Source organism: Ixodes scapularis, unplaced genomic scaffold, assembly GCF_016920785.2.
Source record: "Ixodes scapularis isolate PalLabHiFi unplaced genomic scaffold, ASM1692078v2 PGA_scaffold10__122_contigs__length_95168666, whole genome shotgun sequence".
NCBI lineage: Eukaryota > Metazoa > Arthropoda > Arachnida > Ixodida > Ixodidae > Ixodes > Ixodes scapularis.
Window position 1 is genome coordinate 93,336,585 of NW_024609836.1, and position 60,948 is coordinate 93,397,532.

Below are 60,948 nucleotides of genomic sequence, written 5' to 3' on the forward strand. Positions count from 1 at the left end.
GGTGACAGCGATACACGTTTGGCATGCTAACGTTGAAGAACGGACGACCGACATCGTTCGCCAACATTCCGACCGACTGCAGTCGCGAAGGGAGCGAACCTTGTCGGAGCGAAGATAAAGCCCGACTTTGGTTCGTGTAACTCCCCAACTTTCCTAAAGCCGGAATAACACTTTTCACACATCGTAAAAAAGACAGGGTGCACGCTACAGACATCATCATCATCAACATCCTTTATTTTTCCTTGAAGGCCCAGGGGCCATTAAACGAGGGAGTGAACACTTCAAGAAACAAACAACTCAAATATTTCACAACAAAAACACGCTGCAATGACAGGAGTACCTGCAAACAAGCCTTTAGCATTTTCGAATCGGCACGTAGCCAGGATTTTGTTTCGGTGGGGGGGGGGGGGGGGGGGGGGGGGGGGGGGGGGGTGCGGGGCGGGTGTTACCCATGATAAAATGCTGTATGAGGGGGGAGGGAGAGAGGAGGTCCGAGCAAAATGGAAGATATGGAGGGGGGGGGGGTGGCTCGGGCCCGTGCCCCCCTGGCTACGTGCCTGGTCAGAACCATCATACAGGGATGAAAAACGCCTCAGAAAGTGTGTGCAGACTGTCATTTGTATGTTTTAGAATGACAGGTAACGCGTTCCTGACGAGGACGAGCCATACAATTTCTGACGCGTTACGAGCAGGCCTTGTTGTGTCCCGCCTCGTTTCACGGCGGTTAGGGCTGCAAGTTCTTCCGTGTTCGTTACCGTTTCACGTGGGACGGCTCCGAGCTGCAGAATGGGCTCAAGGTCTTTCCCGGCGTGTTGCAGAAGGGGTGCGTGAACCGCGGACTAATTAAAGTTCCAACCTCTCGACGTTCTCGCGAAGATTTTATACGTGTTTTTGACGCGTGCGCGTGTGCCTCGACTACGCTCCAAGAAAATTCAGCGGCGTCTACTTCCTCGCAAAGCTTCTGGGAGAGTCAATCGCTGCACTACACGGCGGAAGCTTGGCGACCGAAGCGACTCAAGATACGTTGAGATCTCGAAGAACAGTCAGCGGCGAGCCACTGAACATCGCGTTTCATCCTTAATCGGTAAAACACGGCGTGCTATCCCACACCGCCTGGTGATAGTCACAAAAAGACAAAGGGGAAGGAAATTGGCGAGGAGGAAAAAATTGTACTTTCAGTTTCTAGGCTGTAGGTGGCGCAAGTTACCGTCCGTTACAAAGGGACACAGCCGTTACATCTGTCTATCCATCCAGCGGGCTGTTTTTTTTTTTTTTTTTTTTTTTTTTTTTTTAAGGTTTAAACATATTTTTAAGTGACTTGAGGGGAAGTAAACTCCTTAGACATTGTTTGAGGCGTGTTCTAAATGTATAAAAAAAGATTTTTTGTTTTGTTTTTTTGTATGATGTAGGAGTAGAGTAGCTGCGGCGTGTATTGGGCGGCGTGAGCGATCGAAAGCGTCGCTGTGGTCGGCCCACCACAATTGGCCGAATGCTGACTATGACGTCAGCAAAGAATGTCTCATCGACGGAAATAAGAGGAATGCAAGAACTTCATTTTTGACGGTGTTTGTTGCTTTGAGAGCGCTATGATTTCAGGCTTCCACCATGCCCGTTACAAGCACCATCGAACTTGTTGTTCACAAGGTAATGACGTCACGAAAGGTAACCGAACGAGGGCGCCACCTAAACATCTCGCCGCTAATACACTGTAGCATCTAACACCGATTTTCAGGACTTCCCCTCTTGGGGCATCGCGAGCACTCCATGCAACTAAGAAGACGAAGAAAAAAAAAAAAACACCACAAAAGTTGAAGGACGTTACAATGGCGCCAAGAACGTATAATTTGGAAAGCGTATCTGAAGTTGACCAGAAAATGAAGAGAGAGAAAAAAAAGACGAAAAAAGGAAAGAGAAACCTGTTTTCGTTTCCGAAGCGGTGACCGAACTCCTTAAAGTCCTGGGGCTGCACGAACGGGTACTCAACGAGGGTCACTGATAACGATAAGTGACCTCTCGCTTTCAAGGCACTCCGGCAGACCAGCGTCCAAGGGTGTGCATACACGTATGTCGACGATCGCAGCGATACTGCGCCACAACCCTTCGAGTTTCTCTTCTATAGACGCTTTGCACACGCGCCAGAATACAGCCGCCATGGCTGACCTTCTCTAGTTTTACCGAGATACCGAGCCACTGAAATTGGTGTGGACGAGCCTTCGCAAAGACCAATGCTGGGGAGAAAGACAGAATAAAATCTAAGATGGCTATAACCTGACCTGCTATGGTAATAATGAAGTGAAGTAAACGTAATAAGGGGGAACAAAAACTGAAGGTCAGTTATGGCGGCGCCTATGCACAGCTGCTGCAAAGCGTCTATAAGACCTCGTCAAACTGCTGGCACAGGGTTCGATATTTTAGTAGCGTATCCAGGCCCGATCGTAAGGAGCTAACGTATGCGGGCGAGTTGGTTAGAAAACATCTTATTCTAAACCCTGGGACACAGAGAAATAAGATAAAGTTGTGTCGTCTTGTCCGTTATTTTATTTATTCGTGTCTCTGAATTTAGATTATGATGAAAAAGAACAGCAGGTAACTGTGATAAAGCACAGTAGAAATACTCACTTTGGAATGTTTTCGAGAAAAGATAAACGCGAATACTAGGCAACAAAGTTGCATATGCGTACGTCAGTTTATTTATTTTTTAAATATTATATTAAACTAAAAATTAACTTTAAAATATGAATGAGGAAGAAAAAAAGTATGCACTACATCAACCTCTAGGTCAGAATAAAAAAGAAAAACTGGAGCAAAAATAAAACACACAAAAACATTCGAGAAAAAAAAGAAGAGATAAAACACAATGGACTTTTTTCACATACTGACGGCACCAGGCGGTGGCTGCACGAACTAAAAATCGAGGAAGTAACCCACCTGCGCTACCAATCGATAATGGGAGCTACGCTACCAGTTTCTTCGCTCTCTGAGCAGCGGCGCCTGCCCAACGCGACTTTAAAGAGGGGCATTCGTGGCGTCCACCCAAACGTCGTGTTTTCCTTTCCATCGACGTTCTTTTTTTTTTGTGTAACACAATTATATATATGCTGCAGTTACGTGTTCTACTCGCCGATATACAGCCTCCTTCCGAATTCCCTTAATTTTTCGTTCCGACTTCCGCCGCTTGGCATCGGGCGCTCGCGCGTGCGCAGAACGCTTCTCGGAAAAGGTTCATTACACGACGCACGGAGCGTCCCGCCACCTTTATACTCATTTTAAGTCTGAAGTGCATACGATGTAACCATCTGAAGTTGATTCATCGAGCAACACCAAAAGTGTGTCTCGTCACGTCGCTGGTCGCATTTGGGCGTTAGCTCTCATCGACTAAAACCAATCACAAACACTTAATTCTCCGCGGTCTTGCGTTTCTGTTTTCTTTTTCTGCGTGTGATTGGTTTCATCTCTGGTGGCAAAAGGCCCAAAGGCAACGAGCGACGTGACAATGCATTTTTTTTTTTGCACTGCTTAATTGACCTCGTTGGGTAATTGACCTCGGCTTCGGAACGCAGTCTAGATTCGATACGGGTGACATAAATTAACAAAATCATCACATCCGCCAAAAACAACAACAACAAAAAAAAAAAAATTACCGAAAGACAAAATCTTTGGAGGCGTCAGGATTCAAACTCGGGGTCTCCCGATTTCCATTCGGGTGTAAGCTAAGATATGCGCGTATAAGCAGTTGATATTAATATCCCTGTCTCAGAACAAGGTTAATGCGCTGCCAAATCGTTATTCGCATTATTATTTTTTTTTTAGCCGCGTTTTTTTTCTTCTTCTCGCACAGCGTCCACGTAAACGCCCGCGGGGCCGGTCATATGCAGGGAGCGAGCGGCGACAACGGGTCGGCCGTTTTGCTCCCGATAACCGGATAATTTCGGAGCGAATTGTCTTACATACGCGCTCCGCCAACTCCACCGTGCGGTTCTCTTTTCCCCGCCGCAGGAAGCGAAAAGAAAAAAACTCTTTGGGCGTAGTTGTCCGAGATTCTTTCGCTTTTCCTTTTTGCGTTCAAAAGCCGACGCCAATGCCGCAATCCGGCCCGCGGGTGACCAAGGAACGACTCCGTGCAGGTGCGGAAAAGATTTGTTCGATGAGAGATGTAAAGTTGAGCGGTGAGAAGAGTAGAGTATTGAGTAGAGTCATATATCTGCAAATCCCACCTCAACCAGACAAGTACGGTGTACTCATTGTGAGTGATCAAATTACCCGTTATCGATTACTTTCTGGAGTATTTTTGTAATAAGTCGATTACGTTTGTCTGGGAGTAATCGCTAGAGTAATGATTTTGGAAGTACTAAAAGTACTCGTAACAGTTACTATTTTTTTTTCTCCCTTTGTAGCCACTTTTTTTTTTTTTGTTTTTTTTATTTGTAGAAGTTCCTTACCAAAGAATTCTTGAACCAAGTCTCCCGCAAAAGGATGGTTCACTAAAATCGATGGATTAAAAAGATAAGTAGATCATAAATCGATGATTCTAATCCAATAATGGACACCACGAAAGACCCGTTTTGAAGCCTGCAGAAAACGCTGTGATTTTGAAATTCTGAAGTAACTGGAACACTAACGGTTACTTTTCTTAAAGTAACGGTCAATTATTTTTTTAAGTAATCGAGTAATTTAATTTAATACTTTTTCAGCGAGAGTATTTGTAATTGTAACCGATAACTTTTTTTTTAGTAGTGTGTACAAGGCAGCAGTCCTCACAGATAGCAAGGCCGCATAAGACTTAATTTTTTACGTAATCTAAAGAAAGCCAACGCGGGGCACGTGTTCGTTGGGCACAAGCGCCACGTCGGCGTTCGGCTGGGACTGGTCGTTCAATCTGTGGGCCGGCTCGGCCTTCGTTGGGTGACGTAGAAATTTAGGCTCTACGGCCTTTACCATCGAGAAGCGAGAGTAGGAGGAAAAGTGCCGCCATTCCACGTGTCTCGATTCTCTTAAGGTGCTCCATTATGCAGATCTCAGTTCGCGATCTTGTTGATAGCCGCAACCCTATTTATAATTGCGCGCGCTGAAATTATCCAATGCAAGCGAAGGAAGAAACAAAAAACGCAATAAAAGGGTAGGGTGGGGGTCTGCTAAATCTTTAGGCGTACTGCGGGGCACCGTAGCCGTGTAAATGGAACGTAATAGAGAAATTACCCAGCCCTAGTGTGGGAAACGCCGAGACCCTTATGTAAGTTAGCTGGGCCAATTTTATGACGGCGTGAACGTGTTGAAATGCCTACTCACCGTATGCAAACCACGGCATGAAGCCGAGAAGGGCATCGCATATATTTGCGGGGAACGTCGTAATTGTGTCGCGTCATTGTTTACGCAGTGGGAGGTCAGTCAGCCCCGTTTGGAGTGCGTGCTGTAGATGTCGGCCATTGCCAGTACCAATGCCAGCCTGGGGTCTTGAATGTACATCACGCAGTAGTGATACATGACCGCACGCCAGCACGATGCTCATCCAAATGAAAACGGGCAGGGGTGGGGACTGAGCCCAGGATCCTTGGGTTCTGCAGCAGGAGCTTTCGCTCGACGTGATCCAAACTGCCGTACGTTAACAAATTCGGTCGCACCCCCCCCCCCCCCCCCCCCCTATCCTATAGGTAGGTGGGATTTCAAGCATTGAGGCGTGTGAAGGTGCTTCGGACATATGCTTGATGTGTGTCCGCAGAATCTTTTGTCATATGTGTCCGCAACGAACACCGCGTCTTTTATATGATACATGAGCAGTTTGAATGCTGTCTTGAGAGAACGTCACCTAGCCAACACAATGGACAGGTCGCGCAAACCGCCACTCCGATTGCAAGCATCCAGCCGTACGCATCTATCCATCCATCCAGTCGCTACGGACGTATGTACCGTATCCACTATCCGGAGAGCTTCACTTTTCTCCGTGCTCCAAGCCTCTGGAGAGAGTCCTTCTCGAATCCAGAGCAACCGTGGGCGTTAAGTGCTGTCGGCCGCGTCCCCGGAGTCGTCCCCGGAAGACCCTGTCCGAGTACACTCTCAGAAAAAAAGGAGCCAAATGAGCAAAAAAGGGTTCTTTTTGCTAAACAAGAACCGATTTCGGGGAAGATCCTTTAGAAGCGTGCTTTCTCAACCAAAAGCACCCCTCGCAAAGTAAAAAAAGAAATGCAGAGCTAGTTTCCGGCCTGGAGAGAGCGAAAAGGGTTCTTGTTGCAGCCAGGAAAGAGATAAAGCGTTCTTTGGTAAAAGTAGGTCACTTAAGTCTTCTACCGGATAGAGGGACACAATGACCAGGCTCGAAAGGCTTTGCACGCGAGAAATTGGGTGCGCCATTCTGTGGAAACAAAGCTGCCCGTGCGAGCTGTCAAGTCCTTGAAAGCTTAGAGAGGTGGAATGTCGTAGTTATTTACCAAGTCGCGTTGTGTTATTTACCAAACCGAGATAATCTTCGCCTCGGACCACAGATGAAACAGGCTTCGATGCCTTTGACTCCCGGGCCACCTGCTTCAGCGGTTTGAACACTGGCGTTCGTTTGCAAGCGTAACTGCTCGCCGTGTTTTATTTAGAAAGAAACGTTAGCATAAAGCTACTCTTAGGTACTCATTTGTATAAACCAAACGGGTCATTGAATTAAAGTTTATTTGAAGAAATCTGTACCTCCGGAAATCGATTGTGTAGTTTATTTCCCCCCAACCCCCAAAAAATGCATACAAATTTTCAAAGGTGCAAAACTTCGATGAATGATCAACACACACAAAAAAGTGCATGTTGCGATGAATGAGTGATGCGGTGATTAAGCGGCGTCGTGTTTTTTTAGTAACAAAAGCTATTTTCTAACTTGCTTTCGTGTTTAAACAATATACGTATAACTGCGCGTATGAATGAAAAAAAAATAGAACAGAGGAACGTTTTTTGGTTTTTTTGTTTTAGTATAGAATGCAGTTGTCCTAGCTTGTGGTCATGAGTCATGACACCACCCGTCTCCCAATACGGCGCCTCTGATTGTTTCGCGGCACGTGTCGAGCCGCAAAAATAGAGTTGGGACCCATCCGCGAGGGGCTTCAAAAATCCTGCTGCGCGGAAGGTTCAAGTGATGTGTTGCAGTCATCTTTATCTTCAAAAATAAATCAGTCTGTAAATGGTGGTTTTTCGATTTCAAGGAGCAGTTATGTCTAGAAGGATACCCCGAAATAATCCCATAGGCATATTCTATAAGTGCGTTTTGAGTGAAGCAAAACTAAACTTCGATATGCTGTGCGTTCAAATTTATGTGCAGTGTAAGAAATGAGTGCTCCGTCCGCCGTTGAACCCCGCTCGCTACTTTGAGGTCGCCCACCAAGAGTTAGGAGAATGGGATGGCATGAGGAAAAAAAAAAAAAAAAACAGAAACGTGGTCGTTGCTGTTCTCGTAGTTTTCGCGAGCAATATGGCATGATAGGATGCAGAACAAATGGCCTCAAACGAAATGGCCCTGGACGAAACGGCCCCGGACAAAATGGTCCCAAGTGCAATCCCGGAGAGAATGGTCCCAAGTGATTTTTAGACACTCATCTTTTAATAAGGTGCTACTCTGAAGTTCTGTTAAGTACATTCAATGCTCTTATAATGCAACTTTTGTAGAGACTATAAAAAAAAAAGAAGCTCAATATACACGCGACAATGTTGGAGAAACACACACACAGGGAAGGCACCTGTCTCGTGTGTGTTTTTCTTCGACTTTGTACCGCTTATTTTGCATTCTTTTTCATTATGCCGATCAACCAACTAGCCCAACAATCTATTTTACTGCTTGATACAACTCTTTCCGATCTCCCGCTCGAAGCTTTAAATTGATGCGGTACAGTTACATTTTGTGAACTTAATGTTTTACTTTAAAGGAGTTCCCTCTTCTAGCTCTGTTGAAAAGAGCTACAAGAAGACGTTTTGAGTGAAGCCAAACGTAGCACACATTTACGACTAGTTTCTTTGTGTAATGAAATGTTTATTTCACAAAAAAACTGTATTGCATTATACGAATATTTATCTTTTTATATGTTGGGATTGTACCAATTAAAGCTAATAAAAATAAGGAGCAAGAAAAAATACGAAAAAAATTTATTTGAACCATTTTGTCCGAGTTTTCTATTCGAACAATTTTGTCCGGGGCCATTTTTCCGGTTTTTGGCTGGTTCTATGTTTTCGATTCCTATTTCTAGTGTAAAAGAGATAAGCGCCGCCTGCACGTCCAGCATTTGTGTGACGTGGCGCTTAACTGAGCTAATATTTGTTCAGAAATGGCAATCGACGGTTCGGAGGTGGCTCCGATTGGAAGAAAAATTCTTTGTCAGCGACATCAATTCGCTCTCTCTGATTTATTATCACTTCTCCTTCGAGTTCTAAAATAGGCTCGATTATCATTCAATCTTGTTTCCAGGCCCTCTATTTTGATAAATTCCTATAAAAAACACGTCACTGACCGGACACTGAATCATCGAATTTAGGTGCGTTGTCGTACTGCCGGCACAAAAGTCGCTCAGCCACCAAATAGGCCAACACGCGTTGCTCAACACAGTGTGTTGATTGTTTCCGTTGCCGGAAGGTGTCACGCCGAATCGAGAATTACGCTCTTGTTTATTTTGTGTTTATTTTTGGCAAGAGAGTGAACTGCCAACAATTTCACCGGCGCCTGACGGACATGCTTGGTGACGTGATCGCCGTGTTTCCTGGCAGACAAGGACGGAAAAGCGATGACATCTGCATATTATCTTCGCCAGCGAACCATGGTTCAGGCAGCTCAACGGCACCCCAGAAGATAAGCCGTAATGTGTTCAAAAGCGACGTTTCGGGGGCTAATCTGCTCACCACTAGGCTGACAGTTCGTTGGGAACGTCATGCTCGTTTGACCAGTGAACCTTCTGCCTTGCACCATGTGATCACAACCGCAGAGAAAGGTGTCAGGTGATAAAAACCAGGCGACTAATTGGTCCGGCAAGCACGTAGCTTCCACCGCGCTGTCAGCTTAGCGGTGAACAGGAATGGGTCGCTGAAGGTCACTAGAGCCAACAGGATCTAGTTTCGTTGCTCGAGGGAGTGCCACACTCGCTCGTACAAGTGGCGGATCGGAACAATGTTTGACCTCCTCTCCCTTTGGGTTTGAAGCTCTAGAAGGAAGTAGCTTCCTTCTTTTCCTTTTAGTCATCACTTGCAACATGTCAGCGGACGTGAGCACATGGACGATTGGAGACGTCTGCTGGTGGCTTTTTGAAAACGAACTGCAATCGGCCTGTTCATCATTTCAAGGTAAAACTTCTTCTAATCAGGCAATATTTATAATTTATCTTGAAAATTGCTATAAGTACAGTAGTGCTCAAAATGGCCGGAAATTGTTTGATGCATAGGCAGAATAAGTAGGACAGGGGGCGGCTTCTTATTAATTAAGCTACTTGTCGTTTGAAATTTGTTTTTATGCTATTTTAACTTGGAGTTGTCCAAACAAGCACGTTGCAAAAAAAAAAAAAAAAAAAAACATTATTTTACAGTCTTGTATGTTGAACTACACAAGAAAAAAAGTTTTTGAAGCGAACACTGATTTCATTACTACAATACTGACTATATATAATATGACAAAATGCTGAGTTCAAGCTTTCCGCAAGAAAGATTTCAAGAACAGAACTTCGAATTTACAGCGCGAATGAAATGAGCAATGATATCTCTTCGTAAATGTAAAAACGTATGTTACCGGGCTTTAATTAGCTAATGTATCCGTATTTATGGCCCCAATAAACGTGAGCGAATAGGTGCTGTAAACGTTTTTGTTTTTTGACCGGCCAGGGACATGGCACTCTGAGAGCCAATCACTGCAATTTACGGCACCGCTCAACTAATGAGGATGCCGAACATTTGGTTAGACCCAAAGATGCTGTCTGCGACATCAGGGAATGCAAAAAGTCCCGCTTGCTTTGCTTAATGTAACAGCGCAGATTGCATTTCTTGGTCTAAACGTATGTTCCGCGTCGTCATTCGCTGAGAGGACTTCGCAGGTTGCAACGATTGGCTCTCGGAGTGTTGTGCGGAAATCGACAGGCGCGAACTTTTTGTGCATTTTGTGTTTGCACAAATGTGGATGTATGTTTGATAAAAATAACTGTTATACTTGGTCCTATATTCAGTGCTGCAACTATTATGTAAATAGCTTACATGCGTAAACGGCGCATCAACGTAACAAATTGTTTTTGTTTTAGGGATTCGTTGATACTCACAAATGTGAAGACGCCGTGAGTGCTCGCCGTCATGTTTTGCTCATGAACGAAGAGATAACTAAAGCGCCCCTGAACGTCGACTTGATACAAGACCGCATGATGCGGACGTTTCAGTCTTGCCAAGAATGGATCCTCAGCGATGCTGGAGCCCTCACAGTCCTTGAGGAATTTCCGGCAATGACGATTCCCTCAATGGTAACTCAATATTATCTTCTTTATATTTAGTCTTAAAGTTTCGAGATTTTTACAGATCATCAGGATTTCAAAAGTTTCTTACTACCCGTTTTATCGCCTGTGAATGAGATAAGGGCTTTTGATACGTGCTAAATTAAATAATTTTACCTCGTAATAAGGCTAGGCAATCAATGAGTTAACATTCCGATTAATTAACTATTGTTTTACTCTGAATCAAGTGAGTTTAACAGGCATATTGGTTGGATTTAGAGTTACGAAAAGTCTTATAAACAAAAAAGTAAAAAGACTATTCATTTAATTCTTTTTTTGTGTTTATAACACAATTGTCTCTCATGGCTACTTAAGTGTTTTATATGATTATTATCTAGAGTGGTTTCGAAGTTTAAATAATAACGTACAAATATTTTATTTGAAATGTTTTCCATGCTTTTCTTGTGTATGAGCACAACGGCAAGTTGATATTCGAACTTGTTATTGTACAAATATGTACATATATTTTAAATGTTAGCCATGCCTTACTTCTGTATGAGGCACAATGACAAGTTGTTATGTACTAAGCCTTATAAGACGTAGTAAAAACTTGTCAAAGAAAAAATCGGTTGTTCTAGGCCTTTTCTGGACACAATATCTTTCCTCGAGATCAGCGCGACCTATAAATTGATTAACTAGTCAATATAAAAGAAAACGTAAATCGAAATTATTTTAATTGATGCCAAGCCCTACTCCACTATAGTGACAGTAAGTGGTCATTTAGTTAATATATATATATATATATATATATATATATATATATATATATATATGTGTGTGTGTGTGTGTGTGTGTGTGTAAACAATCCGTGTGCACAAATTCATAGCGCATAAATGTATTTTTGTAAACCAGCAACACTGTCCATTCGTTGTTTATTTTTCAGTTACTACAAGACGTGAAACTGCCGTTCGGCAAAGACATCCGGAGGACATGGGAGCCAAGATTGAGGCATTTACAGCTTCTACACAGGTTCTCCACAAAGGAAAAGAACGTCACTCTGAACCTCGAAGAGCTGCTTGAAGGTATACTTTAGTTGGTGTTTTTCTAATCTATCACAAGTTTCAGACTGCGACGACGCAGAGGTTTACCTTCGTCCACCATAAATATGCTGGGTTAACTTACTACCTCATTACGAACTGATGACCGCTTATCGGGGCCATTCGTTTAAGACAGGGTTAACTTATACTCAGAAACAACTTTCTGTGGCGTTTCTGAAGTGAAGAGTGCGTGTGCATAGCCTTGATTGGCGCTTAAGATGCGCGGGCGTTTTTAACTTCGACTACATTGCCAAAAAAAGTTGCCCAAGTCACCCCCGAGTATAGTGCATTGTCACAGATGGTAATGCAAACTTGTCAGGGTTATATCTTCAATATACGAGCTAGTAATACAAAACATATCCTTGCTTTATTTTCTAAAAATAATATAGAGGAAATATAAGCGACTAAAGTCAATGACAGGTTAAGAAAAATCTAAAAGAAGAAAGCCGATGGACGCTTGAAATGGAGAGAAGGTTTCTCCTCTCCCCTACAAGCTTCTGTCCGCTTCCTCCTCTCCAGCTCGTAGATTTTTTCTTAACCTGTTACTGACTGTAGGGCAAGAAGGATTAAATATGGGTAGAACCAACGTTTCTTGAAACATGCTTAAAATTCCTGTGCATCTACTTCCCGCGGAACACTCGAGAAGCCAATCACACCAATCCACGAAGAGAGCTCGGCGAATAAAAAGGCCAAAGCATGTTTAGACATATGAATGAAGCGAGAGATGTCACTGAGCATGGCGGTTCACGTACTGACTTCATGCTCAGTGTCACGTAACAGACTTCATTTTTAAGTCAAACATATTTTCAGCTTCTCCATTGGCCGAGTTTTCTTCGTAGATTGCATTGATCGGCCCCTCGAGTGGACGCACGGGCATTTTTAAAAGCAGAGAAAATTCGGTGGCACGTTGGGCATTGTTTTACGTGTGTACTGCACATATATTGTAATTCATTGACTTCCGATCTTCTTCCTTTACTACTTCTTGGATGGAAAGGGAACGCTTGATGCTGCGTACCGTTTTTCGCTTTTACACATTGTTGTAGCGAAGGGGGCTTCGAAGGGGACGCTTCGTCATCCGGTGGTCGCGCTCTCTAGATCGCACTGATTGACCCACTAAATGTTTTGAAGGAAATCATATCTGCGGGTATGTTTTAGAGCGTAAGGCTAAACGAGAAATAAAATGCTTAGTGAAACCTATACAATTATAATTGATCTGAAAGCGCGGCGAATGAGCAACTCGCAGCATAATAATACAGAGGAAAATACATGTGTTCATATTCTTGCTTTCTTGTTGTAGGAAGTCCGGACACTGATGCCACTCATCCATCTCCAGGAAAATGAATTTGACATCTTTTTGGACGGTGTCCTGACAGTGAGCGACATCAGAACGACAGTAGAAGCTGTGTGCACATTGCTGGCAGTGATACCCGTCTCGTCTTGAAACTGTTTCGAATTTTGTTAGCTTTTTTACTGCGAACAGAAGAATCAATTTTTGCTACTCCAATAAAGTATATGATTGGACATGATGTTTACTGTTCTGCCTGTCACCTAGTTAATTACGTACAGGAATGAAGTGTGTTGACTCTGGCCAGACTGATGTTTGTCAACCTGTCGAGAAGGCCCAGTGCTAGCGATTAATGAACAATCTTAAGACACTTTGGTTGGTAGAAAAAAATGCACCTTGTGGAGCAAGAAATACAAAATACGATTTACTAAAAACTAACTAGAAATGTAAAAAAAAAACTCATTTGTCATAAAAGAGGGTTAGAAGTACAAAATATGGTTTACTAAAATAACGCCAACATAATCTAAAGAACTTGGGATTCATTGAAAGAACCAAGGAGGTTCCAAATAGAACATGAAATAGGGTTCATAAAGAAAAACCAAAGAAGGATCCGTAAAGAACCTCGAAATAAGGTTCATTAAGAGCACGAAAAAGGGTTCTGGAAAGAACCCAAATGGGGTTCATTAAGAAGAACCAATAAAGGATACGAAAAGAACCCTGAAATAGGGTTTATTTAGAGCACCAGAAACGGTTCTAGAAAGAACCTGAAATAGGGTTCATTAAGAGCACCAGAAAGGGTTCTAGAAAGAACCCGAAATGGGGTTCATCAAGAGCACCAAAAAGGGTTCTGGAAAGAACCCGACATAGGGTTCATTAGGAAGAACCAAAAAAGGATCCTAGAAGAACCCCTAAATAGGGTTCGTTAAATAGAACCCAGAAGCGTTCTGAAAAGAACCAAAAATAGGGTTCATTAAGAAGAACCAATAAACGATCCGAAAAGAACCCCGAAATAGGGTTCATTAGAAAGAACCTTTTTTGTGGGTTCTTTTCTGCACCTTTAAGGGTGCCGCCCATTGGACAAGCGAAAGAACCCTAAAAGGTGCTAGTTGGCACGCTTTTTTTTTAGAGTGTAGTGGACGCACCCTGCAAGGCCCGAGCGGACGTCGTTGTGCCCAGGCCCGTTACACGCTCGTCCCCCACGACAGGACGCCCTTCCCCCGACGACGAACAACGTATATCTCGGTGCGCACGCTGCAGATCCGGGTCAATCAAACAGTCTCGGTGTCTGGAGAGACGCCACGACGAACCAATCAACCACGATGAGCGAGAGGCCATAGCGACGTCCGCGACACGGCGTCGTGAACGGGGACATGTCTGTTCGGGGGCCGACGCGTGGGTGTCGTGATTGCTGCTGCTGCTTCGGCGACCCCCGAGTGACTTGTTGTATGATGACCCTACTACAGTCCCTCAGAGCCCCCCTGAATGAAAACTGCGTCGCGATGCGCTTGAAGTACCAATCACACGTCTTCCTGTGAGAAGTTCGGATCGTAATGCACCCCAGTAGTCATGCAGTTTCAGTGGCAGAAAGGAGTCAACTCCTCCTTTTCGAAAACGCAACATGTAAAGTACCCGAACACGCCATAGTTTGGACATGCACCCTGAGCACCCACTGGACACTAAGAGCAACCTTCTCATTGATACTAAGATACTAACAGCGTCCGTCTCATTAACTCAACAGATTGAAGAAAGACCAATGACCTCTGTTGTGAACGCATCGTGGTGCAGTATATTCGAGATAAAGGGATCTATAGGAGAGTGGAGAAACTGGTGGTATATAGCGTTAGTCTCCTCGTTTTGAAAACTCTCAACAAACACAACTCCCGCCTTGACGTTTTGGTTAGCTAAGGACATGAAGGGACCTTTCTACGTCTTATCACCATCTCGATATTTCACCTCCGGGCGGCGTATGTACCAGGAAAGGAAGGTTCACCCCCCCCCCCCCCCCTTAAAGTACCAGTCTGCTGATGTCCTCGTGTTGTTTCACAATCAAACTGAATTCTATATGTTCAGGGGCCGCTTGGCCCTGCCTGTCTTTGTGGACAAAATCTAGAGTGGAGGGAAATGGGAGAGGGACAAGGGGTGCAAGTACGCGATTCATCGGGGCAAATCTTCGCTTCGACCTCTCGAACAAGTGGGCTCCATTGTTGCACCGTGAGGTTCCCGCAGAGTCGGGAGGAGCTAGGCCACCCAAACAAAAAAACGCCCTTTTTTGTTACGACACATTCCTTTGTTTCCGATTCTGACTCGTCACGCAGCGAGCGAGTCCTGACGGAGGCGTTGCCGTCGCAGACGGAACAACCAACGGATCGTTGACAAAGGATCGACTCATTCAATTCAGCCAGAAGGTCCCTGAGTAAAGAAAAGAAAACAAAAACACATACGCACAAAAACATACTTTTGTTTTGGCGTTCCCCACGACGTCCCACCAGGCGGAACCTGTTTACCTTCTACCACCGAAAAATACGACAGAAAGAAATGCAGACAAAGAAACGCACAAACGCCGAAAAACGTTCGGAAATCGAAACATTTCCGTTAATAAGGAACGCCTCACTGGAAGCCACTTGATCGACACTCCGACGGTTCCGTCAGAACCGACCCGTGTTATTTCGTTCGTTTCTTTCGCGTTTCCTCTCATTACGGCCGGGTTCTTGGTCGATGGTGGCGGTGAAGTAATCGGCCCGAAGGGACCCGGGCGTTACCCCGCCGCACACACACACACGTGGGAGCGGTGACTGCATTCTGCCAGGTGGTCGGCAGGCATGCGGCGGCGGGGCGGGCTGCTGCCAGGTTTTTGACGCCGTTAATTGGACCGAACCGACGACAGTGTCCTAATTACCGGCACTGTGACCGCCACCGCCCCACGTCGTGTGTCTCGCCGACCTCAAAGTCTCCGGCCTCGCCCTCCACCGCCGCGCGCTCGGAAGGGACGCCGTTTTGCAAGCACGAGGCCGTTAAACTTTCTCGATAACCCCCACCCCCGAGGCGCTATATCTGGCCGGGTATTGCGGGAGTGTGAAGCACTATATACCCGGAACTTGGTCAACGTGCCAAGTTGTTTGGGCGTACCTTGCGAAGGGAGGATCCCTGATTCGATCCCTCTTGCTCCTCCTGGTTTTGATCAGCTGATTAAGCTCCAATTCGAACCAGCTAATCAGGCAGCGCCGAAAGTGCATTGTCATGGCTCTCGTCGTCTTTGTGCGTCTGCTGTCAACGGCTGAACCAATGTCGCGCAGTAAATGCACCGAAATCCTGCGTTTTTCTTTTGTGCGTGATTGGTTCTATTCGTGTCTCTCACATCGTAATTTTTTCTTTTTGGCGTTCTCATAAAAGAAAAAAAGACTCAATCTCATTGGCTGCGAAGTTATAATGAGATGCTAATGAGATGCTCGGGACACGCCACGCCCTGAATTACTTTGACTGTCAATGAATGCATCCTAAAAAAAAAAAATGTGGAGCGTTTTTTTTTTTTTTTTTTTTTTTTAAGCACTTGGGAGATGCTGCAATTTACGGCGAATTACGAAGCAGAAAATATGTATAGATTTAAAAAAACAAAAACAATCTACGCTGTGGCAGTTTGCGTGACGTAAACACATGCTCAGTTCCAGAGCACCGTACCGGCTTTCATGCGTTTTAAGCAGGTTTATTCTGTGCGTGTCTCCTTAAATCAGAGTTAGATTGTATACTGTACGTAATCACGATTGTGTGTGTCGTTGTTTCGTGTGTGCTATTGCTTTCGTCGCGTATAGCGTTGTTTCTCTCGTGTAGCAGTTAACTCGCGTTTTATAATTTCACATTTCTGATGTCGCTGTACAAGTTTCTAGAATTTTGTTATCATTGTATACGAATTCCTTTGGTGCGTGCATCACGACTGCTGGTTTCGGTGGGGCCAGCCAAGCTTGTTTTCGCAGCTTTATTTCCCTGGTCACCTTTCAACATTTCGTTTTGTTGGGAAATAAAGGAATTATTATTATCATTATTATTTTTCAGCGCCATTCGCCGAGCTGTTTCCATAGACTAACGCGATTTCTCCCAAGTGCGTTACGGGAAGGTTTAGATGCACTGGATTTCGTAAGCCGCTATCACGTGTATACGCTATTGCATCATACAAAAAGCAGTCTGCAGACACAGGCCTGTTTCTTCCTTGCCGGACGGTCACATTGATCGTAGAAAAACTGTCGCTGCGTCGTTTGTATAACGTATGAGCAGCGCGACCGGCGTAAAAGGCCGACGACCAGACTCCAGATTCTGCAAGGCAGAACATCCTCCTCATAATGAGGGAGGAGGAAACAGGCAACGGTGGACAGGGTAGAAGGGGGGAGAGAAAAGTACCAAGACAAAGCTGTGCTTTGGTGCACATGTGCTCGAGGTATAGCGAGACCAGCGTCACCTGTCGGTATACACACTTACCACTCGCTCTCATATAGTTGCCCGTCCTTGTGAGCTCTCTGATCCGCTGGCGGATTACACGAGTTTTCTTCGCATTCCCCGCGTTTCGCGGGAGCCGGACGTGGACGGCCGGTGTTATCTAGCTCGCGCCCCTGAACCCTGCCGGTTGCTACGCGGTCTCTGATCCGGCGGCCTTCGTTTTGCCGGGGACATTGAGAGGAATTGAGAGTCTTTGCTTTGGCGATATATATTCCTCGATCGCATCCTCCCAGAGCTGCTAATACAGTTAAGGCTGCTTCACACTTGAAACTGTTTACGACCGAGTGCTTTAAAACATATTGGGATCTTTTACGACGCAATAACACACTGGAGCCATCGATTGGGAAGCCGTCGAGGACATTTCAGGAAAATTTCTATCCTGCATCATCGTTTTTTTTTTGTTTTTTTTTGCTTTTTTGCGAAAAATTTATGACAATGTTATAAACGACCATTTCTCATACAGAAACACGATACGTACAGAGCGCGACATTGTTAGCGCGAACAAGCGATCGCCGGTTTTTCCAGTTTTTTTCTTTGAAACCAAGGGATGTCATCCAAGTTGTTATTGCTACAGAAAGAGCTCATTTAGTTTTTTTTTATGTAAGCAAGAAAATTTCGTGCTCGCTAACACTATTTAGAAGCAAAATGCGAAAATGCGCCGATGTCGTGTTCGCGCTAACAGTGTCGCGATGTGTACATTTGAAACATTCGCTCTAGTGAAATGCAGTTGCACGGTCACCTCACATTGATGGCCCCACCGTACCAGTCTGTTCTCACGTCCTAAGAGATCGCAAGAACTCGGTCGTATAAGCAGTCGTGAGTGTGTGAACTGGACTTTATGCTTGCGCGAGGAAAGACTCGTTCACACACTCGTAACCGAGTACGACCGAGAAAGACAAGACCGATTTTTAAGCTTCTTGCGACGTCTCAGGACCGGATGCGATGCTGCGGAGCTGGTCCTAAGGCGTCGTAAAAGGCTTAGAAACCGGTCTTGTCTCTCTCGGTCCTACTCTGTTGCAAGTGTGTGAATTGAGCGGAAGAGCATCGCAGCACCGGAAGTCAATGAAACGGGCCTTCATTGTGTCTTCTTCCTTGTGTCCGATGTTTTCTTTTTGCGTCTTAAGCACCATTCATACACTTGCAACTGAGTAGGACAGAGAGAGAGACAAGATGGCGTATAGGACCATGTGCGCTGCTGCGGACCAGGTCCTCCGTCGTCGCAAGAGGCTTAAAAAAACGATCTTGTCTCTTTCGGTTCTACCCGGTTGCAAGTGTGAGAACGGCACATTACACCATGCTTCCTAACGTTCAACAACTAGCCCAATTACAAGTTCTCTTCTCCATAGCAATAAATACAACACGGGTGGCGACTTCCCCCTAAGTAAACCAGTGATATATACGCACACCCCAAAGCTGCGTTCAACCCCCCTTCCCCAAGAACTTCCTAGACAAAATCTACAAACAGCGAAACCACTAAAAAATATCTATATATATATATATATTTTTTAACTTTTCTTAAACTTGGCCAATCTAAGATAAAGACCTGCAGTATCGACTCTCGATTCCTCGACTGCCTTGTGGGCGTCTCCATTCTGGTGCATACAATCGGGGAAATAGAGATCGGAACTTATGATGCTCGCGCTTTTCGCTTCATGATTTATTCTTCGGTGTTCTTGTCAGCTGATGTCGCAACCTGATTGGCTACGGAACCTGATTGACTGCGGATCCTGATTGGCTGCGGTACCTGATTGGCACGCAGAATTGCTTCTGAGCTCGCAGACGCGACGCCAATGAAGAGAGCCGTATGGCATACACGCTTCCGCCCAGCCCTCGGCGCTCCCAATGTCATCCGGAAACTGTCGGAGAGCCGCTGCTACGAGCACGAAACGACGTGGGAAGGGGATGACACCGCGGCGTGCTTTCACCCCCCGAGCGCACTCTGGGAGGGAGAAAGAGAGGAAGGGAGGAAGAAATAAAAATGGCTACCCACCGATGCGATCGAATCACGGTGATGCACAATCGCGGAAACGCGGAAGAAGACGTCTCCTAAACGATCGAATCGGGGACGGGCCGATCGGCGACGCACGCCGCTCAAGTTGACCCATGCATGCAGCAGCCGTGGACACGGCGCCCCTGTCATGCGACGTCGCTCCAACGTTGCCAGCATGAACGAGCGCGCGTGTGCGCCGGTAATGCGCAGTTCCCGATCCAACTGAGCTGAGCCGAGAAGGGGCACTGATCACAAGGATCGTGCGGAAGGGAACACTTATGCGCGAGATCAGGCACTTCCGTTGATTGAGGCCAAGGGATCAGCCAGTAAAAAAAACAACTAAAAAACAACGTCTCGCCAAATACGTTTCTCTTTTGTTGCTATCGATAGGCGATGTTCACTACAAACGCCATATTTGAGAGCGGTGTTCATTACGCATGCTAAGAACGAGCTCCTAGTACTCCTTGTTTGCCAAGAACGCCAATCTTGTTGGAGATTTGAACAGTTGGAGGCTAGTCTGCTCTGCAATGTTGTCAGGTTGAAGATTCACTTGGTCATTGCAGAAGTGCTACCAAAACTGAGGCTTTCAACCTTCAACACACTGTACTCATCAGTGTCGTTACGCTGTGGTCGAATTGATCAAGAATGATCGTTGGTTCCTTCATTGCGTTCTCGTAAAATGCGTTCAATGAGAGTCCCATCTTCCCGGACTTCGTTTCTTTTTTCTTGAGATCCCTGGATGTAAGCAAGTGTAGTGAGTGCGTGAAAGCAATTCCTTACCGGTTTCACGTTCCTCGTAATCCGCTGTCCTCGCGGAATAATCTGGCGACTGACTTATAAAGTACATCCTGCCACCTTGCTCCGACGAACAGCTTTCGTATGCTCCGTTACGCCTATCTGCATGTCCGTGCACCTTAGCGACTCTGGCGCGCGATTACCTTGGTGGCACCAGACTCGCATGCCCGGAAGCGAAGCGTTGCATACGATGCATGCGATATTTTAGCGGAGCATGCAAACTTCAGCTGGTTCACTCGCTGCTTCGAAGCAGTGCAGGTTGCCTTCGCGCGTGCCCTGTATCAGACATGGCTCATATATAATAAATATTACGGAGCTCGTATGATTTATGGTGCGTTCTCGCTGAAAATTGTTCCCGCGAGGTAACGGGAAAGTCACCTCAAGAGTGACGACGAAGAGATCGACATTTTATTTTTTAGCGCCGTGATTTATGCAGGTATGCGACATGGTGATACTCGTGGCATTCTGTGTTGTGTGTTCGAAACATAATCTTCTGCAGAAGCCCCACAATATAAGCCGACGTTTTGCAAAGGGGCTTAGATACTTTAGGGCCTGAAGAAGCTTAGCCTCTATACATGCATGCACCCAGGAAGATAAACTTTTTTAACGACATATTGTTTTCAGCTCTGGAACTTCAGAGTCATAACTTCTTCACGAACTCAGAATTCTATGGCTCTGCAGGGCCTCAAGAAGGTATACGGGCCTTCAGTGCATCAATAATCTAAGTTTCTTCAGGGCCTCAAGACGCAATGGCTCTTCAGGTCATCAGAAATCTATGGCTCTTCAGGGCATCAAGAATAAACTACGTTTCTTAACGTTACTTTGTCTGAGGTTTTTGAGACGTACTTCCTGAAGGTCTCACAAAGCTAAATCTCTGCAGGCAGCACCTGAACATTCCAAGCCTCTTAACGAATCGTTGGCTGCCACTCTGAGGCTTCTGCGGGAGGTTCCTCTTAAAGTTGTTCTTACCACCTTCTACCGCGCTCGTATTTAATTCGTTTTGAGAGTTTGGCAGCCGCGGTTTTACTGCTTAGAAATCAGGCAAGGTTGTGGCCTGTTTCTTTCTTCTACATGTATGACGGCTTCTGACACACTGCTCATACAAAACAGTCTGCAGACATGTTGGACAGACATGCTTCGAACATGCTTGACACATGCCCGTGGATAGTTCTGTCATGCGTGTCTACAACGAACATCGCGTCTTTTGAGCAGTGTGCCCGCGGCTTCAAGTAACGAGGTCAAAGATGTCCGCACCCACGAAGGGCTGCACAGTTGCTGAAAACCATTCTTTCTCTATGTTTGTACCAGGGGGCGCCGAGGAGTTCAAGTGTCCAGAGCAGTTCGGCTACTACGCGGACGAGGGCGACTGCAGCAAGTACTTTGTGTGCGTGTTCGGCGACGCCCTGCACGAGAGCTGCACGGGGGGCCTGTACTTCAGCGTGGAGCTGCAGACCTGCGACTGGCCCAGGAACGTCCAATGCGCCGGCGGTGAGAGAGGTTGCGTGCCTCATTACTAGCGCCCCTCCCGCTGCATGTTTGCGCAGGCAAAACACCGCTGTAGTAGATCCACAGACTGCGTGTCCCTCAAGCAGACTTACACGTAACGTGTTATAATTGTACCTTGTTCCTCCCTACGGTAACAAACGAACGACCTACTTACTTTTGAAGAGAAGGAGCGGGTAACGCATTTTAGTTATATTTTGATAAAGTAACGATTAATAGAGTTCCTTCTAGAGGGAAACGTGTACAACATACCCAGCTTAGTTTTCACCCCAGCTCAAGAATGTATTTTGCGCGACGAGGAAACGCTAGACAGACCAGAAAAAATGCGCACAAGGTATGTCAATAGAGCCACAGCTATTCGTGAATGAACGTGTTAAAAGCGATGACTTATTAATGACGACAAATATTGGAAGCCCCTACCGCTTCCTAAAAGGACACATTCAGAGTAACGGGAAACTAACAGGTTTTTCTTTATTCTCAGTGACAATTAACGTACTCGCTAACTTTATGAGTAAGTAACGAGTGACGGTATTATGACGCTTTATTTGAGTAACGTGTACATGATGTCTTCCTCCGCGTGAAGTTTAATGAAATATTTTTTCCTATTACTGCTATGATAATCTTGACCCGGATGAAATCATTATCTTCTTCACTCGCACTCGAATGGATCCGAGTTACTCCGACAAATCGTGTCACGTGACAAGACAGATAGAGCAACGCTGGACGCGGGTAGGTTTTCGAACGTCAAGGTACAGGGACTTTACCCTAGAGTAAGATCGAGTAAATATTGGAAAACGGCCACACGGTCACGTGACGTGGTGTCACGTGCCTCGCTCCGACGCTCTTTTTCGGAGCGCAAGTTCGTCTGCTTCTTCTGAAAGGATTTTGGTGACGTCAGAAAAACACCAAGCTCTGATTGGCTCTGATTGAAGGATAGTAGGTAGATCTCAAGGCAGCTTGCTTTGAGGTCTGCCCCCTATCCTTCCGATCAGAGCCAATCAGAGCCTCTCGTTTTAACGTCACCACAACCCCTGCAGAAAAAAAAAATAAAAAAAGAAAGCAGACGAACTGGCGTTTTGCATTGGGTCGCGGGGGCCGTGGCCTCCAAAGTTCGCCAACTTATCGTGAAACGGAGTATGAAACGGAGTATTCGGGACTTTTAGCAAACCGTTACCGTGTTCCGCGTTCCGCACTACCGGAGCCTTTGAAGAGTGCTTTGAAGCGGACGCCCGGGTGATATACCATGACCTCGGAGCGCGCGCTTAAAAGCATGCTCCAAAATCTCCGGTCTTGCGGTACGCGGAACACGGTAACGGTTTGCTAAAAGGGTTAATACGTTATTGATATGGTCACTGTTGGTAGCACCCTACCGCTCCCTCTGCTGGCTTGCTCCAACCTTTGGATATTCACAGTGCACTATTCGATGGATATCCGCTTTTGAGATGTCAAGAATCAACGAGCAGTCGTAGATTTCCTTCCGGATATGTCAAGAATTATTCTTCTTCACAGAGTATTTCAGGTCAGAAATCTGCTTCAAGAAGGAGGGGCGCGCAACAATATATGCAATTCTGTAGGTAATTATTACAACAAAAACAACAAACCATAAGAAATAGCGATCAATTAGGTATATTACATATTCAAAGGTTGGTAATTATACTAGAGAAACAGACAAAAATTTTACGAACAGTGTTTATTCTGATCTCAGCTCTACAGCAGGCATCTCTGGTGGGGAAAAAGAGAAACTAAAAAAAGCAAAAAGAAAAAAAAAGGAAAGAGGTAAAAAACAAAAATAAAAAACACTGTTATTATGTAAGTACAATAAAACACTAGAAACACTTTGCTTTTGCTCACTTTATCGCATATTATTTTATAAACATTTTTTATCGACTAATGTAATTGCCTATCGTTGAATGCAGAAAATTGTGCGCATAGGCGTCTTTTGCAGAGTCGATTTATGTGTATCAGTGTATCATTACTTTCAACGATTAATACTCTTAGCTTTTGACCTCTCGGCTGGCAGCACGCTCAAAATTAAATATATTAAATAAAATATCAAGATTGTAATCTATTAGTGCATGGTGCTGGAAACGTCTTCAGGCAAACCTATGTCAACGATGGTGCCTGCAGGAGACGCGCGAGGAAATGAGTACCCCCAACTGACAGGTCGTTTCTCCCGGTTTCAGCGGCGTCCAAGAAATCGACGCCGTCTCCGAGCAGAGAAGAGAAGACGTTCGGCGGCAGCCAGCGCCGGGGCACAAGCGGTGGCAGCCGGCGAGGCTCGTCGTCGGGGCGCCAGGTGAGCGAGACCACGCGACCACGGCAGCGCTACCGACCGACGACCACGCCGACCACCACCACGACCGTCAGGACCACGACCACGCCAGCGCCGACCACGACCTCCCGCCGCTTCCCGACCACCTTCTCCGAGTACCAGACCCTCTACGAGGACGGACTCCGCAAGAGGCCGCAGCAAGAGGAGAGCCAGGAGAGTGAGGAAGAGGAGGATGAGGAAGAGGAAGGCGATGACAGTGGGTCGACGGAGGTGCCCGAGGACCGCGACGGTCCGGGCGTCACCCCGAGCCTGGCGGAGGTGAAGGGCAGGAAGCCCGAGCCCGGACACCGTGGACCGCTGTCCAACAGCTACGACCCGCAGCAGCCCCAGTATGATGAGGCCGTGCCGCCGGTCGTGGACTCGGAGGGCGGTATCCACGTGTCCGACGGAGGACGTCCAGATAAGTTCCTCGGCAACGGCAGGCCGCAGCAGCAGCAGGGCCAACAGCCACAGCAGACCCAGAAGCCAGACAGGGGAACCTTGAGCGTCTTCGTGAAGCCGCTCTACCGGAACACGGGCGACCAGAAGGACAAGGAGAGCGACCAGGTGTTCAAGAGAGACCAGACGGCCATCTTGGCGGCGCCCAACCCGAGAGACCTCGAGGACGACGTCTTGCCCGTCTACTCCAGCAACAACGCGCGGCCCGCGCCCGGTGAGATCAACAGAAAAGACGTGGTCCTTGTCACGTACCCCAGGGACCAGAACAGGTACCAGTACAACGGGGGTTATAACAATGAAGACGAGGACGACTTCAGGGCCTTCCTGGAGCAACAGCGACAGCAGCTGCCCAACTCCCAAAGAGAGAATAACAATGCGCAGAGGATCCCCGGCGACTCCAGCATCCGTCCGGCGAGTCGCGGCCGCAACAGAGACGCCAGGTACTACCCGAGAACTCCGCAACAGACCCTCCTGTCCCAAATTCCGCCACCACCGCCGGTCCAGTCGATCCAGCAACAACGTCCCCCGGTGACCCAGACGTACGTGTACGAGACCAAGTACCCTCACAAGCTGGACGCCGTGACTCAGGCCCCCACCAAAGCGCCCACGTACCCGTCGTACCAGGACTACGACCACAATTACAACCTGCAGTCCGAGTACGCCTATCCGGACGAGGACGACGCGTACCACACCACCACCACCCCGCGTCCGACGCCGCGCCGCCAGAAGTACAGGACGACCACGACGACGACAACCACGAGCACCACGACCACCACGACGACGCCTAAGCCGTCCAGGAGGCCCTTCCCGAAGGGCTTCAGCAGGCCGAGCACGAGGGCCCCGTCTCCGACGACCCCTCCGTCTCCGCCGGCGAGGCCCCGGAACCTGTACGCGACGCCGACGCCCCTTGAGACGGCGGCGCGGTGCGAGGCCCGCAAGTGCAGGCTTCCGGACTGCCACTGCGGCGGCACCGACGTGCCGGGCGGCCTGCCCAACCATGAGGTGCCGCAGGTGGTCCTACTCACGTTCGACGACGCGGTGAACGACCTCAACATCGATCACTACACCGAGATCTTCGACACCGGCCGCAAGAACCCCAACGGCTGCCCGATCCGGGGCACCTTCTACGTGTCGCACGAGTGGACCGACTACGGCCAGGTGCAGACGCTCTACTCCAAGGGACACGAGATGGCCTCGCACACCGTCACGTGAGTCTATAGACTACGATGCATTCGCATGTAACGAAACGTGTTTGCGACATCCCTTCAGCACTACGCCGGTTCCAAGGAAAGGGGGGGGGGGGGGGGGGCTAGTGTCTAGAAAGAGAGGGGCCTACGGGAGGGGTTATGGTCGCTGTCAAAGAGATACTTGTACGTGACACGCGTGTTACTTGTACCTTAATAATTTTTTTCGGTGACGAAGTAAAAATAGTACGTTTTTGATAGAAGGAACGAGTAACGTATTTTTATTAGTCTTTGATGAAGTAACGAGTAAAGGTATTCAGTTACTTCTGGAAGGGGGGGCAACGTGTACGACACAAATAAGTACCCGACCTAGTTCTCGTCCCTGCTCGCGTATGCTACTTGCACGAAGAGAAAACGCTAGATAGACCATAAAAAGATGGGCACAAGGTATGCCAGTATAGCCACAGTTATCTCCGAATGAACACGTTAAAAATTAAAAACTATTAACGACGGCAAACATTGGAAGCGAGCTTCGTAAAAACGACACATTCAGAGTACGAGAAAATAACGCGTTACTTTCAAGCTGAGGTAACGCGTTCCATATGAATCGCACTAACGAGTAACGTACTTAGTCACTTCATTTCAGTAGCGCGTACATGTCTGGTCAAGAGCAGCCAAACTCTTTATCCTATCCCCGCTGAACTTCCACTTGGCGACCGCACCCAACAGTGGAAGGATACCATACATAACCTCCATCAGGTATGCCCCTCGGTCACCCGGTGCCCCTGGGTTGGCCCTGAAATTAAAAGTTCCTCTCTATGACCCTCTTTCCAATTTTCACGTAGCCCGAGGCACATGAGAGGGAGCACATTACTGTGATAGCGACGCCCTCGCTCAACGTAAACTGCTCCAATAGCTTCCCAAATGGCTACGTCCTTGTACTTGTCCTTGTGGTCTTTTGTGCGCTGTTTCATTCGCCTCCCGTGCAACTTCCATTATCGCGGCAATTGTCCACTGGATGAATTAAGTGCGGCGGCGAGGACCTTTTTCCTCCCTATATCAGTCAGAGCGCCCGCAGAAACGTACCGCGCTGTAAGCACCCATCTTGAGCCTCCTTCGCTCCGTCACGAAGCGATCGTGGTCACTCGTAAGCACATCCATCATGCTATACTTGCTTCCCCCGTAACTTGGCAAAGGGCGAATGCTACGGACCCGTCCAGCTAATCAGAGCGACGGAGGCACCTGACAGCCCTTACCAAAGGAGCGAGAGCGTATTTCCCAAGAGCAGAAGCAGGAACTCCCCTCTTACCCTCTTTTGTCCCCCCGCTTTAGCCCCTCTAGAAAACTTGCCCGTAACTCAAAATTCATACAAAAGCGGTTTTTTTCTCTCTCTCTCCCGCCCTTGGCTTCGACAGCTCTGCAACAGCAACTAGTGACGTCACGTGTCCACCTCCCACCCGGTGATTGGCTTACGGAGACCGTAGCCTTCGCCGTTGACCAAGCTACGCTGGGACCGAGCATTTAGAGCTATTTCGGGCGGCCTGCCGCCCAGCCACTTTCTCCGACCGTCGAGTCGAACCTGCGAACTTACGCGCAACGGCGATACAATGGAATCCCTCGGGCGACTGCGATTATATTCTCTCAGCTGCCACTCGTCCGGGAGCCGATGCCCCTCGCGGAGTACCTCCGACGCCTAACCTACATTCCGGAAGAGACGCCAGTTAGCGAACCCCCGACGATAGAATGCTTCGAAAGAAAAAAAAGTAACGTGTGTATATGCCATCAATAACTGCGAGAGTTTTCGAGCGAGAGAAACACTCGAGGCTAGTCCTCATTGTCGTCCCCATTGACGACAGGCTATTTCATTTGATGCTGATCGATGGTTAACCTTGCACATCAACTGTCCACACACACCTTTCGAGCGCTTATCACCCGGTTGCAAAAGTGCCAAATCATCGAGCTGCGGCGTTTGATACTTCGCGGAAGATAGCTTCAAGGCATGCTCAGACAGCCTACACCACAGGTCAGTAGACAAACATGGCTAGAATGGTCGATGTGCCTTTTCCGCAAGAGCGCCGCAAGGAGACGCCGTGGCATGTTTTTGCATCCCCGCAAACTCGCCTCATGCACGCTGTCACGTAAAACAAGAGTCTTTATTTATAGGTCTAAGAATGTTTGCGACCTCGTGCTTTACCGAAATCTCCGTAATCGTTGTCACTGGCTCTCCGAGGGCTGTCCAAAGCCGCAGCAGCCGCAGTGCTCCTATCGCACAAAAATACACTATGTTCGCTTTAGACATGATGATATCATCATATGTACATTTAGAACATGTCTGCAAACAGTTTTTGTGTGATCGATGTGACCGTCGTAGAAGGAACACCTCAGTCATTGTCTGCGGACTGTCTTTGGTATGATGTATAGCAGCGGGAACGCGGTATAAGAAAACGCGTGCGGGAACGCGGTATAAGAAAACGCGTGGGAGTTTTAGAAGTGTCCACAATCAGCCACGGATGGTTCACTTCGATAAAACTAGTTTGTGTAAAGTTGACGCCATGAAATCCCATTGTTATGAAGCTCCACACTATGAGGTTTCAAACTTTGCAGAAACTTGGTAGCGCGTCCACGCTAAGAAATTTCTGCACCTTTGCCCTCCGGCAGAGCACGAAAAAGTAGGGCAGTTACGGCTGTCTATACTTGGCACGTCCAGTGAGTGACAAAGCCCAAAAAACGCGTTTGGTTCCAAAATACAATCGCCAAAGGGACACACATGACGCTTTGTTTTGCTCATTGCTCTTGTGGAGATCTCCACTAGAACCCACATCATTTTGCATTGGAAAAAGAAAACTACTAGTCATAATGTGGTAAAACCTAAAATGAATTGGAAAACAAAACAAAACATCTGAACTGCGTAAGAGACAAAAAAAAAAAAAAAAAAACGCCATCAATGTTTCTTTTTTTACTCAGTTATAGGTTTTTACTACGATGAATTCGTCTCCACTCATACCTTTTTTTTTTCTTTTTTTTTTGCAACTGTTCTTAAGACGTTTTGGCGGTTGTGCACGGGCGCTGCCGTAATCTGCCTTCACGTTTTGTTCTGCTTCACTTTGTCCCCGCGCTAACGGGACCGGTCATTGCATTTCTAGACCCCACATTCCCCCTTCGTTCAATGCTGACCTCTGTGTATAAATAAATCGTCAGCGTCGGCTTTAGTGGCTCCACATGTCAGCCAGACAAGAGAAGGTCAGCGATGGCGGTTCTAATCTGGCACGCGCTGAAGGCGCCCGCTAAAAACAGTGGCTGTGTCGTGGAAGACGGGTGGCGGGATAGTTATTCGAAGGACCGCCCGCCTGTCCGTAGGGTTCACTGCCGAGCGAATCGGTCAGCGACCCGTCGATGATTACGCACCACTCGGCTTCCAAACAACCGATCGTGATCGCCTGGAAATTACACCAACGGGTTCTGCCGCCTATATTGGCCGTGAAAATCGCCAGCGTCAGTTTGCCCCTTGCTGGACCGACCGAGCCACCGAGGAAGGAAAGTTACCTGGGTTCAAAGACGCTTCTGATACGAAGGGTCGTGGGAAGCAATTGCGCGTGTAACCTTCAAGCTGCAGTCCCACTGGTGATGCAGCTTATGTAGAAAAGATGTGTGAGGCAACACTGGTCATGCAAATACTCTCTGCAGAGATGTTCGTGTATGACCAGTGTTACCTTCATACAAGAACGAATCACGCCCTGCGTTTGTAAAGTTGTCTGCGACTGTTGACGTCGTTGCGTGCGGCGCGTGCTTCCGCGTCGCTCGCTTAAGTGGAAAGGCACGCGCCGCCGGTCCGCTTTTACCGCACTCCACAAAAACTGTCACTTCTCATAAACTGTGGACGACGAGATAACCCGAGGTCGGTTGCGTTTTTCTCCGGTCTCGATGAATTCTGTCGTCCAGCACCGATTAACGGGACGCAGCTGCATATTTCCGGTCACTAAAGTAAACCTACGATTGCCTTAACGTGGACATGAGCGATAAATGGTTTAACCGCGAGAAAAGCAAACTTATATCATTCACGCGGAAAGAAATCTACTATTTTTGATTCATGCTCTCTAAGCGCGGTGTTGTAATCGGCACTGCATCATTACAAAGTACCTTGGTGTTCATTTTGGTTCCCCCGCTCTCACGGATTCAGCATATCGACAGCCGAAGCATCACGCGCCCTTGGATACTTGAAACGCCATCTGAAATCAGCACCCTCCCACCTGAGAAAACTGGCCTACATAACATTTTTCCGTCCAAAACTTGAATATGCGTCGTCCATCTGGCATCTTCACGAGCTTACCTCGCTGATAACCTCGAAGCAGTCCAAAACCGTGCAGCTCGATTCATTACATCAACGTATTCCTACGACGTCATCGTAACCCAACTTAAACAAACCCTAGATCTTCCATTACTATCCGACCGCAGACTAACTTCTCGAGTGTGTCTCATGCATAAGTTTTACCACAAAAACACAAGTCCATATGACTCCCTATTCTTTTACCTCAAGATAAGATATCATCTCGCCTCAGTCGCAGTCACTGCATCAAACGTATAACAGAAAACACTAGCCTTTAATACCTTATTTTTTTTCCGCAGGTTATAACCATCTGGAACTACCTTTCCCGAGGAAATAGTACTTACATCAAACCCATTTATTTTCCGCCAGTCAGTCACCTTACACCTCTGCTAACCACCGGATGGTCACTGCATGCGCTCTTTATTACTTTTTGTTTCTACTTTTGTTTTACTTTGATTTCTGTGTTTCAAATTATTGTATTATATTCGCTCATACCCCCTCCCCTCTTTATGTGATGCCCCAACGGGCCTAAATGAAATGAAATGAAACGAGCGTCGGAATGCGACGCGCAGGGAGCCATACACGAGAAACGAGACACACGCGATCTTTTCCCCGTCTGGCGACTTAACGTTTTATGTATCTTTTTTTTTAAATATTTTTTCTCCATCTTATTAGCAATTTATTCGAACGTACACAACAACGCCTCTGAACAAGCACGAAGGGGACGGAAAAGTGCCCTTCTCTAAACGACGAGCTCCAATCACCGTGGTGAACAGCCTCGAAGATCCCCGAAGCCGCCAGGTCACACTGCAACGCGAAGAGCAAGTCGTCTGCTTCCATGCGCAGGAGTTGCGGTGACGTCATAAAGACGCTGAGCTCTGATTGGCTCTGATAGAAGGATAGTGGGCAGACCTCAAGGCTGCTTACTTTGAGGTCAACCCACTATCCTTCAATCAGAGCCAATGAGAGCTCGGCGTTCCGACGTTTCACAACACCTGCAAAAGAAGCAGACGAACTTACGCTCCTCATTACATCACGCAAAAGACTGCCTTCAGACACTATCTGAGACGTGTTTCTTTCTCATCGGTAAAACTAAAACCGTCTTTAGACATGTCCACAAGCACGCATACGCATCCAGTAAACTTGCTTCGAAGATGGTTAATTGAAACGTGTAAGCGAATAATTCCGTCGTCCTGTCTACTACGAAAAACGGTGTATTTTGCGCGAGGTGCGAGCAGTGTTGCAGCGGCTTTGGCAGATTTCACCGCGGCCTAAGCCCGAATGTCCGCTGGGTCCCGGTACTGCTCACCCGTCTCACGATTGGTGCTCAGATGGCCTCACGATGTTGCGTTGTACGCAGGACATACTGCCATAGCATGGTATACTGCACTGTCAAAATTTTTTTTATCTACAGCGCCCGAGACTGACTAAACGCTCATTCACATTGGAAGCGGATCCGCGTTCGCAAAGCGGTTGCCAAGGCGGTTGCATAAAGATCCAGTACAATTGCACGCGCACTTGATGTCATCGAGTGCACGTGCACTTGTACTGGATCTTTATGCGACCGCGTTCGCAACCGCTTTGCGAACGCGGATCCGCTTCCAGTGTGAACGAGCGGTAACTTCCGGCTAACTTCCGGCTGTCTACTCATACTCACAGCGCTAGTAGTATTGCCATGCACTGACGTCACGGCACTTGCCATTGTGGTGGACTCGCTTAATGCGTATACCTTTTACAGCATGTATTTCTTTTCTTCGGAGGAAGCAGCAGAAATGACCACCAGCATCGTGCGCTCTCGCTATTTTCAGGATGGTCATAAAATGACGTCACGACTGGTGTCAGTACGGGGGAATATACCTGGCAAGCTGGCAATAGACCTATAGCGCTAAATTACCCGAGCATCGAGGAGAATGCTGGGAATGTAGGTACATGCGCCACACCACACGCGCTCGCCTTCCCTGTATACAAAAGGTTCGAAGTAAATAACCAAAATAAAGCGTTGACGAACGCGCGCGCAAGATGCCATTTGTTTTAGGCATTTGCTTTAGAAAAGTTACTGCTGCAGAAGCCAGCACGTGAAGCGCGTCTAACTACACTCGCAGCATACTCTTGGTGCTTTGGTAATTTAGAAAAAAAAAAAAAAAAGTCTATTGCACGGCCGAAAGATCCTAGTATGACGTAACTACTGGTCGGAGGTTTTTCATTTTTTCTCGCGTTTAGTTACATCTTAAATACTTTACAATTCACCTCTGTAACTCGCCTTCTTGTTTATTGATTTTTTTTGCAAGAACCTATTTAGTTTATTTATTGAAGCTGTGCATACGCTGCAAAATCGGCGGTCGCACTCCTAAAACATCTTACTAAAGACAGTGAGCAGCAGACACTGTCTGAGGTCTGCAGACGAGTTCGAAGCATACATGCGCACGAGGCAGACGTGCTTTAAGCCTGCGTGAGTCGCGTCCTCTGATCATTCTTCCATCGTGTCCTCAGCGAACATCGTGTGTAATGTACGAGCGGTGTGTGGCTTTGGCGTGTAGAATGCAGGATGACCCGCCGACATTTCGCTAAAAGGCTTAACTAAATGCCTGCCGCCATACCCGAGTATTTTTTTTTTGTCTTGTTTTTTTCTCTGGTCATTAAAGTGCGGAGTGGCAAACCATGTCGGCATCTTCTTGCTCAGGAACGCGTGCATTTCTCAAGAGAGAGAGGGTGAAGAGAGGCGACTCCGGCACTTCGTGCTCGCCCTGTCTCCGAATAATTCCTCCATTTTCGCTCGTTTTTATTTTCTTCCTTCGCGCGTTCGCTTCCTTTTTCCCACAAAACTAAAGCGCGGTTGCGGCGGTCTCTGCCCAAGGCGGAAGAAAGCGGAAGCGCGTCCTGCCCACACCGGCTATAACACAAGGCCCGGTCCCCTCCCCCCAAAACGTCATCAGTAGCGGCCAGCGGCTGGCGGCGACGCAGACGCCGTCCAGCCGGCGTCTGCGTCGCCGCCAACGCGTCTCGCAACGAGCGGGACGCTTTAGAACGCGGCGACGCCACGACGAACGCGTCTCTCTGACGCTTTGCGGCGACGCTCGTCGAGCTCCAGCCTGTTTGCCGCTTGAGGCGGGTCGGGCGCCCACTTAAGATGACGTCACTCGCCGGTCTGGTCTTCTGGGTGGCATCGCGGTCGTGCGGCGCGCAACACGGGGAAAGTCCGGGCGTCACGACCGCCGCCTCCAACGCTAGCCTTACCGCATCACGCGCACGCGGCATGGCCACTCGTCGTCGTCGGTGGCGGCGATGGCGGCGGTTCCAAGACCGCCTCGGCCCGCGAGGCTTTATTACTCGAGGGGCAGAAAATGGACACAAAGAGAACGAGGTCCAATTCCTGGTTGTGATGTTGAATTTCTGAAAACTAGCGCGTGAGCGTCTTAATAATATATATATACATATATATATATATATTAATGCCAGTCTTTCGCGCCGGGTGGCTATGGTCACGCTTGCGTCGATTGGACGAGAGCGTTTAAAGACGCAGATGGCGCAAAAGTCGCGCTGTTGGCTCCAGACATGAAGGCACAATCATCTGAGGAGACTGTCTCTTGTACGACGTACAACCTGTGCGTAAGCGGCTTAAGGGCTCTTTCACGAAGTTGCGTCCGACCGCGTTTCGTTGAGATGCGCGTCCATGCTTTTGTATGGCGCGCGACAAGCTGATATTTTGTCTTAGACCTTTTGGTAAAGTGCGCAGCGCCGTCCGCGCGCCGAAAGGAATGCTGGGAAGTGCCTGTATGGAGGTGGCTGTAGCAGACGACGGAGGCGATCCCGGAGGCGACGGGAAGTGCAGCGAGCGGGCGATACATGGAACGCGAGCTGCTGTGCTACCTCCTCTCTCTATCTCTATCTCTCTCTCTATCCATCTCTCTATTTCTATTCCGCGTCCCGTGGCAGAGGCATCGGCTAGGATGAGTACACAGGACGTTCCAATTATTCGTTCCGCGATCGTTTGGAATTTCTTTCGCAAGTTACCGGATGAAACTCGCGACCGCATTTCCCAACGTAATCAAACCTGGTCGAACGCTTCTGTGCGAAAGAGCCTGTGAAAGCAATCGATTTATGTTTTTTTTTTTTTTTTTTCGTCCGTGGTGAATTTTTGACGTACACTTTGTTAGATAGACGTAGTCATTTTCTCAGAATATCTCGGGAAAATACCTGATCTACAGTCGGAGAATCCCTCGATTGCATACTCTACGCGGAAATGCCTTCTCGACACCAGTTAATACACTCTAAAAAAAGCCCTTACGTCTACTTTCCCGCACAACACTCGGAGAGCCAATCACCGCAACTTACGAAGGCAGCTCAGCGAATGACGATGCCGAAACATAAGTTCAGACAAAAAAACGCAGTCTGAGTTTTGACATTATTAAGCAATGCAAGCGTGACGTTTTGCATTGCTTAATGTCACAACTCAGACTGCGTTTTTTTGTCTGAACTTATGTTTCGGCGTCGTCATTCGCTGAGCTGCCTCCGTAAGTTGCGGTGATTGGCTCTCCGAGTGTTCCGCGGGAAAGTGGACGAACAGGCTTTTTTTAGAGTGTAGGCAGTTTTATCATAGCGTTCCCGTACGGAGCGGATTTGCTAGCGGAAGCTCGCGCTGCACCTTCCGGGCGTGCTTTGCAACGCGCGCCAGGAGCGTTGCCGTACCCACTGTAGCCTACGGTGAACGCTACGCCAAAACCGCCTAATGGACTTCCTCCAATCGACTGGGCTGATATGAAAAGATTGACCGTATCATTCTTCGATTAGCCATGCAGTCTGAGCCTATCGCTCTTCTCACTGGTCGAATCGATTAAATGAATTCCGATGATTGGTGTCCAAGTGTGCACCGAGGGCCATTGTACCCTCTATGAAATCCGGTAATTCCGACTCAATTTTTCATCTACAGCTGAGACACCAGACGACCATTGGGGCTGACTAACTTCCCGTTGCTGTACACCGTACATTTACTTTTAAATCGCTGAAAGTTATGAATGGCAAGGTTGAGAATGTGTTTAAAACCTAGGAAGACAGTCTGCGCTTTGGTTCTATGGCGCTTGGAACGCGTCTCCGAGTAACGCGTTTACCGCGTCAAAAAAAGTGGTTTACTGATTTTTTTTTATGAGGTCATAAAAGTGTCGCACTCTCGCCGGCCGCGCTTCTGGCTGTGTGACAGCAGCAGGGGTGAACGTAGCTGACGTATATTCTGCTGCAGGTCGCTCACCAGGTAGACAGACAGTTTATGGAAGCTTCACCACCCGGGAGTTGGGACGCCGCGACCACAGCGTGTTTGCTCCCGCTCTTTGGCGCGGAACTTCTACGACCAACCGCCAGGATCGCGACATGCGACAGCGTGAAACTCCCGCTTTTGTGACGTCATTTGTTGCCACAGGGACGCTAAACACACCGGTCGGAGTCCCGTTCCGGGCACCGTGGTGGCACAGAACTACGCTGTCACCAATGTCACAGCGTAGACTTTTCTCTTCTTTTTTTTTAGGTCTAGCAAAACCGGGCTTTGTAATTGGCCGAGCGTTGTCCGTAGGTTGCAGCGATTGGCTCTCCCAGCTGCTTTGCGGGAGAGCAGACGCTCTACGCGGAGTGCAAGTCGTCTGCTTCCTGCGCAGGAGCTGCGGTGACGTCAAAATGGCGTCGATCTTTAATTGGCTCTGATTGAGAGGATAGTGGGGTACACCGCAACGATAGATTCCTCGAGGCTTCCCACTGTTTTTTTTTTTTTGTTTGTTTTTTTCTCCATCAGCCAATAAGATCCCGGCGTTCCGGCATCATCGCAACCCCTCTGCAAGAAGCAGACGAACTTTCTCTCCTCACAGGCTTCTCAGAGTCCGGGCTGCGAAGTTCGCACGCCGGGCTATACGATGTTGTAAACGTGGGAACGGAACATCGGTGCACCGGCATGGCGCTGCGGGACACGGGCCCTCCGTGCGAGCGGCACTTTTGGGCGTGTCTCCGCGTCCCGCGACGCGGGAAGGTCGGAAAGGCGGCCAGGCAATTACGCGCCTGTCCCGAGGCCATCCGGGCAAACCGACTGCTCTTGTCTCGCGCCGCTCTACAATGGATCGACAACACTTCCTGTTCGGGGGGCGCCTAATCGTCCTGGCATTGGCCGCTGCTGTAGGCTACGCGGCGGCGCGTGCTCGAGTGACACCTCGGAATCACACGTCCGCCCCGAACCCATTTGTTTCCTGTAAGGCCGGCTTCTCCGCAGCATGCTTCGCCCTGCAGCGAAGCCCAACCCTAAACCTTCGGGGGCAGCGACATTTCAGCTTGTGTTGGCTCGTTGCGTGTAAAGTCACTACATTCTGGGATAGTTACGCCATTGCCTTCTTTTCCCGCTAGCCGGACACGAACAAATGCTGACGTACAGACGACCAAAGCCTCGAAAGGTGATCGGCTGATCAGTATTTGTAGCCGTGGCAGTCGCCATTTCGGTCCTTTTTAAATGTTCGATGCTACGAAAGGGTCGTTCCAGATAAGGCGCGCCAAGATCGCTTTGTAGCGTCATCTATAGTGAAAGCGTTCCTCGTCAATATAAGCGTCTTTGCCACTGTGTACGCAATGGACTTATCGATTATGCTTATCTCCACGGATATCTTATTGTTGTTCTTGCGTATTTCGAAACAGGTAAATTATTTTTCCATGCCGCACTGCGCCGACGCCGCATGGGGGTGGCGGTTGCGAAGATCGGCGCTCGTTTCGTCGGTATGTGGATAACGAAATCTCGGTATACGAGAAATGTCTCTATAAAGCAACCCGTCGCGGGAAGTTTCGATCGGCTCACTCACCAAAGAATGAAGAGGTTAAAGAGAAACTGCTCGTCCATGGACCAAAATGGCGACCAAGCGGGTAGCTTGGTGCTACGTTTCCATGATCCAGTTACTTTAATGGCGACATAAATCCGAAGATTCGTAGTGTTTGCCTTTGAGTTGTATACGTAATGGCGTGAACAGTCTCAAGGCTCGTTCACACACTTGCGAGTGTTTACGACTGAGTCCCTTAAGACCTCTTGGGATCTCTTACGACCAGAGAACACACTGGCGCCATCTATCAAGTAGCCTCTCTTCTTTTTTTTTTCTTTTTTCGCGCATCATTTGTTTTATTGCTTAAAAAACATATAAAAATGTTATAAACGGCCATTTCTCATAAATTGTGCGTATCTTTTATCTTGCAAATACCGTGAAAGCTTCGCTCTTGTGGCATGCAGTACCAGGGTCACGTCAGACAGATGACGCCAAGCGTGCAAGTGTGTTCTCTAGAGAGCCTAGATTGTAGAGAGGGTTCATCTCAAACAGTGGGGATCGTTTGCAATTTAATGGTGGACGCCTGGTGCGGAGATGGGTCGCCAATGCGCTTGCGCTGCGGTTTTGCGTGGCGACGAGGAAAGCAGGCGGAAAGGTGGACACGGTCGCAGACGATCAACGCGTTCGTCTTCTCCTTGCAGCTTGTATTGCAAACGCGGCCCGCAAACCACGTGACCTCGATCGACCACTTTGAAGCGACGAGATAAGAGATCACAAGTACTACTCGGTCGTAAACAAACGCGAGTGAGTGGGAGGGCGTTTCGTTACAAGCGACTTCACATTCAAGTTCCACCTCCGAAGTCCACGAGCTAATAATACCCAAGGGGTTACTTGAAAGGTACACATATATACATATATATATATTTTTAGAGCGCAGGTCTTAGGCGCCTGATTCCGCATTTTGTGGCGTCGGCGTCGGCGTAATCGCGCTAAATTTAGCGGGAAAATTGACGTCTCGTAACCTCAACACCAATTCGATTCCCCGCTAAATTTAGCGCTGAATCAAACTGGTAGAGAGTTTTTGTAGATATTTTCTTCCGTCCCGCAACGCCATCTGCAACCCGCTGCGATAGCCGAAACTGTATACAGTGAAGGCCATCGCTGCGCAGGCGCAGTAGCGGCTTCTTCGTTGCCGAGGGCTTAGCGGAGGGGGAAACGCTGTCTACGAAAACTCCCTGGTGTTGAGGCCATGTGACGTCATTTTCCCCGCTACATTTAGCGGGGAAGCTGAATTGGGGTTGAGGTTACGTGGCGTCCATTTTTCAGCTAAATTTAGAGAGGGAACTGTGGGAGGAGCGGAGAGTATGGAGAAGGAGGAGACGGGAGAGAGGAGAAAAGGAGGAGGAGAAGGAATGGAGGAGGAGAGGGGCATACCCTCCCTTTCGTACCCTCCCCGCCTCCTCCTCAAGAGCTGCGCTCTAATTTCACTATACGGAGATTTGTAAACGTATTTCATATTTTTATCTCGGTTTTAGTGCTGATTCAGAGCCGCTGGGTTCTTGCTGCAGCAATCCAGTGGTGGTTGCTGCAACTTAGTTTTATAGAAACTGAAAAATAATGCACTTATTGAGAGATAAAAATGAAAGACATTTAAAAATCTCTGTAATGCGAAATTAGAGCGCAGCTGTTGAGGAGGAGGAGGGGGGTTACGGAGGGAGAATATGCCCCTCCTCCTGCTCCGTACCCTCTCCTCCTCCCCTCCTCCTCTTCTCCTTCATCCCCTCCTCCTCAAATTCAGTTTCCCCGCTAAATTTAGCGGGGAAAATGACGTCACATGACTTGGTGTCACGTCACCTATGAACAAACTCAGCTTTTCCGCTAGTTTTAGCCGGAAAATTGATGTCACATGACCTCAACACCAATTCAATTCCACGGCGGAGAAACTGAATTTTTTTCGCTACATCTAGCGAAGAAACTGAATTTCCCCGCTAAATTTAGCGGGGAATTTAATTGATGTTGAGGTCACGTAACGGGGTATTGAATTGGTGTTGAGGTTACGTGACGTACATTTTTTCGCTACGTTTAGCTCGGTTACGCCGACGGCGACACCGACGCCGCTCAACCCGGAAACGGGCACCTAAGCGCTGCACTCTAAAACAACTAAGGGCGTTGAAGTCAGTAAAGTTTGATTGGCGTGTGCATTTTTTATCGTAGAGTTTAAAAGTCTTTCTGTTTCAACTAGAAAAAAAAAAAAAAAAAAACCTGAATCAACAACTTGACAAGTTTTCAGCCCTTTACACGACATGGGCAATTCGTAGCGGTTCTCATGCACGTAGAATGAATTACAAATACAATTTTAACGCAGTAACGCAATGTGATTAAATTGTTATTTATACAAATTATCAAACTGCAATTGTTTTGCACGAACAGCTTGCTCTATCTACGTTTGTTTGAATCACCCGAAGGCCATAATAGACTCTTTTTAAAAGTCCGTCGAGCAACATTGTCGGTTGCCATTTCTCGGTGACGAAGCGTGTGATTGGCTCCGAGTCCTCGCCGAGCGCTGACGTCACACTCGTGTCCAATACATGCTCGGGGTACGAACCGAAGACTTGGGTAGCTTGTGCTGCAGCTACGACATGCCGAGCACTTTCGAAAACGGTCTATTGCATTCCGAGTTACGTTGCCCAAGGTTGAAAGGTTGAGCATGATGAGAGGCATGAAAGGTTTACCATAAAATTAAAGAAAAACATTGTTTTCTTTTTTCGTCGTGCTTTTTTTTCTTTTTTTTTTCTTTTTTTTTAGCATTGTCGCAAATTAACGCATGTCTTGTTTTACGTTAAAGCGGAGAATGCGAACCTTCAAAAAAGGGAGGAACTCCGACGAAGGGTCGACGACAGCCTCGGGTCGTCACGACAATAACGAAGGAATTATTATTATTATTATTATTTTTACTTTGACGGTTGGCAACTTCACCAGGGTTACGTCACAGGCGGGCGACACATTGAGGCCCGGCGCAGCTCTAACCGCGCAGATAACCGCACTCCGCACGGGAAATATACTGCCGGTAAAAGCGACCGAAAAACGCCCCCCGGAAACAGATCCCGAATGCAGATTGTTGGGCGCTGCTCTCGTTTTTCTTCTGCCCCCTCACTCATTCTTTCTTTCTTGAACCCCGCTCGCTCACTTTTCTTTTCTTTTTCTTTTTTCTTTTTTGCCTATGGTGGCATTTAAAAGTTGAAGACGTGAGGAAAACTGCGCGGAACTGAGCCGTCTCCCGATGGCAGACGCTGTCTGTCCGAGATTAGGGTCAAGGGGCTTCAACCTTGCGCTTTCATCTGCTTGATCGACGTCATGAAAAAGTTCGTCTGCTCCGTTTGCGGGGGTCCTGATGACGTCAGAACGCCAAGCTATGATTGGCTCTGATTGAAGGATAGCGGGTAGACCTCAATGCAACTTGCTTTGAGGTCCACCCACTATCCTTCCAATCAAAGCCAATCAGAACTCGGCCTCTCTCTGACGTCACCAGAACCCGTGCAAACGAAGCAGACGAACTTACGCTCCCAATACGTCCATCCGTTAGGTTCTCCGAGCAATCTGATTGGTCGACTCCCAACGTGGGCAGCGCGCCTCTGGCGCTTCAAATTGTACCTAGGAAATTTTTTTTTCCCATAACGTGACGAAAAGATTTTGTATCAGATGATACCGATCGCCCTTCTCACTGGCTAAATCGACAAAAGTGATGACGAATGTGTTTTTCCAAGAGCATCGGGTGACAGCGTACACCCGAGCCGTGGTCGCACCGCTAACACATCTGCACTGCAGACATGTTCAAAGCACACGTATGTAGGAAGCAAACATGAACATGTTTTAGGCGTGTCCAGAGATACTTCCGCTCATCATGTCTGCTGCGAGCAGCGTGTCCTTTGTATGACATACGAGCAGCGAGGCTCCGACTTCAGGGACATCTGAAGTGTCCGTTCGAAGGCCAGGTCCCACCGCTACTTGGAACAGCCGTAAAAGACCCTTCCGTCTACTGTGTCGACACGGCGTCTTTGTTGTCTCGTGTTGACAGGGACCCTCAACCGCCATTAGCGATCACAGCCCCCCGCGTACAGAGCGGCACGCTGACATCGCGTCGCGAAAGGGATTTCGAGCACTGCCGCGCGCGCGCGTGTGTGTGTATACACTCATAAAGGCGGCTCGGGCTAACGACTCTCGTTGATGGACGGGCTCGCTCTCCGTCCGCCACGGCGACGACCTTAAACAGCAGAAACAAAGGGGCTGGCTCTTTCTCGCCCTCCCTTTGTGCCAGGCGCCTTCCAACGAGGGTATACAGCATGGCGCGGGAACAAAAGCGACGTTGATTTCTCTCACGACGCGCGGAGGCGCCGTTGTCCGAGGACTGTGCGTTTCGAAGATTGACCCACGCCCGGCTGACCTCCGAGTGTGTTGTGTGTCGAAAGAGATGGGACCAGACGTGGCGACGCTTGCTCATCGTATGGCACCAGGGTAGTGGGCAGAAGGCGTCTTGGTCGCCTGCTATAGTCAGTGCGGCTGGTGGCCCAAAAAGGGCAATTTTGGGAAGGCCTAATCATCGAACGATTGGACACGAGCGGTGCTTCAGCGTTCGGACAAGGCGTTCGGGGATTCGAGCCCGAAATCGCGTCCGACGACTGCTGCCGCTAGTTGTCTCAGTGTTACGAAAATCCTGCGTCAGATGGCGCCACCTGTCGAACCAATGGCCGGCGTCAGGTCGGCGGTCATTTTGGGGGGCTTGCTGCTGAGCGGGTACTTTCCGCAGAATCCATTCTGCACCCCCGAATTTGCTTTCCTCGGCAAGAACGAGTAGGAACGACCACCACCATGGCCCGATGACGTCGCGCTGAAGTCATGAATATAAGTTTTGAAGCTGCCAGGCTTCAAACATTAATATGGCCATCGTGAGGTGGAACACGCTTTGTCGGGGCTCCATTGTGGTAAAGCCTCTACATTGTGGCAACCGCGGGCATCCCTTGGCGAGGCTAGGCTAGGTGGCGCGAGCTACCACTCGTTATAAAGAAAGCAGGGGCTGTTAATATCCATCCTTTCATCCGGGCTTCACCATCAGATGGTCTACACGGCCTATACTTCATCTCACGAACATCTGCAGTGCAGACAAAGCCACGGGCACGAGTGCGTGGCTTTGGAAAGCACCTCCTACGCACGAGTTCTCGTGCGAACGAAAGCATTCTGCTGAGCTATAGGTTAATCCGCCCGTCCCTCTGTTTTTACTGCAGACATCTGTGTGATGGAGTGTACACACACGCCAGTGCCAAGATGGTGGTGCCCAGAGGCTGTACTTGCAGACGTGTGTACTCGTGCAACGGTGTCTATCTCCGAGCAAGAGCTGTAGGTAAAGCAACTAATCATCTGCCGTGAACGAAACTTTTGACGGCTGGAAAACTATCTGGCCAGCGGTCGCTGTATGTCAGTACGCGCCTAAAGTCGCGCTCATATTGCTCATACATCAAGGACATGGTGTTCACTGTAGACAGGGTAAAAGAAGTATCTGCGCATCAAAAATCTTCGAAACATGTTTACTTCATACATCATTCCAACATGTCATCAGACAAATTTTTGTATGACCAATGTGACCGTCGTATACAAGGAAACACGCCTCGGACAGTGTCTCTGCACAGTCTTTTGTACGAGGGGGATCGGTGGCCGAGTGGTCTAGCGCACACCAGCTCGGAGCACGTGGAGCGAAAGCTCGCGCTGCAGAACCCAGGGATCCTGGGTTCGAGCCCCACCCCTGCCCGTTTCGATCTGGATGAGCATCGTACCGGCGTGCGGTCGTGTATCACTACTGCGTGGTGCACGTTAAAGACCCCAGGCTAGCGGCTGTACCGCACTGGCTAAATTTCTCATCTACAGCTGGGAGACTCGTCGCCCCTGTGAGGCAGACCAAGTTCTAGGCTGTATAAACACACACACAACCCAATTTTTTCTTTTGTACGATGTACCTGACCGAGGGTCGATGTCGCTCTCGATGAGGCAATCCTCCAGCAAGACACAACGTCCCTCCCTACATACAGGTCCCTCGATATCGCAGCTATTCATTTTGAGAGTGGTAGGGTTGGCGATATTAAACTGCAAAAGATACCTATAAGCTCGAATTGAGGCACTGTTGTATCTCGTTCTGTTTTTTTTTTTTGCCATCGTGCATGACCAGGTGGAATGCGTACCAACGGGTTGGGCCAAACTTGTCCTGTCAAGATTGTTTGATGCATCGGTAATATGAGTACAGGTTTATAACTCTATTACCATTCGTCCTATTAAACCGCGGAGAAAGCAGTCGTGCAGTCAGACTACAAAATCTTCCATATATATAAATATATACATATATTTGTTTGTTTTTAGTTTTCATTTTTTTTTATTTGAAACACAGTGTTGCATAGCTTTTTTGCGCGTCCAAGCAACAATTCCTCCATCATCCATTCTCGTAGTAAGCTAATCGATAAAGTAATATACGTTTCGAGATTCCTCGGTTTGATATCAGAACTAACTTAAACAACTCCGAAAGCACCTAGGTCTACATCCCCAAGACCGGATAAACAACTCCTCGATCATCATTTGCGTCCAAGTCAAAACAGATCGGGGGTTCTGAGTACCTTCATTCGCGAGGAAAACAACCAAGCCTTGTAAGCGCAGCGATCGATGATTTGAATGAGACTATTTGTTTCCAGATGGAGTTTTAAGGCGCACTGTTCAGACGTCATACGAGAGAGACGCTGTTCGCCGCGGGCGCAGACAGCCATTATAACAGGACCATCACACAAGAAAGAAACATTCTCCGGACAGTGTCTGCACTCTGCCTTTTGTGTGACGTATTACCAGTGTGACCGCGATTTAAGCCCACAAAGTCTACATCTCGAAAACAGGATAAACAAAAACCCGATCATCATTGGAGCCCGAGTGAAAAAGGATCAAGAGACCCGTATTGCTCCATTCGCGAACAAAACCACTAAGCTTTGAAAGAGCGGCGGTGGTTTTAAATAAGGCTATGCGTTTCCATATCGAGTTCTAGAAGGTATATCCTCCACTGGCTGAAAGAAAATGAAAAGCAAGAAGGCGCACTAATGTGTGCGTTTAAAGATTCGTTCTACGTCGAGCATTTGGGTAGAACGTCGCGAGCTCTCCAGACGGAGATAGCGCGGCTACTTGCTGCGGTCGCGTTCGCAGCGGAGCAGTGCTTGTCTCGTGCTTCGGTGAGAGATTCGCCGTGGCGGCGCTTTCTAGACCAAGGCTGCGGCTGGCCCCGGAGGAACAATCGCGCTTGTCGACGAAGCAACCCGTCGAAGGATTGCGTTCGAGGCGTCGACCGAGGTCGCGTGGAAATCTTGCCAACGCGAAACAAAGCCGTAGTTAAGGAACGACCCGGACTTGGCGGTGCGAGCACAGCGCTTGTTTCACTCGGAGGAGACCCTAGCAGCCCAGTCACTTTGAGCTCTCGCTTGCCCTTCAAAAGAACAACGGCGTAGAACATTGTTTTTAAGGATTAGCCGATGCACAGGATAAACGGTTAACATTCTTAAAGGGGACGTGCGAGTGGTTTGGGTTGAAATGTTTCTCACTTTGCACAATCTTGGTGGAACTTGTTTAACTTACACATACCCTCAAGAAACGCCACTGAACAAGAAGCTTCTTGGTCGCTGTAAAATTTCAAAGACCAAAGCGGAATTTTTTTGTCTCTCTCTTCTTAGCGAACCGTGGTGACGTAATCACAGGATCGCAACGTTGGCGTGGTCACGGGTATCACCCCATATCAAATAGGGCTCAAAGACTGGACACGAGCACCTAACAATGTCTGGAACGTACCCCGTGCCCTGTGCATTGTCAACTCGAGCATGTGGGTATACGATGAACATTGCCGGCCCATAATCGACGTCAGATCGCGTGACCGCTGGTCCGGACTGCGAGTTGAGGCGGTGAACGCTGCTCCTTTTTCTCCAACTTTTCCCGTGACTACTGTTGCAAGGAAACAAAAAAGTAACGCGCGTTTCGTGCGTTTTGAGTGTCAAGGACTAATTCTCACCGGTATTTACTGAAAGTGCGAACGTTCTTTCTTCGGACGCACTTCATGCTCCTATGCCGCATGTGCGTGCGTACCCGCCAGCGGGGCAGTGCATGCCGACATTGCAGTGTAGCCGGCATCTTTACACTCTGTTTCATACCTAGCGTGCAACGCTGTCAAAGCTATACACTGGCGCGAGCGCGTGGCTTCATCTATGGTTTGGTTTGCGCGAGAACGCGTGCAAATTATCAACAAGATCAAGCCCCATGCTCGCGCCAGTATCCTCGACAGCGTTTCACACGAAGTATGAAACAGGGCATAAATTTCATTTCGCAATAGCGTCCGTACTAAAGAAACAAGGTGGGAGTCGCAGCGCGCGCTCCCAGCTAACTCCCATTCATCGTCTGCCAAGAACAATGATATTGATTGAGTGGAATGCACGCTTATGCACGTTCAACGTGCATTTCACTCAATCAAGACATTAGTTCTTGCCAGACGGTAAATTCGAGCTTTGGACCATGCGTTGCGAACAACGACCTCAAATATGTGACTCAGTGAATGCCCCCCCCCCCCCTACCACCCTATATTCAGCCACCACCGCAGCAACGGGTGATTTACACATATGCTATATACTTATACAGAAGCCTTCACCTGCCGCCATGAATAAACGTCCGATAGAAGGTCATTCTTGGCGAGGGAACAAAAAAGGATCGATTATTTTTCTTAATGTTTTCGTGGAATAATTGGAACGCCTGAATGCGTGCGCCTTGAAGAATACATTAGTATAACAATAATAATAAAAATAATAGTAATAATAATAATCAGCTGACATTCCTGACATTTCAGAAAACCAATCTTGACCAAATTCTTTCCTTCGTGTGTGTAACAGTGACTAATTCTTACACATCACAGAAACTCATTTGCTTTGTATGTGTCTAAAAGAAGCAATTGTATGGGTTGAGGGTAAAGAATATATGTATGCAAATGTTTTGTATACAACTTGGGTAAACAACAGTATCAGTATACAATTGTATGGGTCTTGGGTAAAATATTGATGTACACAAATGCTTTTTATGTATCTTGGGTAAACGATTGTACGGGTTTTGCGTAAACAGTTGATCATACATTAGATAAAGAATTGTATGGGTTTTGGGTAAAGAATTTATGTTAAAATGCTTTGAAAACAAGTTGGGTAAACAACTGAGAGTATATGTAAATCTAGAAAACGCAAAAAAAAAGTGTTCTTTTTTTTATTGTTAGAAGTACTTACTTTTAGTTTCATTGGAGCCCTGACTGAACTCGGCTTCTGGTCTTTGCATGGCAAATGAGCCCGGAGAATGAGTGCTAGGATAGTCTCCTTGTAGGCGACAGTCTTATCGGCATAACATATTAAACTCATTTGAATGTGTTTGTCAGGCGCGCTACACCCTGACAAACGCAGTCGCTCCTTTTTTTTTTTTTTTTTTCTTCTTCACCGGCTTAGTTTCTATTGACAGCAAATTTCCAGCAGATCTCAGCATACATTAGCGGCAATACAATACCGCATCTGATTTAGTGCCTGGTTGTCTGCTTGGCCCAATGCCAAACGATGTTCACACGATAGAAAACAGATCACCGTCGGACGGGCGAGTGTCCGTTACCGATGGTCGCTGGGTGTATATTGCATAGACCGGGTATACATTATATGAACTGAATGAAGGAACAAATAAAGAAAGTCTATGCGTACATAGAATAGGCAGGGTTTATATTATGCAAATTGGGTTTTCCGCCACGCACCCGAAGACGTCTGTCACTTGGAAATTGTTTTCAGAGCGTATACCTGTCGGTTTCGAGACCTCGACAGACAGCTGAACTTGCGAACGTGCATAGATTGCCAGCGTTCTGGAAAAAGAACTGCATACCATGAGCGCACACAAAGTCGCGCATTCCTGAAAGTCGCTGTGCTTACGTGACTCTCTCCGCGTCACGTCACGTGATAATCGTACGGACGGCCTGCAGTGGTCAGCCTTGAACAAGCGCAAAGCGTCAGACACTTCTGAGAAGGTTAATAGATTCGAACATCTCTCCGTTGTAATCCTACAACACGAGGACCGCGCAGGGTATATTTACGGGCAGTAATGGTTGTGTGCGTTGCTGTTGAACAGGTGCTGGCGGCAAGTTTTAACCAAATTCACTTCGCACCATCAATGCTGTTGATCTTGGCAGACTATAAGTGTATTTACTCGAATATATGTTACTATCAAAGTTATCTTTTGCGCACCTTAAATTCGGTGGTGTGTGTACGAGTTTGAAGTCCTCGCATTCTTAAATAAAGACCGTCAAAGTTCACACTTTAATATTACTATTATTAGAGAGTTTTATTAGATCGTTCCAATGTCTCTGATAACGATACTCGATACTCCGCCGATCTTTTTTGCGCAAGCGTCGTAATGTTATCGGGTATTGTTATCAAGGGTATCGGAAGGATTCACGAAATTTCCCTATTACTGTCGATGGAATCACATGTTATCTCACTAGAAACGTCATAGTCGGAAAAAGGCCGTCCACAGCGACGCCTTTGGTCACGCACGTCACCAGTACTGTGGCTCTCCTGAGATTTTAGCCCCTCTTGTGTAGTGCAGCTTTCCGCAGGTTCAGGTACCATGATCAGGAACCATAGCGTTTATCCTACGCATCATCTCAGGAGCTCCTGCATGTGTGCTTCCCCGAGATGCGCTTAGGAGACTAATTATATATCATCACCTAATCATTTTAACCAAAGAAAAGGGCACGCGTCATCGTGCAGGTCATGCATTCCTCGTGCAGTGGTCAACGATGCGTCCACCTACTTTTACCACTGGAGCATGGAGCCATTGGAACATAATATCGGTCACCTTTATCATGGGTAGTGCTAAAAGAAAAGCCAAATATTAATGTTTAGAATCCATCAAATGCAATACCCACTCAGGGACGTCTTAAAGTAAAGGGCTACCGAATGTTGAGAGGAATTCAGTTAAAAATATAGGGCTTGCACGTGACGTCATTCCACAATACTAGTAGTCTTTACTACTTGTTCTTCCAGAGTATATTGAATCCGGTGGCGCATACAGAATGCTGCAGAAGGTACACGCTTAACAGCGAGACCACCCCAGTGGCAGCAGATGTGGCCTTAATGCACCGTGGCGAATCGATGGCAAAAAGAACGCGAATGCAGAAGGGCGGGCGACTCTAGTCACTGTAGCCGGGATCGGGACGAGTATAGATAAGTCTTCTGAATCGTTTTCTATATATAGCCTATTTTCCTCTCTGATTACAGGCACAGCTTCGGCGAGAAGTTCTCCAAGCAGCAGTGGTTCAAAGAGGTGGCCGGCCAGCGAGAGATCCTGAGCCTGTTCGGCGGCGTGAAGCTTGAGGACGTGCGCGGCATGCGGGCCCCGTTCCTGCAGATCGGCGGCAACAAGATGTTCGAGATGCTGCACGAGGCCAACTTCACCTACGACTCGTCCATGCCCGTGTTCGAGAACAACCCTCCCTTCTGGCCGTACACCCTGGACTATGCCATCAACCACGAGTGCATGATCACTCCCTGCCCCAGCAAGTCCTTCCCGGGAGTCTGGGAGGTCGGCATGGTCATGTGGATCGACCTGCGCGGCGGCCGCTGCTCCATGGGCGACGCGTGCTCGAACCCGCCGGACGACGACGGCGTCTACAAGATGCTACTCAAGAACTTCAACCGCCACTACAAGTCCAACAGGGCGCCCTTCAATCTCTTCTACCACTCGGCCTGGTTCAACACGCAGCACCACAAGAAGGGTCTTCTGCGCTTTCTGGACACCATCCTGGCCAAGGGCGACGTCTGGCTCGTCACCAACTGGCAGCTCATCCAGTGGATACGGAACCCGACGCCCAACTCCAGGTGGGTGACGCGCTTTTCTCTCGAGCGTATAGGGCAGAGCGAAGAAAACGAAACAAAGTAAGCATCGTGCCACAAGATGCTATGTTGTCATCATCCTAAAGCCACTGTCACACTGCTCATACATTATAAAATGAACACCGTATTCGACGCAGACATAACGACACAATTACCTGCGGACATGCCTCCAATATTTTCGAAGCATCTTTAAATCATACATATATGCTTGCCTCGAGTATGTCGGCAGACAGTTTTTCGCGACACAATGTGAGAGGCAGCACCGTCATACAATAAACACGGGCCAGAGAGCGTTTGCAGGTTGCCCTATGTATGATGTATTAGAGACGCTTCTTGTTTGCCAGTCTTGTGAGGCAAGCCCTCGTGTATCGTCGTGTCCTACATTACGTTAATTCAGGGGCAGCTTAGAGACCTTTTGTTTCGCTTTGTTACTGCCGCCTTATCGGCCCTGACATAATTTAATTTCTGGATCCGTATCATAGCGAACTGCACGAGATAACAACATGCCGGGAGATGGATCGTGAAGGAAAAACGAATTGCTCGTCTTCGTCTTCACGTCTTTGTAAGCTTCAGTTTTGAACGAGCAGCTTCGCGGAAACGGTCAAATTCTGAGGACGTGACTTAAAAGTCCAGGCTAATCTCTCAACCTCTAATACTTCCAAACACCGCCCGCAAAGCAGTTTTGAAGTGACAAATTGGGCACACGCTCAAATTCTCTGGGTTTGTATATACTGCACGGCGATGAACTGGAAGCATCAATCACTGGTCTCCATCTAAACAGTTCGGTCAATTAGAAGGACAGGCGGTGTCATATACTTGGTATGTAGGTTTACACGTCAGAAATTTAGTTAGTCCCGATGGGTGTCTTGTGTCACCGCTGTAGATAAACAATTTCGCCAGTGCAATACCACTGATAGCCATGGGGTCTTTAGCGCGCATCACGCACTAGTGATACACAACCGCATGGCCATGCGGTCTGTGTGGCAGCCCTTTTACCACAAAGACCAGACAATACTCTTCACAGGATAAACAGACAAAAGCGGCGGTCACACAGACGCTGTCTGTGTGACCGGTCATCATACCAATGACGGTCTGCTCACACTGTCTGATGTGTTTTTCTTTCTGTAGGACGGTGGTCATATACACACTGTCTGCCAACATGTTATAAGCATGAATATATGTATAAAGGAGACATGATTCGAACATGCGTGAGGCACGTCTGCAGATAATTATGTTATCACGTCAGCAGCGAACGCTTGTCGTTTGTATGATATATCAGCTGTGTGACTGTGACCTTATGCCATAGACACCAGATGATCATTGGACCACGATACCGATGGCCCTTCTATTGACTGAACAGACTGAAGAAAGACCAATCATCGGTGTTTCGAGAACATCGTGGTGCAATATACATTCAGGAAGTTGTGAGAGGGCGACCCTGTGTATCCCTGCCGAGTCTCGCTAGAAGAACATGAGCACACGTCTCTCTACTCTCGAGACACCCTTCGCGGTGGGTGGCTTTGCGTACGGGAGGGAAGTGAGGGCGAGGCCGTCCCCCGGCGAGTGCTCGGCGCCCCTGAGATGGCAGGCGACAAAGGCGGCCCTGACACTCCTCGGAGGCCTCGCGAGCTCGCGTTCGCAGTCCGTCGCCTCGCCCGTTACGCAACGCCGCCGGTGCCCTCGGAACTTGCGCCCCGCCCCGCGATGGCCGCTGGCCCCAGGACCTGAAGTTGCCAAACATAAGGCATTGCAGATTTTTTTTAGATTTTTGTTAATGCAATTAAGTACGACATCCTTCGAGGCTCCAACTGTCCGGGTTTCTTATAAAAAGCATGGAGGCGCATAGCAGTAGAACGAACCGCGGGATGTACCTTTATGTTCCCGCAAAATTGTGCGTCGACACGGGTGGTTGTTGCTACTTAAAAAGAACAATGTAAAGGGACATTACCAGCACCGCTTTAAACTAGGATATATGCGACGAGAAAATGTGCGCGCTTTGCTTTGCCGCAGAGCACACGCAATCCCAATCGTATGCAATCTATGGAGCATGCTCGGCGAATCAGATATTCGAAAGAGAAAAAGTGCCCACGTCTCCTGCTTGCAAACTCTAATGTTTATCAACAGTAAGACGGCGTGTTTTAAACCAAAGTTGCGGACGCAGTAATCGATGTTATCACCATTTGCAGACTCGGCAAAACGTCTAAAAGGAATTGAGTTAATCGAAGCTATAATTGGAGGTGCCTGTTCTCCAATGATGACTAAGTACAAACCGAAAATTGCAATAGCTTTCTCGTACCCTCGTATATTTTGAATACATATTAAAATTATCATTTACAAAAAAGGGAAAAAAAAAGAAGAAAGGCGAGTGTACCGCACGTTGTTTGGCTCCCTTGCAGAGAGAGAGCGAGGGAGAGAGAGAGAGCGAAAGCAGTTGTCGCCACTTGAGCTTGTACCCTCTGGATACTGCGGTACCACCCAGAAAACAAGGCTTCCTCCAGAGAGAGAGAGAGAGAGAGGTGACGCTTTATTAAAATATTTGGGCGGAGCTTCCTCCAGACGTCATCCTGCGTCATCCTTATAGTAGATGAAGTGAGCCTGGGGATGAAAGAAGACGACAACGATTAGAACTGGGGGGAGAAGAAAGAAGAAGTAAGATAGAATAAACAAGTCTGATAAGCTTCCCCAGTGTTCTCATGTTTAAACTTTAAACGCTCGCGTCGTGTTCTCATGTTTAAACAAATTAAAATGATACTCTGGACCAAAAAACTCGTTTTCTTTTAAAGTTACATCATTTCGTGTGTGAAATAAAAATTTGACTATCTTGGTGGCGTCGCAAGCGCGAGATGCTTAGGCTTTTGCGTCGCGGCGGAGAAACGCTATTCTAAAACTCCCAGGGGTGGAACGGCTGCGCCATATGCGCCATTTTGCGCCAGACGCATGTGTCTGCGCCAACCTGCGCCATGTTGCAGAAACTGCGCCACAGCCAATACCTCGCGCCATTATGCGCCAAATCGCAAAACGTGCGACAAAAAACTTTGTTTTGTCTTGGTGTCGGTTTTATTGACTAGATTGACAACAATTAGCCCGTTTAGCCTGGTGGGCCTTGTAATCCTTTGTTCTGTTTATTCTCCCTGTGTATCCCGAGTCGGAAGCGCGCGAAAAAAACTCGGATTCTTAGCGCTACACCACCTGCGACTGGATTGTTATCCTTCAATCATCAGCGGTTAAGCAAGTCGGCTAAGGTGAGGTCGAGTCGTTAAACCTCAGATTGCCTGAGGCTCTGTGGCCCGGGATCCGGACGTCAGCCAGTTGAAAACAATTGAGCGAAAGATTCTTTTTAGTACTTCATCGTTCGAAGTTGGAACCGCATTCTCGCAAAATAAATCGTGATTTGATGGAACTGAAACGCGGTCCCGATCCGAAACCTTGCCGGCCAGCAGCTCTTACGCGAGTGGTAGATCTATTCGGCGTACATTAACCTAGCTCCTGCACGCTAAGAAAAAAGGGAGGAGAAAGGTAGCAAAAGCGACTGTTCCTCCTTGTCGCGGACAAGTTGCCCAGAGAAGGGAGGAACGGCAGTTCAGATGAAAGGAGGAAGGCGAGTTCCTCCTTGTTCAGTTGGCGCAGGGGTAGAACATCGCGCTACTGACCAAGTGGTCAACGGTTCCATCCCCAGAAAAGTTTTTTTTTTTTTTTTGTAAAGTTCTTTTTTTTTTTTTTTTTTTACCAAAACACACATAAACAAACCCAGACCGATGGAAGGAAAATTAAAGTCCTTACTATTCTCCGAGACGTTTTCCTCCTCCAGGCAGACCGGAGAAAGCTTTCGCCCTCCCGACCCATCTTCTTTCGGTTTCGTTTTTCGAGCACATCGCGCACGTTGTTTAATAAATTCATGTTGAGTTGATTGAGCTTCAGCGGCAGCGAAGGCCGCCTGTAATTCCGTCTTCTAGTACAAACGTGCAGAACATTTCGGTTGCATTGACGTTTTTACCACTAATTTTATCAAACGAGCTAACGAAGCCGCTAGAAACAGCGAAGTTCCGGAGCAGTGCCAGCAGCGCTACGTACACTGGGTAAGACGGCCGTCTCCAATTTGCGGGACACACGCGGAACTACAGCAGCGAAACCACGAGGAACTGTGTCGACGTTTTCGACGTTATGGAAATCGCGGGAACTGCGTCCAAGGAAGGCAGGTTTTCCTGCCGGCTGCCTGGGTGCCTTCCGTGCTGAGTTCGGTTCCGTTGTCCCGTGCCGAGTGCCAACTGGCGTTCAACGTGATTCTTCTGCGTGTCAGCAACATCGTCAACGTGGTTCTGTATTTCTTCGTGTCAGCGACATCGTGATGGCAGTGTGGCAGTGTTGTGGGTTGTGAACAGAAGACTGGAATTATCGCCGATGTGACCGTGTGTTCGCGTATCAGTGGTGTAACAACAAGATGAGATGACGTAAACTGTCGGGCATTGATGCCGCTGGTCGGGCCGTTATCGGAGGGGCCGGGGTGTCGCAGGATGACATTCCGCTTTACATTAAAGGGACACTGACAGGGTATTTATGCTCGCCGAGGTTTTTAGTTGTACGTGACATATGAGAGCTCAACTACCCAGAACAAAATTTGCGGCTCGAAATTCGGTTTCTTCCCGCCCGAAAACCGCCGATCAAGAACTGGCCGGTTCGAGTCTCGCTCACTCTCTTTTCCGCGGTCACGGGCCGTTTTCTAAGGTATCGATGCGACCACCAAATTTAATCAAAGTCGTGGGTCACTGAAAGCACACACTCAATATTAAAAATAGAAAAAAATATAAAACCCATTTTTTGTGGCTTCTAAAAAGCTGCAAATACGTTGATTGAAAAAAAAGTTCCACAGACAACCGGAAGCATTCTGTGCGTGCGTCGTTTCGCGTATCGTGGGACTCTCAGGGACGGCGATGGCAGCGGACGACGGACGTGGGACCTCTATTTCAGAACTGTCGTTCGCGGTACCGGCGAATTTTGTCTGCCTTTAAAAGAGAAATTTGGGACTGGTCAAAAGAATTGGTATTCATCCCGTACGACACGCCCGACCACCAAGCCGATTTGCACGAAGACGTCGCCGAGCCGTCGCTCCCTTCTCGTGGCTGAAGACATCGCTCGCGCAAACGTCAAGCACGACGTGTCTACTTCGAGTGGAATATGCACGCGTACGATTTCTTTACTAGGTGAGAATGTCGCGAATGCGTGGTGCATCCCGACTTCGACCCGGGAGTGCTTTTGCTAGAGGAATATCGGCAGCAAACTTTCCAACTTACAGTTTATCGGCTGAATTATTACTAAGGAAAGAGATACCCCATTTTCGATATGCACCAGTAGCTCAGTGGGAAAGACGTCCCCTTCACACGCGGTAGGCCCTGGTTCGATCCCCCGTGAAACCTTTTTTTTTTTTTTTTTCTAAATATTTTTTGATGTCTACATTTCTTTTTTTTTTTTTTACAACTACTACTGAAGAAACAAAAAAAGAAAAAAATAAGAAACAAATGTTGTGGACGACACGTCGCTGAATTAAATGGTATGGGATTTCCTTTTTGACACCTGCGAACTCAATGTAATCACTTTCCACAAAATGCAAGGAGCATATAAATCAGCGTCCGCTTTCCGAGGTGCCCGTAAATGGTCTACAGGAATTGCAGCCAGCCATTGGTCCCGATCCCGTTGATCTTTCGGAAACTCTGTCGCACAATGCCACTTGTGTTTCGGACGCGGGACATGTGAGCCGGCTCTTCACGCAACATCTTGGGTGTATTCTTTTCGGAGCCGATCAAAATTCACCACGGGCACTCACTACTCATCTCCAACTCCTCAATGTACAAAACAACTCATCTTGGAGTACAGAACAACGAGCGGAACAAACATAACTGCAAAAGAATCCCACGGCGAGCAGTTCCCATACGCCGCATGTCGTCTGCTACCGAAAAAAAAAAAAAAAAAACACACGGTCGGGTGCAGCCACGTGACTTCCGCCACACATTCTCTTCTCTCCACTTCTCCGACCTCCGTCGGGTTTCGGTTTCGGTTTCGAGCAGTTGCGTCTTTTGGCTTTATTAAAAAAATACGCGACTCTGTTGCAAAATATTAATTGGGTAGTCCTCCGACACCATAATGAAGCGCCTGGCAAAAAATTAAAAAAAAATTTTGGGGGGTGTCAGTGTCCCTTTAAAGAGTTTAAAACCACTTGAGGGATTAGGTGCAGTCGATCGACGTGTGGATAGTCATGTTGGAACGCTGGTCTGAACGGTAAGCTCCTATCGTACAGTGGCCAATGTGACTGTCGGTCCCCGAGAGCGATTGCGCTCTGGGGAAAAGACAACACTACGAAAGTATGACGGAAAGTACGTATATTTATAATGGAAGTTTAGCATAAAAAAAAAGACAGGCAAAATCGAAAAAAAAAAACGCTATCCTTTATTTTACTGTTTAAATATATTACGGTTCCTGTAGAAACTGCCCTCTAAGTGGCGCGCTGGGATGAGCGCTAGAAGTTTTCGAGCTCGCAACGGCGCAGCTCCGTACACTTAACAGTTGTCGGAAGTCGCGGCTTTATTTCAAGTTCAAGTTGATCAAGCATTCAAGTTGATCGAAAAGCGATTTCTGTGCCCGTGAAGCATCACTTCCAGCTGAGTGGATATCCGCTCTACAGAGATTAATTCAAGACGGCAATTGCAGCTTTGCGCGAACAGCACAAATAGAAAAACGAACACTACAATATAAATACTGGCTACGAAGGGCCATGCGGGAAAACAAACTCATGGCTTGGAACCACATTGGAGCGGCTCGATTTATTGGCTTTCAAATAATTATGGCATGATCGAGCGTCTTCTTTTTAATAAGAGATTCATCCCCTGAGCCATTAAAGATAGCCTCAGATGTATGGCATTGCTGGAAAAAAATGAACATGTTCGGAATATTTTTTTTTGCTTAGGGAGTCACCGAAAAAATTCGTACGTTCAAAACGACCACTATGAAAGACGGAAACGCAGGGCTCGGTAGTAGTGATCGGGGTAGTGTGCTGTTGTATTGATGTTTGTATGTGCGATGCCTGTGTATGCGTTCAATATATGTTGACCTGATGTTCGTAGGGTTTGTAGTGTGCGCAACGTGTCTACATGTGTTAGAGATTCCGAAGAAAAGGAAACGCAATTGGGCGTAAGGAAATAAAAATATTTTTTTGTAAAACATGAATTGGGCGGTACCTAGCGCCACCTAGCCTAGCTACGTGCGATTACTCTGCTTGACCCTGCCATCTGGTGGCAAGCGATTTAACATCCTTTTACGCTACGCGGCGACGCGGCTACGCCATAATTTCGTGTTACCATGCTGAGTGAGATAAGCCAAGAGGTTGCTTCGGATTTGCTTTTTTTTGAGAGCGGCTTTTGGTTTTGCGGGCGAATGATTTTCACTCCTCCGTGATGTGCGGTTGACGCAACGGTTGACGAAGGAATTGTGGCTCGAGGAATCGCAAAGGTAGGACATAAAGTGCGCGAACTGAGTGCCGGTTGTCTCCGTTGAACATAGCAGTGCTGACGATGAGAAGACTGAGTGACTGCATGCTTTCGAAACGTAAGTTTCTTTACCTGCAGGGGTAAAGAAACTTCGGAAATAAATACAGTTCGCGGAAAGCTCGTGTTACGTTTTTATTTCCTGCTCCTCTCGCTTCGTGCAATAGACTTAGTGTTCTCGTTAAGCCTTACCGAGCTCGATTTGCTCGATTCGTGGCCGCCATAATGAGATGCAGTCGACGGAGGAACTTTTCCTCCCCTGCTTAAAGGACACATGCAAAGGAAAAAAACATTTTTTTTAAACGGCTTAGATGGAAAAAGGACGCCATAAAACGATTTTACAACGAAGAAAAAAAATTTTTAGAGCTATATTTACGGCGCAAAACGAATTTGTAGTTGGCGCCCGCGGGCACCGCGGAAAAGTGGTCTGTATTTATCACGTGACTGGTCTTTATTTATCACGTGGTGCTTGCGCTCTTTCGGAAGCTTCCTATGGCCTCTAAAAGTAACTTATTCATCTTTGTTTGAAGTATAACAAAAAACCAAGACGAATAAGTAACTTTTAGAGCCCAAAGGAAACTCCTGAAAAAGCGCAAGCAGACGCGATAGACCTGTGCGCCGGTCAGACGACGGCGGCGGCGCCCCGAAGCAGACGAACTTGTGCGGCGGCGGCGACGGCGGCGTGGAGAAACGCGTTGAAGCGGCGTTCGCACAACGCTCAGCGTGCGGCGGCGACGCAGCGCGGCGGCGCGCGGGCCTACCACGTGACCAGCGGCGGCTCCCGCGAGCGCCAACTACAAATTCGTATAGCGCCGTAAATATAGCTCTAAAAATTTTGTTTCTTCGTTGTAAAATCGTTTTATGACATCCTTTTTCCATCTAAGCTGTCTAAAAAGATTTTTTTTTTTCCTTTGCATGTGTCCTTTAAGGGACGAAAGTTTCTCCCTTTCTGAAGGAACATATGTGTCAAGAGCGTTCCTCCCTTTAGGGAGGACTATACTGATCCTTTTTTCTAAGAGTGTGCTTATCGCTTCAAATACGATAACTTCGTTAATCGTAGTCTGCTGCTTCGATATCGAGTTGCACCCTAGGATAAACTCGAAATTTGTTGCCCTGTTCCTCCGTGCAACTGCACGTCCGTTGCTTACGCACGTCACGTGGTTCGCACATATAATTACTAAGTCGAGCACGTGTGGGTTTTGCGATAAGCAGTGCTGGTTTGCATTTTCAGCAGCTGAAAGCCTCTCAGAAAATATCAAGGACGCTATCTTCAGAAACATAGGGTACTTGCTTTTTGATTCTCATTAAGGCTCACAAAGTTTCAAGTTTTCGCATCTGTTATGCTGTTATCCCATCTACCTAGGTTCCTAACCACTCATGTTCGTCTGTGCTGCTAAGCACGATTGAAATTGCTCCCGTGGTTGTCTAAGACACAAGCTGAAGTGCAATGAGAACTGATCTGAGCTGCTCCTAGCCTGCTCCAGAGCGTAGTTTTAGCTGCTCCCAACCTGCTCCAAAACAGCTGTTTCAGCTGCTCCCGTGGCTGCTCCCAAGTACATTTCATGAGTTCCACCCCTGAACTCCTCTGCGTCGCGTGCGCTAATACAAGCGCTAAATTTAGCGCTAGCGTGCGCTAAAATTGCGTACGTTATTCTAAAACTCCCTAATAATGTGTAGACCCCTACAGTAGATCCACGCTGCGACACTTAGCTTACGTCAGCGTCGCCGTCAGCGCGTCTCGCACTGCCTCACAACGAGGGCGACGCTTGCACCCGGCGAAACCCAAACAAACGCGTTTGTCGCTCCGCGGCGAATCTCTTCGAGCTTGAGTGTATTTTCTTCTTGGGGCGGGTTGTAGGCCGAATCCACTAACGATGACGTCATTCGCAAGCCTTGTCTTCCTGGTGTTATCGGATAAGCTTGGGAAGTCCCACAACGCTCCAGTCCGCATCTTGCTAATAACAGTCGAGGGGTGACCATCTGTTTGTCGATCGTTACAGGATCAACAGCTTCGAGCCCTGGCAGTGCAACCCGCGAGACCGCCCTGAGCCCTGCCACCACCCGACTGTGTGCAACGTACCGTACCAGGGCGGCCTCCGCTACATGAAGACGTGCCAGCCCTGCCCCAACGTTTACCCGTGGGTGGGCAACACAGGCTTCGGCAGCAAGGGAGCACGCCGCAAGTGAACCGGGTCTCCTACCTACACCATGATGTCTGCCCGTAGCCACTTTGGGGCTTGAGACCTTCAGGGGCCGTCAACCGACTTCCACCGGAAGATCGGCGACTTTGCGAGGACGCCTTCCATCAATTCGACGAAAAGCCCCCGGTTAAATGATACGCGGGAAGGAATGGTTCGCTCGTAGGCAACCGGAATTAGGACCGCTTCACGAGTGTTTTACGACATGAAGGTATTAAGGGGTAAACTTTTGGGGATCAGCAAACCACCTCTGAAAACGATGCGTGGATACAAGCAAAAGAGGCTGTAGGTTTTTACATATGGGATTATCTTTTTCAGGGCGTCTTCGAGTTTTGCGCGAAGGCTCTGCAGCGTGCCTTAGAAAAATAATTGCCCGTTAGTTTTTTTATAGGGCTCATTTTTTAAAAAAAGGAGCAAAAGCGTTTCTCTTTGAGAGATACACTCTGGCTATTCCCCACCCGATAACGTATTTATTGTTTTAATCGCACACAGGAGCACAAGGAACTACTTTTTTTTTTTATCATAGCGATCCGTGGTGTTTTGGTGAAAAGACAGCGAGGTGCCTTTTTTTTTCTCCCCCGCGAGTGGCTCACCGTGCACACCTTGGCTTCCGTCAGGACCACGGTAGCCTCTCCCAATCGTGATGCTGCAGTATTTCGGTGGAAAGAACCGGCACCTCGCTCGCTCTTTTGGCCCAGTCATCTTCATCATGCACCATGGCCTCAACGGTTGTGAAGAGGACGGTATATTTTTATTTCTTCGAGCGTTGTTTTTTTCTTTTTCGTCCAGGGAATGTCTGAGTGGCGGGGGTCGGTGGGACCCTCTAAAATGGTCCAGGAGCGGACATCAACAGCAGGGCCATGTCTATGGGCCTGAAGGGTGCGAGGCAACATTTTTAGAAGTCAATTATCGTGTACTGCACCCTGTCTTAGCACCAATCACAGGACTTCCTTTGGCGGTTCAGCCAATGACAGGACGATCCGTATTATACTCCAATGGCCATACGGCCTCACTCCTTTTGCTAGTGAAACTTCATGGTCATTGGAGCATAATACCGATTAATTCTTTTATTGGTTGTTAGCTTCTTGAAGACCAATGATTGTTGGGCCGAGCCTATTTTGGTGTTGTATACATTAATGGAGTACTAAAAGTGTACACTACGAAACTGAACATGGATGTTGCGATATGATGGCTTGCCTAACTAACATCTCAGTTCTGGGATTTTGGCGTTGTACAGACTCGTGTTACGTGCTTACGTGGCGTGACGGATCTGGAGGCTAGTGAACAAAATTTTAAATCGAGGTATTTCTCAGTAGCACTGCGAAGCTCATGCTTTTTCTCTTTGTCACATGCAACTTTCTTGCAGCCTGAATTTTCGGGCGATAAGATGAGTTGGGTCTAATGTCGGACGTCATGCGGAAATACTTACGTATTTCCGCATGACGTCCGAAGAGCTAATACGCAGACTGCAGCGTCGGTTGCTATTAGTAATTGGGATTCTCATTAGAAGAATTTTTGAAATATGCGACAAATCACTACAAACAATAATACCCCAAAATCCTAAATACACATATAACGCTGTTTAGTTACACGCACTCGTAAACTCATATTCTAATATTTCGCCCCAATGGAAGAGTCAAACTCTCGCTCAAGCGACAAGTATACAGTTTGACTATGCCACCGCTGCCGCAATGCATCGAGGGAGCTTTAGTCTTTCTGCACGTGCGACAACCTTGCTGGAGCTCTGCACGTGTGGAGCATGAGGCGGCACGAGCCGTCTTGTGCACTGCTGCCTGCCTCCTGCGAACTAAAGTTATGGCGGCGTCATGCATGCGCCGAACGCTTGGTGAGGTCGGTCTATTGATATAAAAGGAACGCCGGTTTGAGAGTGTGCTAACCGAAACATGGTCCACGCGACTGCACACCTCGTGACGATGTATAAGGCTTCATCGTACAAGTAAAGCCCCTCAATCCTGGGAAAAAGTGGCGCCATTCATTGTTGTAGAAATGCTCGAGGCACGTACCGCGCGCCTCTTCTGGGAAATTCATGGCGTCTGAAATCTAGCTCAGTGCCTCTCAAGTGCGTCTCAAGGGCTGTCGAAACAGGATACGTTTACTGCAGTCACAGCATCTGCTGTACAGAAGGTGGAGGTTTTCCTCCGGTTCCAATCTGCTTTATGACGGTTTTATTATTTTATTTTACTTTCTCGCCGGGGGGAAAGGGATTTTCCGCTTCCGGCCTCGGACCAAGGCTTGGAGCGTGCTCATCATGTGAGTTCGTACAGCCATTCACACGCTCTGCAGGCTGTCATCAAGTTCTCCGCTGTTGTCTTCAGTTCCCAACCTCCAGAAGAAAAAAAAAAAAAGGAGAACAGATGACGGCGATGAGACGATAAGGAAAGTCGTGCTGTTTGCGTGGTTGATGTCCTCACTGAAGACTTACGCGCGCTCCACAACGTGCACTCTTTTTTCTTCAAAGTGTGAATTTTCGTTGATATTGTTGTTGTTGTAGAGCACGGCATTTGCTGTGTCCTGTTCGGACAGCCCTTCGGTCATCCTGCCTCGTACCTCTAGAAAAAAAAAAAAAAAAAAAGACTGAAGGTCCACATGGTGGACTGGCCCACGGCC

At 47.8% G+C, this 60,948-nt stretch overlaps 1 protein-coding gene across 1 annotated transcript; it reads left to right on the forward strand.

The window, feature by feature from the left end:
- Positions 1 to 14,918: 14,918 nt before the first annotated feature.
- On the forward strand, positions 14,919 to 58,499 carry LOC8037194. Its single transcript, XM_040504323.2, has 6 exons — positions 14,919 to 14,942; positions 15,682 to 15,772; positions 21,376 to 21,555; positions 23,754 to 25,548; positions 47,976 to 48,575; positions 58,123 to 58,499. The coding sequence occupies exons 1-6, from the start codon at positions 14,919 to 14,921 to the stop codon at positions 58,307 to 58,309; spliced, it is 2,877 nt and encodes a 958-aa protein (XP_040360257.2). The 3' UTR covers positions 58,310 to 58,499.
- The last annotated feature ends 2,449 nt before the right edge of the window (positions 58,500 to 60,948 follow it).

What these genes read in the sequence shown, in the direction of transcription:
- LOC8037194 (XM_040504323.2), top strand. Translation starts at nt 14,919, where the DNA reads ATGGGAGAGGGACAAGGGGTGCAA. An exon ending in GAGAGGGACAAGGGGTGCAA is followed by an intron (nt 14,943 to 15,681) that starts GTACGCGATTCA and finishes AACCGACGACAG; the next exon opens with TGTCCTAATTACCGGCACTG. An exon ending in GAACGTCCAATGCGCCGGCG is followed by an intron (nt 21,556 to 23,753) that starts GTGAGAGAGGTT and finishes TCCCGGTTTCAG; the next exon opens with CGGCGTCCAAGAAATCGACG.